Source organism: Neovison vison, chromosome 4 (genome assembly GCF_020171115.1).
Source record: "Neovison vison isolate M4711 chromosome 4, ASM_NN_V1, whole genome shotgun sequence".
Classification (NCBI taxonomy): Eukaryota; Metazoa; Chordata; class Mammalia; order Carnivora; family Mustelidae; genus Neogale; species Neogale vison.
Genome location: NC_058094.1, coordinates 17653915 through 17726003, shown reverse-complemented (window position 1 = coordinate 17726003; position 72089 = coordinate 17653915).

Below are 72089 nucleotides of genomic sequence, written 5' to 3'. Positions count from 1 at the left end.
GTAGTTTTGAATATAAACAGTGAGAGAGTAAATTAACCCTAGCTGAAAACACTTTCTCAGTTTTTCATGGAGCCCAATCCCTGAAGCTAAGGCTGACAACAGAGATTCTAGAATCTAGATTCAAGAAGAAAGAACTTTTCAAATAAAACACAATGATGAAGATTATCTACACATACCAACAACAGAGCTATAATAATTCTTATCCTGTTGCTAACAATTTACAAAGTTTAAAAACAACTAAAGGACATGTCTAGAAAGTAAATGCATAGAAAATTCCTCAGTGGTTCTCAGCTAGAGGTGAACTTACCCCACTGGAGACTTTTGGGTATGTAGGAAGGGGCCTGGTTGTCATTAAATACCAGAAAAAATGTGCTATTGGTGTGCAGAAGGTGAGTGCCAACGGTTTTAAGTGTCTTATAGCAGGAAGTATAGGTGAGGAAAAGTCATTTTCCTTTTACCCTCTTGGGTTCAAGGGGAGGCCCACAAATGGAGCTGAATAAAAAGGCAGGTTAACAAGAAAAAAAAAGTTTTAAGTATGTACATACTGTGTGTGTATGTGCGTGTGAGAGAGAGAGAGAGAGAGAGAGAGAGACAACAGATCCAAAATGAAGTCACTTGTGCTAAGCCCCTGTCAACAAACTAAGACTTAATACCTAACCTAATTGCAATTTCAGCCTCTCCCCAGAATGTAAACTTAACCCATCATTCTGGAATTACCTGGACAGAACCATGAGGTAATCCCCCAAGGAAAGGTGACCTTGCCCGAAACAACCAACACTTTGCTAGAATAACCTCCTTGTCCTGCCTCCTTCTGTCCGTAAGTCTCCATTTTGATCAACTTTTAAAGCATTGTTTGCTAGATGTTTGCTAGATATAATGCTGCCTGACTCATGAATTGTTGAATAAAACCAGTGAGAGCTTTAAATTTCTCAGCTGAATTTCATTTTCTCACAGTACACACAGGAGTTTACAAAAGAAGATGTGGCTCAAGGAGACTTTTTACCATCTTAGGCTAAGTGAAGGAAAAGGGTCTGGGGCTTCCAGGATGGGGAAGCAAGCTATGGGAAGCTGAAATGTGTGGTAAATAAGAACTGTCTTGCTATGCTGGTCAAATCTCCCAGGTGATAAGAGTTGCCTCCAAGGAGCAGATCTCCTCCTAATACGGAGACATTTTTAAAAATGGAAATTTCCTATATGAATATAGATTTCCTTTTAGTAGGGGAATATTTATACTCTATTTTTAGCCAGTTAGGGGGAGGTAAATTAGAACTTTTCCTGAACCTGCTGGTTCTCAGTGGCCTTTTGCTCAAAATGATCTCTGTGTCTACAAGGCACAATTTAGGGTAACATATCTTGGGACCCTTCAGTGGACCATGAAATGAAAACTAGTCCATCCCAAAATGCCAATATTATCTCTAAAATAATCAATCAGACTGATTTGGGACCTAAGGTATAATAGAGGAAAAGCAAATAAGACTACTATCTGAGGTGGCTCAGTGGGTTAAAGCCTCTGCCTTTGGCTCAGGTCATGATCCCGGGGTCCTGGGATTGAGCCCCACATTGGGCTCTCTGCTCAGCAGGAGCCTCCTCTCTCTCTGCCTGCCTCTCTGCCTACTTGAGATCTCTGCCAAGTAAATAAATAAAATCTTTTTAAAAAAAGACTATTATCTTTAATAATAGTCTGTTAATTAATAGTCTTAATTAATAGTCTTTATTAATATTTAATAATAATAATAAAGACTATATCTTAGTGGCTTATGAACAAATTAGAAAATGTAAATATTATGTTGAGATGTGGCTAAACATTAATATTAATACAAATATGGGGTGCTGGGTGGCTCAGTGGGTTAAAGCCTCTGCCTTTGGCTCGGGTCATGATCCCAGCATCCGGGGATCAAGCCCCACATCGGGCTCTCTGCTCAGCAGGGAGCCTGCTTCCTCCTATCTCTGACTGCCTCTCTGCCTACTTGTAATCTCTGTCTGTCAAATAAATAAATAAAATCTTTCAAAAAAATATTAATACAAATAATTACTTAACTTCTCTGTGCCTGTTCCCTTATCTGTGAAATGGGAATAATACTAACTACCTCCTAGGGCTGTTAAGATTTGATGGAGTTAATATATTGAAAGCATTTTGAAAAGTACTTGGCACACAGCAATCCCTAAGCAATACATTGTTTTTATTATATTATTTCTAAGAAAAAAATTAAACTATGAATATTTCCATTAAAAAAAAAACATTTGTTTGAGTAGCCTTGATTCCATAATGAAAGGTTTTCCCCATCACTATACATGCTTTTCTCCTCACTAGCTCCCTACACCTACCCATCTAAGGAAATGTACAGTAAAGTCCTTTCCACCAAATCTCAATGCTTCTCCAAACAAAGAATGCACAGCCTAAGGGGATTCAGAAAGAGCAAGCTGTGTCTACCAAAACCTATTCCCAGAAATCATCAGACCCGCTCTGGCCCCAGCTATACTCCAGGGTCAAAACCAACAGGTAATTAGCAGCAGCCATTCCTAGTCTGCTAATTACAAGTCCCTTTTTTCTTTCTGGGCTTCTCAAAGAGCTTTGTGAGTTGACTCTGATGCCACAGCGTACAGTCCTCAATCTTGTCAAAGTTTCTTTATTGGGTTGATAGGGGGCACTCTCAGGAAAGGTTTAAAGAGGTCTCAGCCTCGCCTACCAGCACCACAATGGTCTGGGTATTTCCTGGGCTCTGTTCTGATCCTTTAACATTTCATGGGACACTGCTTATGTCACTGGCATCCTATAGTGCCCACTGCCCTTTCTCATGGAGATGCATTCATTTGCGTCTTACAGGACTCTTCAGTTTCATTTTACCGCAAATGAAGAGATTTGGAAGACTTAAAATCTAGAGAAAGTTTGGGAAGTCAAATAACTTAAACATTGATTATGTCTCTCTCTCTCTCTCTTTTTTAAAAGATTTTATTTATTTATTTGACAGAGAGAAAGAGCACACAAGCAGGCAGGGGCAGCAGAGGGAGGGAGAAGCAGGCTTTCTGCTGAGCAGGGAGCTTGATGTGGTACACAATCCTAGAGCTCTGGGATCATGACCTGAGCCAAATGCAGATGTCCAGCCCTCTGAGCTACACCTATGCTGATTATGTCTTGATCCACAGACCTGTTTAGGCAAAAGCATGACGTATAAAGATAAACCTACTTTAAAATCCCAGGGGCCTAACCACAAGCCTAAACAGCAGTCTTAACAGTTTAAAGAGAACTGAATCCGAGGTCGTGAATATTTTCTGAACTCTGCTAATGAGTTCTACTTCAATCTAAGAAAGAAAAAAAAAAAATCCCTGTCAATAGAAAAAAATATATATTTTCTTCTAATAATATGTATCACTGAGATAAAGCAATTAAAAGCCTAGATATGGGTTTGAATCTTGACTCTATAACTTATAAGATAGGAAAGTTGCAAGTTTTTTGATGTCTCTGTGGCTCAAATTCCTCATTAACTTAATGATAATAATATTACCTGCTTTATGGGCTTGTTGTGAGGATTAAATGTTAAAATGTACTTAAAGCATTTAGTAAGTTCCTGGTACATAGAAAATTTTCAATAAATGGCTGCTATTACCATAATTATCATTTTCATTAGCAACGTGACCATTAATTGTGCCTCAACCAAATAATTAGGAGCTTGCTATTCATTAGATTAACAAATATTTATTGATCACCTGTTATGTGTTAGATACTATCCTAGATATTATCTGTTAGATAATGCAGGCAAAGAAAGTTTCTTCTCAAATAAAGTTTATATTCTGGCATGTTTTGTGTGTGTTCTAATTTTAAAATATACATCCAGTCTTTGTCCCTAGTTCCTGGCATGGAGTCTCTAAAACCCTTGGAATTTCCTGAGTGATAGGAGTGTCTTTTGTTACTAATAATGATTCCTTTTGACCATAACTGAATTTATACTAAGGAGGTAACTCAAGGAGAGTGGTCCAGATAGCTTCAGGATGGGGGTGGGTCACCAAAAAACAAACCACAGCATTAGAAGGTTCGAACTTTCAACCCCACCTAAGGGGTAGAGGTGGAGGTAGAGTGCTGGAGACTGAATTCAATCACCAAGGGCCAATGATTTAATCAATAATGCTTATATAATTAACCTTCAATAAAAATGCTGAAATGATACAGCTAAGAGAGCTTCTGGGTCGGCAAACACATCAAGATGCTGTTATGTCCTTTGCATCTCTTCCATTTGGCTGTTCCTGAGTCATATCCTTTATAATAAGCCAGTAATTATTAAGCAAAGCACTTTCCTGAATTCTGTGAGTCATTCTAGTGAATTATCAAACCTGAGGGGTACCTCATGGAAACCCTTGAACATGTCATTGGCCAGGCAGAAGTGTGGGTAGCCTGGGCACCCCATTTTCAGCTTTCATCTGAAACAGAAGCAGTCTCATGGGACTGAGCCCTTAACTTGGGTCTGCACTTACTCCAGGTTACTAGTGTCAGAAATGAATTAAATTGTTAGACCCAGTTGATATCAGAAAATTGGAGAGTTGGTTGGTATTTCATAAAAACCACAGTATGTATATGTCATGGGGAATGGTGACAGGATACAATAAACAAGGAGATGGACAGACAGATGAGAGGCGTGGGACTCAATCAGATAATGGTAAGGTGCTCTGAAGAAAAGAATAGAGTGGTGTAGGGGAGGAAAAGAATTTTCCCTCTATTCTTCTTAGTTCCTAATTGACCGCCTTATAATTAAAGACATATTGACAAAAGAAAAACAAAATATACATGAGAGATACCCAAGGAAAATGAGTAACTCCTGAGGTGGCTTAGAATTCAGATTTAAATACCATCTTCATCGGGAAAGGGGAGGGGGATGTAAGTCTTTTAGGTGATAGGAAACAATTTTTAGGAAAGATGAATGGGCCCTTAGAATAGATGGGAGGTATGAGTTTCCAACAAAGTTTGTCTGGGTGTGGGGTCAACTTCTTATCTCCTCTCCTGTGATAAGGCAGAGGTAGAGGTGGGGTTCCCCTTGTTGATGAAATGCCTTGAGAAGGGATTTGTAACAACTGAGTTCCCTTGGAGAATCTGTCATTTGGCAGGTAAGGAGAGTTCAGAAAAAGCTATGTCTGCAGTGGCTGATTTTCAAGCACCCATAGGTCAATATAAATCAATATATCAAAGTGGCATGTTTCAAGGTAGCATGTTCTGCTGTCACTCAGTGGTATGAAGAATAACAGGTGGTGGCCACATTTCATAGGGTAGTTGGGGGCAGTCTCTCAGAAGGGAAACATTGTTAGATGCAAACACACTAAGCAGTATTTTCTTCATTTTGTAAAAAGAGATACTGAGGCAGAATGAGATTACATCATTTACCATGGCCACCCAGCTAAAAAATGGCGGAGCTAGAGTTCTTACCAACATTCCTTACCCATATCAATCTGGTTCTTGCTGCCCAGTAGCACATTCCACAGGGACAGAAATGGTCTATATCTGTGCAGCCCAATAGTCCATATGTGATTAACTGAGCACTTGAAATGCGGCTAGGGTAAGGAACTGAATTTTTTATTCCATTTAATTTTAATCATTTAAATGTAAATAGCCATAGGTGCCTAAAGGTTTTTATCTTGGGCAATGAAGGTCTAGGATTTCTCCACTGGGAGATGGCTTTCATCACTTAGCTCTATTTTGCTGATATTCCAGCACTTTTTGACTCTACCTCTCATCTGAGAAAGATGTTGTTGGCTGGTTGGCAAACACACCTGCTAAAGATTAGCTACATTAAACCCCCCACAGGCCTGTGTCATTCTAATTAGTCACTGTGTCTCAAAAAACAGGATATTAATTCTCTGTCTTTACTTCATTTTACATTTTATATGCATGTTTTTTAATGTTGAAAATAAAAATCAATGTTTCAGGCACACCCATTTTCCAGAAGCCTATTAAACCAAAGGTGCAAGGGAGAAAATCTGATTGAGACCACATGGCATTTTCATAGAGTAAATCTTAAGAGAAAAAGGCAGTGCAAAGGAAAAGCCTCTGCCTTATCAAATGGTGGCCATTGTAGCAACTCAGGTTGTCAAATAAACCTCACAGACAGCAACCACGGATAGGGTGACTTACTCTTTCAGCACCAAAACCTAAAGCAAAAAGACCAGCACTGCAGTTGAAAGAAAAAAAAAAAAAATCATAGTCTAAAACCGAGCTCTGACTCCTTTGTTATTCTGATTGCCTGACATGAGTCAAGCTATGGGGACACTGCAGAGCTAGCTCAGGAAGTGGTTAAAAATACATGCTATGGGGTCACACAGACCTGAGTTTCAGATCTAGCACACTGCTCTTCCCCAGCCACCATCTTCTATTTAAATTGTATACTTCTGGGAGATTGCCAGATTTTGTCATTTTAGTACTAATTCTTCAATGTCAGTTTGCTAATCACCTACCCTTCTTGATTCCAAAAAAGCAAAGGCAAGTCCTTACCCTTGAAAATCTTTCAATCTACTTGATGGTATGTGGCCAACACACAGCAAACAAGCTAAGATTAAATCCTTATAGACAGCATGGATTTGCCAGTAAGAACAGGCATTTAAAGAAAGGATCAGGAAAAGGGATAATTTAAGACAATAAACATCATGTAAGTCATTTTGTTTCTCTTTTATACCTTAACTGCAAAATGCTCAGAATCCGATCTGAAGTCCAATTACTTCCATTATAATATCCCATGAAGTATGTATGCCTGTGGTATTGTCATGCCCTTGGCACTGGGGTTTGAGGGGTGATTAATTTTCAATTTCTATTTTACATTTTTGCTATTATTTGTTCTCCAAATAACTGACAACTCTCCTTCATTTCCTTCATTTGTCATTCATGACAAATTTCCTTCCTTCATGTTACAGTTGTCACTGTAACAAAATTATCTGAGATAAAAATAAGTAATAATAAAGACAGAAACCGTCAGGTATTACCATCTTTCAATTTATATATTTAAAAAGTATGGGTATGTGCTTTTGGGTAAATTGGAAGGGGAGATGAACCATGAGAGACTATGGACTCTGAAAAACAATCTGAGGGGTTTGAAGTGGCGGGGGGGGGTGGGAGGTTGGGGTACCAGGTGGTGGGTATTATAGAGGGCACAGCTTGCATGGAGCACTGGGTGTGGTGAAAAAATAATGAATACTGTTTTTCTGAAAATAAATAAATTGGAAAAAAAAAAGTATAATAATGAAATGTTTGAAGCAACTTATGAGCACACACACTCCAAAACTTTCCAATTAGGCAAAAACACAGAATAGGAATTAAGTAAAGGAAGCAATGGTAACAGAGATTTCCAAGTGCTCGAGATTAATTGAATACTATAATTGACCACAATATTCTCTCTAAATTTGATAGCAGCTCGTATTTGAAAAAAGGAAAAAAAGAAAAGGAAATGCATTATTTTTCTTTGTCAGAAAAAGACCATATATGGCACCAATCAACCATTGAGATGCCAATCAATCTCAATGAGAAACCTTTGCATGCATATTGAGTGTCCAGAGACAGGCTGAAGACGAAAAACAACTCAGTATACCAGGAATTCACAATGAAGCAGAAAACTGGCTACTTACATAAGCAATGATATAGTTTTTGGTGCAGCAGGTACTAGGTGAGAGACAACACACAATTACTGAGAAAATTCCATGATCCCAGCACCCTACTTTACCTGTTTAGTGTAATGTAACCCTAGCAACCAAATGAGGGGATTATTTCTCTTCTCCATTTTCTAGAGTGCCTATGGAAGTTGACACTCAAGGAACTGCCATGTGATGGGTCGGAGGGGATGAATAAAAAGAAGTTCTCTGGTTGGGATATGAGAAAGATATTCCTGAGAGGGAAATAGCCTATGCAATGATTCAGACACAGAAGTTCATAAACCACAGCATTTGCAGAAGGGATGTGGTACCCTGCAACTTAAAAGGAGAGAGTAATGAAGGAAAGTGGTAGAAAAGGAGATTGAAAACAAAGAACATCGTGATGTGTTCTATTTCCCTATGCACGTATTGGCCCCTTATTTCAGCGACAACCTTATAGTTATTGCACACATTAAAAATCAATATTCTTGGGGTGCCTGGTGGCACAGCTGGTTAAGCATCCAACTCTTGGTTTTGGTTCAGGTTGTGATCTCAGGGTCATGAGAGCGAGCTGGAGTTGGGCTCCTTGCTCAATGCAGAGTCTGCTTAAGACACTCTCTCCCTCGGCGCCCCCCCCCATTCACACACACTCACTTTCTCTCTCTAAAATAAATAAATAAATATTTTTTTTAAAAATCAATATTTGAAATCCAGAAGCCATAGGAAACAAACTAAAATGTACTTATAATTCATTGTACTAAAGTATCTGCCATATATGCATACACATAGAAGACATAAATGTCCATTATAAAGTGTTTCTCATGCATATTTATAGACAAACTATATAAAGAGGTAATTCACAGATGATGTACCAATTGCCAGGTAATATATTAAAGGATGATCAACCTTCTGGGTAATCATACAAATTTAAATTAAAACAACTAGAAACTATTTTTACCTAATAGATGAACCAAAAAATAAAAGATTGTAGGGGAAGGTGAAAATTTACCTTCACCCATCTTAAGTTTTCAAGCTGGAGCTCTTTAGAAAAAAAAGACAAATTAACAAGAGAAAACCAGTTTACAAATGCATGCAGTACACCTCTCATGGGAGAAACTTAAAGGATCTCCATGGGGCAGCCCAGGATTCCAGCTCCATAGCATCTTCAACTAAAGACAGTAACACAGGGAGAAATGACAGGTCCAAGTTTTAGGCTGCTACAGGTGGTGAACGGCGAGAAGGTAAATATGTGGAGGAAACTAATGGAGTAGGATTTGTTTGCAGATTCCCCCAGTGCCATCTCTGGACTGATGAGGAGCTTTGCTCCTTCTTTTTTTTTTTTTTTAATGCTTCACAAATCTGCATGTCATCCCTGTGCCAGAGCCATGCTCACCTCTGCATCCTTCCTATTTCAGTTTATGTGCTGCCGAAGCAAGCGCTGCTCTTTCTTGATTGTCTTCAGCTCCAACGAAATTTTACGTCAAAGAGACACATTTTGGGGTGACATATTCTAGTTTTCTTCAATATTATTTCACAAATTTTATGATGAAATTGTTGCTTTCTTTCATTGATGGTGAAAATATAAACTGGTTCAATATTCTGGAAGAGGGCTGGAGGTTATCCATCAGAATTTACAGGGTGCATCCTGTTAGTTGAGTAATTCAACTTCGGAGAATCTGTAAAATCTATCCTACCAAAATACTTGCACTTGGACACATAAACATATCCATAAGGACATCCACTGTAGCACTGTTTACAATAGCAACAAGATGAATACAATGGAAATGCCTTATAAGTCATGTTACTGTCAAGTTACAGCTATGCTATGGAACACAATGCAGCCTTGAAAAGGAAGCGACTTTTAAAATGAACATTAAAATGAGCGTTTGTTTTTATGTATCATCCAATGTAGATTTATATATATTTCCATAATAAGTGCTAAATGAAAAAAATGAATGAATAGTATTTATAGTATGATCTTATTCATGGCTTTTGAAAAACTAAATATGTGTATACAAACACATATAGGCACCGAAATTAATGAAAAGAAGTGTGGAAAGATGGGGAATGAAAGGTGGAGTCACTATCTCTCTGGGTGGAATTAAAGTGGGGAAGCACTGTGCAATGGAAGGCGGGACAGAAAGAGGGGCAAGGAAGAGAGTAGAAAAAAGACTTTATTTTTACTCTATATGCTTGGATAATATTTTAATTTTCTTATAATGAAAATGCATCCATGGACCTTATATTATTTTTCAAAGTAAAAATAAAACTAGTTCCATTATAGCATAAACATGTCCTCATTGTGGTCATTCTTGATTACCAAGGCTTCTACATTGCCTAGATTAGCCAGGCTTTACTCTGATTTAGCCACCTCAGAGAAGCTCAGCTAAGCCCTTCCAGATCCCTTAAGAATCACAGATTCTCAGAATTGTATTTTAAAAGTCATCTACTCAATCTCTTATTCAAGCACTTGAGATCTGCCTTAAACATGTCTGCAAATTGACCTTCCAGCCTTTGCTAGATTCCTCTCCTAGTGACAAGAACATTACTTCCCATGGCCTCCTATTCTATCTTCCAGTATCTCTACCATAAAGACCTCCCTTGTATTAAGCCAAAATAAGTATCCTTCCCTAATCCCATGTACTCCTGTGAACACAGCTTACATATCTTTCTTCACCCAGAAGGAGAAAGGAGGTCACCACCACTATCCTCCACAGGTAAATTAGAAGAGCTTTTTCTCTACTTAATGTTCATCATACCACTAACCATTCTGTATTATAATTAGACAATTATAATATACAACCAGACTGAAAGACCTAAACATGGAGCACCAAATCCCTAGTACCTATATCAGGGTCAGGCACATGGGAAGTTTTCAGGAAACAGTTGACAGATACGAGGATGGATGGATGGATGGATGGATGGACAGATAGCTGGACTTTATAAGTTATGATTTATTGAGTACTAACTTTATGCTTGGAGTTCACTCCACTTGTTAAATGAACTATGAAGTAGGTATCACTATAATTATCTCCATTTTACCACTCAGGAAACAGGCTCAAAGAGTTTTGCTCATTCAAAATAAGGCCCCATATTTAGCAAAGTTGGGGTCCAAAATTTGGACTACAAAGTTTACACATTTAACTACTTCATCAGAGTGCCATGAATTAATGAATGAGTGAGAGAATGACTCAATCTACCAAACAATTTCTTATAGAATCTCATTGTTTCAAAAATTCTCCATGTGTTTTGAAATTCTGTTAACAGCTTTCAAAAGAAAACATAGCTTCGATTTGGCTAAGACCAATTTTCATTCAGTCAGTTAAACAAAAAAAAAATTTTTTTTTGATAAAAAGAAATCATCAACCAGCCACTACTCTGGATTTTTACAGGTGTGAAGTAGACAGGATTTATCTCTAGCCCCCTCTTTGAACTGAGAACAAACCTGAAATCTCATTTGTGGGGATCTGACAGGTACAGCAGCAGAGTTTTAAAACTTATATCAATTTCATTTAAACTTTGGGCTCCTCCCTTCCTTGGGAAAGCTTTACATCAAATTTTGTAACAAAAGAGAACATATAATTTAAATTAAAGAATTAGAGGAAGTTTGGGTACTTTCCAGGCTGGGTTAGCAAACCCCCAAAGCCTCTAATTAGGTTTTCCCTCTGTTTCTTCTTAGCCTGATCATCAAAACCATAGATGAGAATAAAGCAAATCATATAGATTACCTACTCCTCCTTCAAGATACAAATCCATTATAGACACAACATATCTTAAAGGATATTTTGCAAATACTTCCCAAATCTGTTGGGTTGGCCATATGATCTTATTCTGGTCTGTCCCATACTATCTGTCCCATAATAATTCTAAGGACAAAAATACAAGATAATTTTAGTATTGAACAGATCCTACCTTGAGAAGTGGCTTTTTAGTTTCTCATAGTGGCTTTTCAAAGTCCATTTCTTGTGTTCCTGAAATATAAAAAGAGGAGAAATGATTCACCAATCTCAGGCCTGTGTTCTATCTAATAGAGACACCAGAAGATACATTTGGGGCATGTAATGAAAGTTGTAGTTTCTAAAGTCACCTCAAAGACCTATAATTACTCTCTTAAAAATTCATCACTGGTTTTGTCTGTTTGTTTGTTTGGCTCTGTTTATATGGCATAGGCACAGCTGACTTTCTCTAGAATGTCCAGAGTCTGATTTGCCTACTGAAAAATAGGCAACATAACAGAGCTCAGATGATTTCTTTGCCTCATTTTCCTTATCTATGTAATCAAGCTTCAGTGATGCTTAGATCAAGATTAAGAAATGACTACTCTAAAACCCTCCTTCACTGTGGGTTTCCAGGGCTTGTATCATCTTCCCTATGGTTCCCCTACTCCTCCAACACCTGTTCACTATCAATCAGGTTGATAACAAGGCTGAAACAGTTATACTGAAAATGAGAAAATTACCATGCTGGCATCCAGGCTCAGGGAAGAATTAAATCGGTTGATTATAGATATACTTGCCTCTCTGTGACATATGTAATAGATTAAAGCAATCTACAATGTATTTATCAATACCTTTTATTGGCTTATATTTCACAGAAATTTATAAAAATTATTTTTATAAATTTTATTATCATTTAAATGCTCTTTGATAGCTATCTTTTCATTTGAATCTATCTTCAAATTTTTTTAAAAGCAAATATGGCAGTCAAATAGTAATGTATTGGGGCACCTGGGTGGGTCAGTTAGGCAGCCGAGTCCTGATTTCCATGATCTCAGGTCCTGGGTATCGAGCCCTGCACTGGGCTCCCTACTCAGTAGGAGTTAACCTAAGGATTCTCTCTCCCTCTTCCTCTGTCCCTCCCCACCACTCTCTCTCTAAAACAAATAAATAAATCTTTTTTTTTTAATAGTAATGTATCAAAGTCAAGCACCTCTATATAACTCAGTGGGAATGTAACCACCAGGCAAAGAAAAAAGAAACATACTTTGCTAGTCACAAATTAGTTCTGCCTATAAAGATTCAGCTTCTTCATGGAAGAAACAATGATGATGACATAACAAATGACATGACCTAGCATATAATAATTTACAACATGACATTTTATCATCTAATCCATTGAGATGCTCAGCAGTATTTACACTAATTTATAATTAGTGTAGGTTTACAGAATATATATATACGTTACAGATAAAGAAACAGTCTAAGCGTGCATCAGAGTGGTTAAGAGTCTTGCACAAGCTCACTCAGTTAACAGGGGGTTAACAAAATGCACTCTTACTATTATAAGTCCAGGATTTCTTCCCCAATGTCAGTATTCTACCCACTGACCCCCACCCCGCCCCATCTTGAGAGAATCGGATCCACCAAGGAAAGGCTCTGAAATCATTCTCACCTTCCAGGACTAATTTTAGAAACATTCTAAAAAAGATCCAGTTTAGCCAACCTGTCTACTCTGTGTTGTTTCCTTTTTACCCAGCTCCCAATTTTGAGATAGAGAAATTGAGACCTGGAAATAATAATTTTCTGGAGATCCCACAACTTGCATATGTATGAATTGAGTATCAAATCCATGCCTATCTTACTTCAAACCATACTGAATAAAATGTAACAGAGAGCTGGATTTCAAAGCAAGCCAACTGAAAACGTTAACTCCACCAACTATCCACTCTGTGACTTTGAACCCCTAGAAGCCTCAGTATCACTTGCTGTAGGTATTAATTGAGATGATGTATACAACAGAGTAGCTATGTGGGAAAAACAGCAAGTGTTATAATTGTAATAGAACAATTGCTTTAAAGGAATGTATCATGGACTATACGATTTCAGACACCAGATTTGAGATGAAGCTGAGGGGTCCTCTTAAAACACCAGTATGCACATCACATAAAAACATATCTTTTCTATAAGGAGCAATGAGGAACAGAACCATAATTAAGTCTCCAGACTCATTAAGCCAGCACTACAAGCTACCATGAGTCTCCTGTCCCATAGACCAGATTCCCTCCTGCTTGACAGCCCAGTGACTCCCTCTATCCTAAAATCACCGCTCTGGAAAATGTTGTATGACTACCAGATTTGGAAGGAGGGCAGGGGAGCAGTAAGCATGAGAGTTCTTTATGCTTGACCAGACCCATCCCTATAGTCAGGCTTCTTGAAGATAAAACCTTCCTTGGGAAGAAGTCACCAGAATGGCTATTGGTGCTAACAATCAAAAGATAGTCTCATAATATGAGATACAAAATGACAGAAGCTGGCTGTCAGGATACAAGAGGACTCAGAGGGAAGGATGAGCTTCCTGCCAAGCTTCAGAGTCCTAAGCATATCCCCCAAAGTAAGAATTAACAATGGGGAAGAAGTTCCTTGTGATCACTTGTTCTTCCCACATCCTTAATAGCTAAAAGCAATGGATGCTGATTTATAACGCCAGGAAAGCCATGCATGGTCATCCTCCAGCCTCTGATGGAAATGGACAAGCCCTCACAGATTTGTGAGTGAATCCCAAGATCCCTTAACTTGGATAAATAACTTAAGCTCTCTAAGCCTCAAGCTTCATCTAGCAAAATTTATAGTAAAAATGTACTACTACTATTACTATCCACTGTTCCTATCTATATCATTGTTATTAACCATACTAATACCATACTTGCTCAAAATTGATGTATCTACTGTAATTATTATACTAACTCCTATATTTCCATTGGCAACTCAAGATACACTCTCAAGACTTTCACTTTGCGCCCCCCCAAAACCCTCTATAAAATGTATCAACATGTTCCCTTGCCCTCAGTTTCCAGTTTTATTCAATCAAAGGTAAGACTTGGAGAGATCATATCAGAGACAGAAGAGAATGAGGTTGGGCTAGTCTTCTGACACCCCCTCTGCCAGGCTGCTGTGAGTTAGCTATATTCCTTCCCCCAAAGCCACAATTCCTATCAAGCAGCTCCTTCCTTATATCTCTTTCCAGGTTACAGTAATCATTCTCCCCAACTTACCTCTTCAGTCCTAGGGATGGTAATAGTGCCACACCCTTGGTAGCCCTAAGATCCTCTAGTATGCCTTGTTGGTTCCTTATACCCTGCTTACATCTTTATAAACAGTCTCTGTATCAAACGGTCCTCACTTGTCCAATTGGAATGAGACATCATTTTCCTATTTACCAGAGCCTTGACAAATACAAACGTTAACAGTTAATTCATGTAAAATAGCAGTTCAGCTTGCCAGGTCCAAGATATAGAAACAGAGAATCAATATTGACCTCTTCCTTTTTTTACTTATAATTCCCCTCTCTTCTAAGTCCCCATCCAACAGTTCCTTTCAGTCACAGAGATCAACCTTCTGTCCCCTAATCATGGCCCAGACTCTAAACTTCTGTTCATTTAACTTCCACCTAAAATGCCACTTAACTTCTTTGCAGTTTAATCATGTGTTGGATCTCCCTTTCTTTCTTCTGTAAATCATCTTTCTACTTCCTTCCATCTCTGATTGTCTATGCTAGCCATTCTCCCCTTCTCCCCCATTAATAGGACCCTAGTTTGGTGCTGGTATTGAGGCATTGGTATACTCAGGGAAGATGGTTCCAGGCCCATAGATGGATCATGATTGGCCTAGTAAAGCGGTTGTAATCCCTTTCCTCTCTTTCAGTGACTGTTTAAGGTGGTAGCCATGTGACAAGATCTAGACTATGACAATTAAGAGGAAATCTGCAGAAGGATAAGGGAAGCAGTAATTTAGAAGAGATGTTCCTTCTTAAGAGAAAGAAACAGAGAAAATATTCTTTTCCTTCCTTCCTTCCTGACTTCGATGTTCTTATTTGAAGATGTGGTGTTTGGCGTTTAGTCAGTCATCTTTCTACCAGGAGAAGAACTCAAGTGAATTGGAAAGAAGCTGACCTGGAGCCTTGACATCAGTGAGCTTCTGAATCAGCAACCTCAAACCCACCTTTCTAAATTTCTCATTACATGAGAAAGTAAATCTATCTACATCAACCACTATTTGACTGTTCTGTTACTTGTAGCCAAAAGAATATTAAATGATACACTAGCCCAAACTAGTTGCAATCCCACTATGCAGGCATATTCCTATTAGCTATTTCCCCTATTCAAAGCAGCTGGCAGCTCTATAAACCATCAAATATGCCCTAAATTCCTAAGAAAAAGAATGGGAGTGCTGGGCCCATGGAAGGTCTCCTTTAGATTAGAACCTACAGTCCCACACAGGTAAGACTCTATCTTCCTAATCTAAAGGTTAGTGTCTTCAAATCCTTATCTTTCCTTTTGAGAAAATACAGATGAGACCATTCTGTTCTACAAATATTAGCATCAGAGAAAACAGGGGCTGGCAGTGGCTTCATACTATTTTATCCACACACAGCTTTTAGAAGTCTTTAAATAACTAGAAGTACTCATCATAATGGGTAGAAGTAGATTTTGGCCAAAAATAAATAAATAACAGTGGACTAAACAAAACAGAAATGTATCTCGTTTTCATGTGAATGAAGGCAAGCGTGGAGCCTGCGTAATTTGCAGGCCCTCCTGATCGCCTTCTGATTGTTCTGCTACCTGCAACGTGTACTTTTATCTCGTGCTCTAAAATTTCGGTTCCAGTTCCAGCCATCACTTCTGAATTCACAGCAGGAAAATGGAGATGAGAAGAGGAGACACACCTCCCTCCTTTAAGGACACTTCACAGAGTTGCAAATCCACGGCCAACTTCGGTCTGCGCTGGATATCTTCTGTTTGTTCCTCCACCCTAACGACTCCCCATCCTTTTCTACCCTGTTCTGTGCCTTGGGGAGTTCACCTGAATGGGTGACATTAATGGGCTCCCTTGCCTCTGCCTTCTGCTGAGGTAGCCAATAAGAGACACACTCAGGAGATGAGAAGATGGAAGAGAGTGAGGTTAGGGGATCTATTTCCTCAGCTTGCTCCCTTCCAAGTGGCTAGGGGTTGGCTCTATCCCTCCATCTAATGCACAAGTGAGAGTGGTCTACTTCAGGCTGCAAACAATAAAGGGTAGGTACATTGTCTGTAGAGATTATAAAAGTGATAATAAAACCAAATAAAAGTCAACTCTTAATTGTGACCGTGCACAATTCTAAACAAGGACAATGATCACACACTCTACCTGCCAGGGCAGACCACTCCCACCATCACTCCACCCCCGTGATAGACACTGCCTCTCCCAAAGGTCATGGCTCCTGTCAATCATCCTTCTCCACAGGGTGACTCTCTCCTGGTTTGGTAACCTAGGAGTAGCACCAGTTCTCTGCATATAATCCTCTGGGTTTCCAAAATTCCTACACGCTATATTCACAGCATTGACCAATCAATCAGTCAATGAGAATGGAACTCTAGCCAGTTGGAACAGACACTGCCTGGTGTGCCATTCCCATGCATATCTGCTGGGTATCTTCCCTCCCCCCTACAAGAGCTAAAGGGATAACTGTTTGGCCTCATCCCTGTACCCACAGACTCTGGGCACCTCCTAATCCCCATGTCTGCTCTGTGAAGTCAGGCCTGTCTACACTGGCCCATCCTTGGCTCCTAGGATGGATCAGCTTCCCAACAGGAAAGCCAACTTGACAGCTCCTATTTCTTAACCACGGATTCCAGCCAGCCCTCACTTTTAGCTTGTCAGCATCCACACAGCCACTTCCTTGCAGTACTGGTTTTACTGAGGGAAAGGCAATGCTTAGAGGCAACAAAATGGTCTAAGATGAGCAATTAATTGGAGGACTTTGTTTCCTTCCCTAACCACGCAATACAATAACTAGTAAATTTGGATTTCATTGTCTTCTTACAAAATAGTCTGCCCTGGGAGAGCATTTGAAAGAAGTCCCAACAGGCAATGAGATATGCTTTTCTAAGCCATGTATCATTGTCATGGCAATCAGCCCACAGACCCCTATTGTGCAGGAGCCCTGCTGCAGGCCTTCCTAGGAATGTGCTGCTGGTGCTGGCTCGTTGCTACAACAAAGCCTCTAAAAGAACTTCCTAGGGGGCCAATGTTCAGAGTCCCCACAAATCTGAATGCAGGTCTTAGTTCTCCTCTTTGTGCTTGGCTGGAAATGCCTAGCTTTTCCAAAAGTAAGACAAAGCCTTATGCAGGGAAATGTTGAGGGTGAGATTTGTTTGGGCCGGTTGTTTTCCATCTCTGTACCACACACTTCATACACACATGTAGCATCTCTCATTCTCACAAAAGCCAAATGAAGGGTGACCATCCTTGTTTATAGAAGAGGAAACGGAGGCACAGAACCTGGGAAGCAGCAGAGCAATGACTGGACCTCAGGTTGGCCTGATACCACAACCCCTATCAGACAGTGTGCACCTCTGTTAGCACCTTACCCAGAACTGTGCAGCAGACCAGAGGTGAGGCCCATGGATATAAACCTTTGACTCTGGTCTCCACAACAGATCAAGTTGCTGCCTTGGAGAGGAAGAAAATTATATTATCATGGTAGCACCCTGACAGTGCAGGCCAGTTGCCTGGGCCAAGTGAGAGGTGATCATCACTACAGGATGGGGACGTAGGACAAGATGGGTTTATCAGTTACCTTTTGCCATATGATAATCTATTTCAATACTTAGTAGGGTAGAGCAACCACAATTTATTTCTTATGATCTGGGATTTAACTGGCAATGCTTCTTCTCCACGCCATGTCCCTCTGGCATCACTCACACATCAGCTGATGTCTGTGGTGACTTGGAAGATTGCAGAGGTCTCTCTCAAGGGTCTGGACCCTAGTGCTGGCTATCGGCTGTGGAGCTGCAGTAGTTTTTCAGATGATTGGCATTCGTGTGTGGGATTTCCGCCTCCAGGATCTCTACACATGTCCTCTCTGTCCAGGGGTATAGCTTGGACTTCCTCACAGCATGGCAGCTGGTTCTCAGGGAATGAAAGCAGAAGCTGCCACCTCTCTCAAAGGCAGGTCCCAGAGCTGGTACAGCATCACTTCTGCTACATTTCATTGATTAAAGCAAATCACAGGCCAGCCCAAGTTCTAGGAGAGGAGAAACAGACTCCATTTCTATGCAGAAACCTGTGCAGAGAGGCAAGAGAGGACCTACTGGCTGCTGTCTTCAGAGAAAATCTACCACAGCGAATGTGTTCAGGAGACATGTACTCTGCGGAGACGATGGAGAGAAGGTTTTCTCTGCAGCCCCACAGTGAACAGGCATTATCCAAAATGCCAATTCTGATTCATCGTGGCAGTCTGGGGTGCCCAGGAAAGTAGATTCTGAGTCCAGTAGGAACTGAGCATTTGGGTCCAATAGGAAAAAGTCCCTTACCTGAGTCATACATTCATCTATTCCTCTTTTGTTTCAAAAAATATTTATCAAGCTCCTGTTGTGCGTCGTACATTCTTCCAGGCACTGAGAGAAACGCAGTAAAAACACACACAAGCACTACATCCTTTCTCAAGGGGCTTGTACTTCAGTGGAGGAGAGAGGCAATAAATAAACAAATATAAAATATGCTAGGGAGAGATCAGTGCTCAAAAAGAAAATAGATGTGCATAAGAGTAGTAGGTGTATTAATCATGTCTCCTTATTTTCTGTATTTGTAATGCTTGACAGCTTGGAGCCTGGCTGGCCCTGGAGACACAGCTCCTTCCAAGGTGAACCAGTTCCTGAGATAGTCAGCAACTGGCCCAGGGGTGTGCCTTTCATATGCAAACTTACCGATCTAAAGCCCACGCACACACACCCCCACTCCTCCCAGATACCAGACAACTGGGAAGAGCCCCCACAGTCCTGAGCAGGCTGAAATTATTTAAAGTAGCCAATTCCTATTTGCCTTGCTTCACCTGCTCCTCTGTGGAGAAACCTCAATAAAGACTCTGGCTCACACTTTCCTTACTCCCAGTGCCTCCTACTGGACCCTCTCCTTGCTCCCTGTGTGGCCTTGTGTGGCAAGGCAAGCTCCTTCCTCTTGGGGATGACGAGGAACAAAACATCTTTTCAACAGCAATTGTCTTCTGATCTGTTGACTTCACCATACCTGGATTATAACAAAACCTCCATTTTCAATAAAACAATAAGGAGATTTCTAATAAGGTAACATATGAGCAGATGCACAAAGAGAAGAAGGCAGCCATGAGGGTAGGCAGAGATGAACATTCCAGAGATGGTAAGTGTAGAGGTCCTAGGAAGTCATTCTCAGCAGATCTGAGGAGCACGGTGGCTGCAACAGGGGAACAAGGGGGAGAGTGGTGGGAAATGAGATCTGAGAGGCAGCAATGCAGAGAATGAGGCTCAGCATGGGGAGGTAAGGGATGTTCAAGCTACACTGTGGGGGCGCCATCCAGTAGAAAGGCAGAGTGAGCCCTGAATACAAGCCACATATGTGACTGAAATTTTCCAGCAGCCACATTTTAAAAAGTAAAAAAGAAACAGGAGCAAACAATTCTAATAATCTATTTTATTTAACCCAACACATAAAAAATATCACTTCAACATGTAATCAATATAAAAATTATTAACAAAAAATTTTACTTTTCATAGGAAGTCTTTCAAATCCAAGTGTGCATTTTATTCTCACCGCACATCTCGGTTCAGACTCACCTGACTTCCGGTGCTTGATAACCACACGAGCCTAGCGGTTACCCCACTGAACAATGCACTTCCATATCATCTACACTAGGATTTCCCCAACTCGTCTATCTCAGAAAACTGCTCTTATTAATAAACACATAGAGAGAACAATTTTCTCTGTCCTGACTATAGACTGAGTATCTGTGTTTCCCTGCCCCAAAACTCATAGGTTGAAACCGGATCCTTCATGTGGTGGCCTCTGGGAGGGGACTAGGTTGCAAGGGTGGAGCCCTCATCAATGAGATCCTTGCCCTCAAAAGGAGGGCAGCCTTCCACCAAGGTGAGGACGCAGCAAAAAGGCAGCTGTCCATGAACCAGGAAGAGGACTCTCACCAGACAGCGCATCTGTCCACTCCTTGATCTTGGACTTCCCAGCCCCCAAAACTGTGAGAAGCACCTCTCTGTGTATGATACTGTGTTAAGGCAGTTCTAGCTAAGTACTCAAACAAAAGCACAGAAACACTAGTTAAACCAATTTAAAATTTTTATTTTAAAATGATTTTAAGCCCAAAGGAAGGGCAGAAGTGTTAAGGTGTTAAGTTACACTATGAATCTCCTAGAGCGGCATAAACTAAGAACGCAGGTAATACATTTTTAAGAGCTGCGCTTTGGGAAGTCCTAGGAGCTTCCATCCAGAGACTCCCAGGGAACTCCTTCCCTCTAGGATGCTAGGCAAGTAAGCTCAGAAATTCCCCATTTCCAGCGCAGCAGCTCTGCCATAGCTGATGTTCATGGGTGTCCTTGATAACCACTTAATGTGATATTCCCGTTGAAAAAAAGTTTGCAAATCTTTTTTAGAAATCCCTGGTTCTCTAAAGCTTTCCTTTGTCCCTCAGGGAATAATCATTCCTCTTGGAAGCTACAAGTATTTTTTAGAAGTCAGCTTTGTAAAGGCACTTAAGGGCAGATCTCAGGTGACAGCATCTTCTGTGCAGACTGCCTTGTCACTGTCGCGGGCGTGAGAGGAGCTGAGACACTGTCCTGGCTGATGGCTCCATTCCCACCAGCACACGGCTGCGCGATGCAGGCTGTTCATTCATGAATGGCCACTGCTTCATGCTCCCATCACACAGGGGAGCTCTGTTGTCTAAAGCAAATCTCAGACTCCTGGGACAATGGCAATAATTTCTGTTTGCATTCGCAACTACAACCCAGAGGGAGCTGCCCACTATGGCAACTTCTTTTCTCATCCATTCCACTGATGAAGCTCAGCACTCTGCTCTGCCAAATTTAAAGAAAAAACAAAAATTCCACGATGCACTCGTGAGAAATAGGTACGTTATTAAAGATTTTGTTGGAAGGCATCCGGCTAGTTCAGTCGGTAGAACATGGGACTCTTAAAGATTTTGTTGGAGAGAGCAAGGTTTTTTTTTTTCCTTACTCTTCTTAAGGGTCATTTAGCTCCGCTATGATTCTCTATACCCATCATTTCATACTTTGTCACCAAGTATGGCTTTGCTTGCAAGGAGGATCATGATTTTTTTTTCTTTTCTCTTTCTCAAGTCCCCCAAGATACACACAACCATGAGTTAATTACTTCCTCTTATTCACTGCGCATTAGACAGACCCAGGATTGGAGTCCAGCTCGACCACTACTGGTTGGGACCTGGGCGATCCACTTCACCCATGTGAAGTGTACTTTCCACGTATCTACCATATAGACTGTAACACCGATGCCAACAAATTCTTTCAAGGTTTGATGTGGAAGGGCCTCCTTAATCTCAAAACATTTTGCAAACTCAAAAGATTGCAATGGCTACCATTGCTGCCTCGAGATGAGTGTCAGGGACAAATATTAATCATGTTGTGCAACAGGCAAGCTCTCCATGAAAGTGAACATGAGTGCAAAGGGGAGTGAGGTGGATGAACCGTGAGGTAGGGGTGAGTGCTAAGAAAAGAAGCGTCTGGACACAGATGCCTAACTTGTATCAGCAGTCTGTAAGTTGTATCAGCAGTCTCTACACACTTACATTGCTTACTGTACCAGTCAGCCTCCTAGCAGAAAACAGAGAGCACACTCTAAATCATTCGAGGACAGGTTAATAGGACTATTTTTTAAATGTAGCATGTGGAGGAGCTACATGAGAAGGAGCAGTACAGTATCCCAGGACTAGTGGTTGTGGGGGCTGGTACCGCTCCTAGTCCTGAGAGGCCACAAAGCAGGAGCCGTGGGTAGAATCTGGAGGCCGAGGGAGTCATGTAGGGAGAGTTGACAGGTGTAACCCTCAGTTGAGGGACACAGCCAACACATGGGAACATCTCAGGGAGGAAGCAGAGGGAATAAATACCCTGACCTCACTCTCTTCAATATCCTGCCAGGGATCTACATCAGCCAAATATAGAAACCAGAGGGCAAAGAAGACATTGACATGGTCCATCCACTTTCCCAAAGCAGAGTAGAGGAGGGTTCCTGCTTCTGGGGGGTTTCTCTGGAAGAAAACACAAAAGACATTAAGCACAGTCACTCCCATATAGAGTTGGATCACAAGCATATTGGGAAAGGCACTTGCTGCTTCTCTGAGTCCATGAGCTCTGAGGAACTTGAAAATCCTGGGGCCATCTTGCCACCATCGAGGAAAAATCTGAGAATGAGAACAAGCAGAAGCAGGCCAAGCTGAGCAATCTAAGATGACACACTCTGAACTCCTGAATCCAGCCACACCTGAAGCCAGCAAAACCTGCAGCAAGCCATAACTGAAGCTAGATTCAACAGTACTGTGAGCTGATAGGGTCTATTTTTCTTAAGCTGGTTCCCATCGCTTTCTATTGCTTGAAGCTAAAAGATTCCCAATTAACGCTTCTTCTTGTAAAAGAAGAAACTGAAATGCCAAGAAACCAATTAACTTGAAAAACTTCACATGTACACTAAATGGCAGAGCTGTGATCCTATTCCAGTTCAGCTCCCAAGTCTGTGCTCTCCACTACACCCCACAATGCCCTGGAGCCTCTTGTTCCCCTGACCTCTGTCATGGACCGTGATTTTCAGACGTGCCTATTTCTACTCGGGCCACAAATGCCTTTAGATTACAGATTCTGCTGGAGCTACATTCCCACGGAACTCATCCAGCCTCTTGCGCTTCTCTTTGTCCCTCACCTTACACCATCCTCCTCTCCGAAAGCTGGTTTTCAGGATCTGAAGAACTCAAAGAAGTCAGAGCTCTGACTATGTCGTAAAGAGAGGAAAATAAATCTTGCTGATTTGGGATACGACTATAAGACAAATTTCCACAATAGCCCTGGGAGTAAATGACAAGTTCCATTCTCACCAATGGCAGAATGCCATATTTTGACAATGGCTTCGACATGAGCAGTCTGCTGGGAGGGCGGTGCTGGTGATGCATCTTGAAAAATCCTTTTAAAAGAAGCAATGCGCTTTCCCACATGCCAATTTGTGAAGAAAGGGGAGAAAATGTCACACAGGAAAAATGAGATGACTTTTGGAAAACTCAAACAATGATAGCCATTGATAAAAGCACGAATGTAGTAAAAAAAAAAAGAAAGAAAGAAAGAGAGAGAGAGAAGAAAGAAAGAAAGAAAGAAAGAAAGAAAGAAAGAAAGAAAGGAAAAAGAGAAAGAAAGGAAAAAGAGGAAGCAACACTCCCTTCTCCCTTGCTAGAAAATTCAGAACACATTGTGTTCTTGGCCATGGAGTACACTCTGTCTTGGTAACTGGATCCTCACTTTGTAGGAAAATCAGTCAGACATGAAAAGGACATAAAACAGAGTGGGGGAACTTCCCCTCAAATTCCTCACAACACACATTCACACACACAGTCACATAAGTGCACACCAGAAAACCTACCCAAATGCAGCAGTAGCAGAGACTGCTTTGGCTTTGGAGGCAGAAAAAACTGGACATAAATCTTGGCTCTGCCATTTATAGTATGGGAACACTTGAAAGACAACTTAACCTCTCCAAGCCTCATCTATAAAATGGAAATAATAACCTACTGCTTTGGCCTGTAGAATATAGAAGGTTATGTAGACTCAGTAAGATAACATAGCTGGTGTCCCATAAATGGCTTTGATTGTTAATTAGCTTCCCTTAGGAACTGCTCAGGTCAAGTCTCCCTCCTAGGTCTTCAAGCATGGCATAATGGTAAAGCTTTGGTTTCAGACAAATCCGGGTTCTAGTCTTGACATAGTCAACTCCTAACTCTGTGACTTAGGACAACGCATCAGTTAGCTTCTGCTGCTTAAGAAATGACCACAAAATCTCAGTAACAGGGGTGCCTGGGTGGCTCAGTTGGTTAAAGCCTCTGCCTACGGCTCAGGTCATGATCTCAGGGTCCTGGGATCAAGCCCCACGTCAGGCTCTCTACTCCACAGGGAGCCTGCTTCCTCCCCTCTCTCTCTCTGCCTGCCTCTCTGCTTCCTTGTGATTTCTCTCTCTGTCAAATAAATAAAATCTAAAAAAAAAATCTCTGTAGCATTCGGCAATAAGCACTGATTTCACATGAATATCTATGGGTCAGCCAAGAATTGGCTACTCTGTCAGATGGCTCTTCTGATTCCTCTAGCACTTGCTCGCACACCTTCAGGTTGGCCAGGAAAGCTTTTCTGAGGTGGTTTTGCTCCACATGTCTCCTGTTCTACTCCTGGAACCAGCAAACTGTATTCCTCAGCATCTGGGTGTATTTTCATGGCTATGGTAAAAGCACCAGAAGGCAAGCAAAAACACAAGAGACTTTCAAGGTCTCTGCTGGGCAGTGGCATACCATTACTTCTGCCGTCTTCTATTAGTCAAAACGTGTCTCACGGCCAAACCCAAAACTCTTCAGTGGGAAGAAGTACAAAAGCACATGGTAAAAGTTACAAAAGAGTGAAGAATCAGGGAGGACAATATAATCTAGCTCAGAATAGTTACATAATATGCCTTGATTCCTAAATCTGTCAAGTAGGAATACTACTACCTACAAAATGGATTCTTTTAAAGATTTTATTTATTTTATTGTAAGAGAAAGAGCAAGGGGAGGGGCATAGGGGAACAAGAGAGAATCTCAAGCAGACTCCCCGATGAGCACGGAGCACAACACAGAGCTCCATCCCGGGACCCCGAGATCATGACCCGAGCCAAAAGCAAGAGTGGGATGCTTAACCGACTGAGTCACCCAGGTGCCCCAGAGTGGATACTTTTAAATAATAACGATGTGCTGTGGGCTCAGAACAATGCCAGGCTCATAAAGAAAACTCAAAAAATGTTGGCTAATAGTAGTAATTCACACTGTGGGAGTAGAGTGGCACCCTCCCCAATCTGTCTATAGTTTTCTGGGCTGCTTTACTCATTCATTCATTTACTGGCTATTTATATATATTTATTAACCCTCTTAATCACCATGTGCCAGAAACTTTCTCAGCTTGCTGACCACACACGACTGATTTTCAATTAACATTTGCATAGCATTTTCACATCCACAATCTAATTTGATCCTCATAACTACCTTTTGCTGTAGGTCTTACTATCCCTATGAAATGAGAGATGAAGCTAATATCTGAGTGATCTTCAGCAGACATGCCACAGATAAGGAGTCACAGCGTCATGAAATTAAAATTCTGTACCCAGGCACTATTAGGGTTACTTCAGGATGGGATCACCACTTTGAATCTCCTTTTCACTCAGAATTCATGGATTCTAAAAGGTTTCAAGGAAATACCACAATATTATCTCCATCTCTGATCTCTTCCCATTCAGTTTTCCCTCCCTTCCCCTATGGTCCTCAGGGCTCCAGGAACCAAATTGAGGGTTACAGAAGAGAGGTGAGGAGGGGTATGGTGTACCGGCTAATGGGTATTAAGGAGGGCACGTGTTGTGGTGAAAACTGGGTGTTATAAGCAATAATGAATCATTGAAAACTACATCAAAAGCTCATGATGTACTGTATGCTGGCTAATTGAACATCATAATAATTAAAAAAAAAAAACTTTTTAAAAATCACAGTATTCCATGCCACATCTGGTGCTTGTTCCATTCATTCTCTTACTTATTATGAAATAGTTAATGTCTGGCTTATGTTTGAAGGATGATGGGCATTATCCTGAGGAAAGAAATGGGAGATCAGAGAAAAACTGGGCATTACAGACAGAAGCACAGTGTGAGCAAAGGCAAACGGTGGGAAAATTTAAGGTACACATAAGAAAGAGGAAGTTCCATGTTAAGGCATTTGTTTCAAGGCTGAGATGGAGAAAGCAGTAGTCCGGTACTTTGTCAAGGAAGGCTGTGTAAATCATGCAAAGTAGCTTGGATGTTAGATTATAAGCAGTAGAGAGTCACTTGAAGGTTTTAAAAAGGGAACATGATGGAGACAAATCTGAACTGTCTAATGGGCTGTCTGCCAGCTGTCCAAGTAAAAGCTCTGAAGAGTGTCCCATCTTTATAAAACAACCAGGAAGTATCCATGCACTTGGCTACTTTGCAGAAAGGAAGTGGATGGAAGGGATGGCTTGGTTGAGGTTGGACCCATTCTTAATGATATAACCGATGGGGAGAAGAGTTCTAGGAGCACAAAAGTGGGTCATGATGTCAGAGCTGAATATAGCAGCCCTGAAGTGGCTGGACTGTAAGGAACCGTGGAAGGCATTCCATCACCCCTCTTCTTATAGGCGAGAAGATCATCGCCTACATATTATGTACTCTGCTTAACATCACAAAGGGGCCTCCTCAATGCCGTCCTGTTCTTGCCTTAACCCATTCACACATCCCACCTCCTCTGAAAGCACACGGGGCACCTGAGCACTTATGGGGTGCAGATAATCCAGAGGTCAGAGGACCAGAGCTCCTTGGGAGATACAGTCACTCAGGAGCCCCTGTCTTTGTCTCAGTGACCCCAGAAACTATGAGTAGTAGCATCACTTGCTCCTCTTTCTTGGCATGGCCCCCAACAAGCCCTTCTCTCCTCATACTTCCTGTACTCTGGTCCCTATGGAGGTTAAGGAGACACGGATACCAACGGCATGCAGAGCCAGCATCAGCTATCTTAAGAACAGATCTCAGAATCCAATGGAACATCTGTGAGTGAGGCTAAGGCTAATCCTATAGGAGATGCTGAGACCAATGAAAGTGAAAGATCTCAAGAAACTAGACCAAGGATGGCTAAGGAAGCCCAGCCTAAACTTCCAATCTGTCCAGTGGACACTATCTTAATGGTCCAACGCTTACTTTATTCTCCACATTCTTTAACAGTCCCCTGGCAGCCGCCTTCTGCCTTCTGATCTGAATCCTTGCTGAACTGAAGAGTCTTCAGTCTGATTCCCTGGCTCATACTTAGACATCAATATGCATGACTGTGGTTGTGCAGGTCAAGGTCTCCATACTATTTCTCATCACTAAAGTAAAAGGCTTTTAACATTGCCAGCCCAATAATTTATTCACACAATTCTCCAACATGCCTAGCAGAAACTACACTTAAAATATACCAAAGGGAGGCCCCTTGCCTCTAACATAAATGCAATTGTTATCATAAATCAGAAGAAAATAAGAGGAGATGATAGAAAGGATAAATCTAAAGGAATATATCTGGGGTTCAGGGTCTGTTGGCAAATAATCATGTCTCGTTCCTCCCAGGGGTCTATGGCAAAAAGAATAGTATATTATTAGTGGAAAATTCTCTCCATAGAGAAAGATTAGCTGTGAAACAGGTAGCTCAAAAGACCAAAGGCAGGCACAGCGCCTTCTGTTGTAGCTCTGGGTTGCCCCATGCAATTAGTGTCACCCCTGTGGGCTATGAAGTCCCGCTCTGGAAATAGAGGGAATCAGACAGGGTGAGTCTCCACCTCTAAGAGCCTGTAATTTAACCTGAAACCAGATTGAGGAAGATTAGAAATCAAAGCTCATGACTGCAGAGGAAATCAAACTGAATCCCTAGGCTTACTTTAGTGTCTTTATTGTTTCTTTGTCTACTTTCTAGGTTTTCTTCCTTATGGGCAATCTAGTTTTCCTATAGCATAAAAAAAAAATTTTTTTTTTCAGCAAAAATATTAAAATGCTCCCACGGTGGGGGTGGGGGGAGGTCTATGGGTTTGTGGGAAAATGGGACAAGGACGAGCTGTCCTAAGGTAGCACAGACAGAGAATCCAAGCAGACCCATGCTCTTGGCCCACTTCCAAGTGGGACATGCAAGGCAATTACAGAACTTCCCGGAGGAGCCTGGGCTTCAGAACCACTCACAAATCAGTCCCAGGACGGCTCTGGCCTGTGTCCTGTTGCTAGCTGGCTTGGCGTCTGCCGTGTCAGTTGAAGCCCCATGTGGTCCACACTGCACACAGACACAGAGCGAGGCTGTCACTCAGATTCTGAGACGTTCCCTTGGCACGTGAAGCCCTGGGAGTTACCTCCCAACAAATACAAAATAGAGGCTTCTGAGGGGATCTTCAAGGGATGTCAAATTTTCTGCAGCTGATTTTGAAATATATCTAAAAATCGTTTTTGCTTTCCACCAAGATACCTTCACAGGCCCCTCAAATTGGTTAGACATGTAGGTTTAGAGAATTTGGACACTCCAAGGTTAGCCATAAAAGTCGAGTAACTGAATATTACCTAAAAGCTGCAAAGACTGTTCTTATAGGAAAGGAGCTCTTATTCAGAGTGGAATTCATATGATCTGTGCCAAGCACTTGACCCTCATAGCTGCCCTCTAAGGAAGCATTTTGCTGTGGTTAGCAGGGTTGTTTTTTTGGGTTGGTTTTTTTTTTTTTTTGAGCAATTTTAATATTACAGAAAAACTGAGCAGAAGGTACAGAGAATTTCCATTTCCCACTTATTCCCTACCTTCATTTCCCCTATTATTAACATCTTGCATTAGTGTGGTATATTTGCTTAAATTGATGACCTAGTATTGACATCTTTTTCTTACAAAAGTCCATAGACTACATTAGCAGTCCTTCTTTGTGCTGTACATTCCGTGGGTTTTGACAATAATATATAATGACATGCTTCCACCACTACAGTCTTTATTTTTTTAAGATTGTTATTTATCTATTTGACAGAGAGAGAGACAGTGTGTGAGAGAGAGAAAGAGCACAAGCAGGGGGAGTGAGAGAGGGAGAAGCAGACCCCCCGCTAAGTGGGGAGCCTGATGTGGGGCTCGATCCCAGGATGCTGGGATCAGGGCCTGAATAGACAGCAGACACCTAACTACTGAACCATCCAGGTGCCCCACTACTACAGTCTTATACAGAATAGTTTCACTGCCCTAAAAATCCTCTGTGCTCTGCCAATTCATTCCTCCCTCCCTCCCCATTAAGTCACTAGCCACCGCTGATCCTTTTACCATCATTAAGAAAACATTTTCATCCACTTTCTATTTTTTTAAAAATTTCATTTAAATGCAATTAATTAATAGTGTATTATTGGTTTCAGAGGTAGGGCTCCGTGATCCTACAGTTGTATGTAACACCCCGTGCTCGTAACATCATGTGCCCTCCTTAATGCCCATCATCCACTTACCCCATCCCCCCATCCACCTCCACTTTAAAGATGGGGAATCTGGGCCTCAAAGAAGTTAAGAAATTAACTTACCAGGCTAGCAAGAAGTCAGAGATCTACTAGGTGTCACGTGATTCCAGAGTCAGGCTTCCCAGCATGCGTTTAGCCACCCACCTGCCACTTTCTGACTACCGTCGAGGTGCCAGCCATAGTGCAGGTGCTAGAAACATCATGATGACTAAAACAGCAAAGCTCCTACTTGTATGGGGTTCACAGACTAATTGGAATCAGACATTAAACAAATTAGCACACAAATAATATAAACAGTGACAAATGCTTATAGGAAAACAGTCAGTCATAAAGTATAATAAGAATGCTCTCCAGGGAGACTTATAGCTTCTGTTGAGAGGAGGTGGCTGGGGTGGGAGCGCTCAGAGAAGACCTCTCTGAAGAAGGATGAGAAGCAGTTCTTCTGGGGCAAAACTGGGGTGTACAGGAAAAGGGGAGTGAATGTGTGCCAGAAAGAGCAGTTTTCACAAAAACCTTGAGATACAGCAGAAATTGGCTCCTTGAGGAAACTCTCCCCCATACAGTGATCTAAAGTTGGTTTTCCAAATTTGTAACTAGTCAAGAGCACTTTTAAATATGAGATTTCTATGATCCAGAAAGCTTAAGAAAGTTCCATAAAAACATATCCTTATTCCCTAATACCAGGAGAGTTGCTAACCACCAATATTCATGAAGTGCTTTATGACAAGTTTGATAGGTTTGAATTTTATCTTCATCCCCGTTTTATAGAAGAACAGAGACCTGGAGAGAAGTAACTTTCCAAAGGTCATTAAGTAGGCACTGTCTGCAGACTGTGCCTCCTCTGGAGTGGAAGAGTAGCCTCCTAAACGTTCCCTCCCATATCAATAAATAAGTGAGAAATGCAGTGCCTGGCACACAGTGCTCATCGAATCAATGTGTGAAGAATGAATGAATGTACACATGCATCCATGAATGAATGAATGCCACTGGTACCAAAGGGAGGCAGCTGGATAACATAAGTGTTGGTTCTGGATCCAGTCACCCTGGCCAGTCATCTCTCCTCTAACAAAAGACTTTGTTTGTCTCTCTGGCCTCAGTATCTTCATCTGCTCATTAGGAAGCATGTTATTTTAAATTGAGAAGATAATCAGTACTGTTTTTTAATTAAACATAACTATCAAAAACTTTGGAAAGACGAAGGAAGAGGGGTGGGAAGGAGGCTACAGGCGTATCTGGATTCCCACACCTGTGGATTCATGGTTCTCTCAGTCTCGTACTGCGCATACTCGTAACGGTCACCACCACTCTTCTCCTCCTCACTCGTGGCAGACATTTCTATTCATCAAGGTGTGCTTTCTCACTGAGCCCGTATGAAGGCTCAGAGCACAGGACTCCAGGCAGCCACTAGGGCACAACATCAGTGATTCTCAGGATGAAACCCATTTATGAGCACTATACCAAAAAGGACTTCTTGATTAATAGCAACTTCCAGTGAAAACTGGAGAGTGAGATTTGGATCTTACTGGTGGAGCTTTAGCAATCCTGAAATTCTCCAGCAGGACATAGGTCTTCATCAGTGTCTTAGCCATACCTAGGTTTTCACTAACTCTGTAGCACTTTCTATTTTCAAAAGGGTGGTACATTCATCAGATGAGACATCAAGCATCCCTCCAGTCAAAAGTTGCTAATGATAATGATATAAATTGCATTTCCCTAGAACTAAAATTTCCCCTCTCCAGGGCTCTTCCCCTCTGCTTCCTTCTCTGGTCAACCACTACCTCAGAGTTACTATGCAGCCTTTCCTTTCATGTTTTATATTTTGTTTTTCGTTTTGTCTGTCTCCCTCTATAACTTGTGAGATGCTTACTTTATTTAGACAGATAGATGTCAGATCCATCCATGCTAATACATAATAGATCAAGTTGATTTTTATTTTTTTTACTTTTTTATTACTTTAAAATAATCCATACTGTAAATATGACACAATCCACTTTCCATTGTTTTGTTGATGAACTTTAAACTGTTCCCAAATTTTCTCTATTTTCTATTACATTAATGCTGTACTGGACAACCTGAACATATTTCTCTGTGCATATGTGTCAGGATTTCTGTAAGATATGTTTCTAGAAGTGGAATAGATGGGTTACAAGGTATACGCAGTTTCAACTATACTAGATTTTGCCTAATTTTCTTACTTGTAATGATTTCTTTACAAGTCTATCTCCTAGACTGTAAATTCCTTAAGTGACTGGAATACATTAGGAGGTACCCAATTAATATTTGATGAGGAAAATCATTTAAATTTCAGGCAGTGGAGTGTCAAGAGAATCTGGGACTGATTTTAACTCCACTCTTAATCTCTCATTTGCCCAAACCACCCTTAGCATAAATACCACTGTTGGCTGAATTGTTCCCCCAAAATTTGTATGTTGAAGCCCTAACCCTCAGAACATGACTGTATTTGGGGACAGGCGATTGAGTTAAAATGTGCCATTAGGGTGAGCTATAATCTGGTCTGACTGGCGTCCTTATAAGAGGGAATGTGAACACAAAAAGAAACACCAGGGTTGTGTACACACAGAAGCAAAGACCATGTGAGGACATAGCCAAGAAGACAGTCATCTGCAAGGAGAGAGGCTTCAGAAGAAACCAATCCCATCAGCTTCTTGACCTCATACTTCCAAGCCTTGGAACTATGAGAAAATAAATGTCTGTTGTTGAAGCCACCTAGTTTGTGGTATTTTGCTATGGCAGCCCAAGCAGACTAATACACAGAATAAGTCATGTCCTGAGGGAAATGAAAACTAAATTGCTGCCTCAAAGTCCCTCTTGTACATTAATGTTGAAGTCCCCCTTGAACTCAGAGATCCAAACTTCTAGGACAGTAATCTTTCCACTGTACCAATGAGTTTCAGATAATTCTATGGGATTTCAAGTTACACATAGTTGGGAGCCATCCTGAGTAAAATTCTGGTGAGTTGCAGACTTCAGGCTCCCTTACCGCTGTCATGAAAATAGCTTCTTAAAATTGACCGTCCTCACTACATTTTCCGAATAAAGGACTTCACTGGCTTAAAAAGTAAATTGGGAGTGGCTTTAAAGAGGTCATAAAAGTGATTTTTAAAAAAAATTCCAAGAAAGAGATTCAAGTTTGGAGGCAGGTAGTGAAAATGCTTAACAAGGCAATTTTATTCATAACAGAAAACTCTAAACAACCCAAATGTTTATCAAAAAGGGAATGAAAAACAAATTGAAGTTTAGCATTATAATTGAATACTACTCAGCAATAAAAATGAACATTCTACTGATACACATCAAAACATGGATGCATCTCAAAAACAACATGCTGAGAGAAAGAAGCAAATAGAAAAGAGTACATACTGTCTGTTTCCATTTATATGAAAGTCTAAAAAAGCCAAAACTAATCTATGGTGATGAAAGCAGATTGGTGGCTCCTAGGGACAGGGGTAGGGGGGAACAACTTGAAATGTGCACTAGGGAATTTGGGGGACGATGGTATCTTGACTGTAAAAACAGTTACACCAGCATGTGTATTTGTCAAAACTCATCAAATGTTATACTTCCAATGTGGTCATTACTATGCAGTGTCTTGAGTGGGGTGGAGGCAAAGTGTTTCAAGCTGTGTGTGTGAGTGTGAGTATGTGTGTGACTTAAATCTGAAAGGAACTGTCACAAGAGGAAGAGATGGAGATCCAAGGGGCCTTCTGTGGCTGATAGTTGGCAGTTATGTTGAATAGCAAAATCTCACCACAATAGAGTCCCACACGAAACCTGAGAGAGGAAACTGCAAAGTGCTCAATGGGCATGTCAATGTCACAATTGATGCAAGGCTTGAGAAGACCAGGTATGCAATTTAAAAAAAAAAAAAAAAAAAGGTGGTATTTAAGCACTAGATTAGCTTCTCACTAAGATTCCCATCTAAATCCCAAATCTACTTTTCTGTAAAATGGAAATAATAAGAGAAACTTCTGGAGAATTAAATGGCATACGAGTGCAATAAATACATGCATGGTTCATAGAAAGTGTTCAACTTGTCATTTTTATTGTGCTTATTTCTTTTTTTTAAGTAGTCTCCACACCCAGACCTGGAGCCCAACATGGGGCTTGAACTCATGACCCTGAGATCAACACCTGAGCAGAGATCAAGAGTCAAATGCTCAATGTACTGAGCCACACAGGTATCCCTATTGTTCTTATTTCTTATTATTTCTTATATTGCTTATTTCTTATTATTGTTCCCTATTGTTCTTATTTCTTAAACCTGTTAGAGAAAGTTAGGGATTGTGGCTTTTGATTTTCTAGAAAAAAAGTATGGGAAAATATTTTTCTTATTATTCATAAATTTTCCAACTGTAAATTTATGAAGAACCACATAGAACATGACTTCTGGTTACTCTTCCTGTATTAACAAATATATATGTATGGGTACATACAAATACTTATTTTCTATAGGAAAATAAGAGCACAATTAATTTCTCTAAAAGATTACCATTCCCTCTCCACTGAAGTGACTTTAATATTATTGTGTGTGTGCCAGGCATTGTACTAAGAACTTGTGATAAATCAAAGGGAAAAAAAAAAAAACAGACAAAAATCCCCTTGTGCATTCAAATGGTGACAGTTGTTCAGGTGGGAATGCTTAGGATCAACAGTGAGAATGTGTGCTTGGGAATGAAGAGTGATAAATCTTACTTGACCATATAGCTTTCAAGGTAGTTTTAACAATATGAGAAAATGTGTCTAGTAACCACCTCACAAAGTTCTACCCAAAGAAAGCGGAATATAGGAAGCTTAAGTGACTAATGATGGGTCACTTTTCAGACATACCAGAGAGGCCATTATAAAATAAGCCCTCACTACACCTTGGAAGTACCTGGGGTGTTTTAATTTACTACAGCCCAAGCCACACCCCACAGATTCTGATTTAATTGGTTGAGAATCAGGCATTCCTTTTGCTTTAATTTTCCAGGTGATTCTAATGCGCCAACAGATTCGAGAATCACTGTATCAGTTCTCCCTGAACTGCAGAGAGATGGCACTAGTCAACCAAAATCATCTGTAGCAGAGGCAACAGTGTCTATAATAAAGACTTCACTCCGGAACCATGGAATGACTGAGTTCAGAGATCTCTAAGCGCCCTAAGCCTAAGCATCAGAGCACCTACAGCTAGGAACTGTTCCAGCAACAGACACAAGAGGACTCCACATTTGCTTTTTTGTAACTACTTAAAATACTCCGGCCTACAATTTCTGTCACTGATCAAGCCGTTAAACTGTTGATTTATCTGGAATATGAACTGATAAGAGTGGTACACTGTCACTTGGAAGTAAATAGAGCTAAAGCTATGGTTCTAAAAGCTAACTCTTTCAACATGAAAGTACCAGAAACCTTTTAGTTAGGTCAAAATTTCTTCAAACATTATTAAAGTTATTTTATGGTTCTTGTTTTCCGCCCAAACAGTTTGGAGGGTAGGCTCCTTGGAAAGCCATCGAGATTGTTTCTGCCATATGCCAGGAAATGAGCGTTCATATTCCAGTCCTCACTGGCAGGGATGACTTTTTTCTAGTTGTGATTTGTTGACACAGCCAGGGATCAATGACTCTCTAGGAGAATGGACCAATTCAGAGGAGTGGGTAGTTTTTTACATGCTATTTCTTCCTGTTTGTCCAATAATTTAGGCAGTAATGAAGTGAAGCTCACAGAAAAAAGGTATTTTCTATTTCATAAAAGAAAACTAATTCTGTCTTTGTCCTACACCCATAGTTATATATGTCAGTCTAGTAAATGACAAGTAGCCTGTAAACTGGGGAGAGGCCCATAGCAAAAGTGCTTGGCCTATGCGAGCTCACTGGCTCAGGCCTGAGAAAATCTTCTTCCTCCTTGGATACTACTTGAGGAGCTTGTTTAATTTTTATCTGTCCTCTGCTTACTTCCCAGATCTGACAGGACAGAGTCACAGAAATAAAAATGAACAACACCAACACACACTTTAATTTTCTGCTGTCTTCATTCTACTTTTGACATCTGTGTGTGTATATTCCAGGAAAGTTCTGGTCATTGTTCCATAAAGAATGATACAATAGAGATGGAGAAGGTCCAGAAAAAATTAAACTAATGACCAAAAGATTTGGCAAGCTGCCATATGAAGACAAAAAGTGAAAGAAAACAAAACAAAACAAAACAAAAAAAACCCCACAGGCTGAGGAGGGATATGGCTGAAATCTATTAAACCATTACAGATGTGGACAAAACAAGTATATATTGGTTCAGAAAATCCCAAATACCAGTAGTGGAGAACACTCACCTGGAATCCCTGAGGAAGAGATTTCTAGTGAATTATATAGTGATTTCTGATCTACAAAGCAATATTCCAGTGAAAGTGGGTTTATATGTCTTCCATTTCACAAATAACAAATCTGAAGATTTTAAGTGACGTATAAGATTGCACAACCAGCATATATGAATGTAAATAACAATGATAATGATGGTAACGAACATTTTTTAAGTTTTTACTATGTGCTGGCTACTGCACTAGGCATTTTCATGCATTAAACTGCCCTTTTATTTTCTGCAACCACTCGTTGATTCGGGTACTGCTATTATCTGCTTTATGAGTGAGGAAGCTCAGACTCTTTAAGTAACCATATAATATCTCAAAATTTCACAGCTGGAATGTAATGGAAGGAATTTTGTAAACCAGGCCATCTGATTCCAATATTCACACTGATCAGACCAACTAACTGCAAACCCCCTCAGTCATTTCACTTCAGTATATCCGTATTTACATGTATGTATCCCAAGAAAGATTTGATTGTAGAAATGCAAATTTAGTAAGTAGCAACCCTGAGATTAAAATTCAAGTTGTCTGACCCAACTCTGGTTGTTTCCTTTAAGCCAGGTACTTTATTTTGAACAAAGGGGAGTTTTTATATTGTAGGCAGTAAAAATCATGAGTCTTAACTCCAAAGAAATGGTTCAGACTAACATACCAAGTCACTTCAGGAAGAGTTAAAACCTATTCAATGCTTGACACAGGTTATCAAGAAAAGCTGGAACACTGGAGCACATCTATTACCTGTGACAATCATATCCAGGTAAATAGCTATATCCCTACCACACCCCTTATCAGAGACATAATACTAAACTGGTTAGCTCCTGGGTCCAGCTTACAAAGCAGTTCTCAAAGCTCTGAGGAACCAAAAGTCACTACGTAAAGCAACATGAAGATATGGGTCAGTGTAGCTGGCTCAGCCCCTAGATGGGCTCTGGTTTCCAAACTGTCATGCCAGGAATTATCAAAGCCCCAAATCTATGAAAATTATACAACCTTCCATTTAGTCCAGCTGTAAGACTTCCTTGAGAAGAAAACAAGAAGCCCCAGAGCACAGTTTCTTAAAGGGACTCAGTTTTCTCAAAACATATGCCTGTGCTTTCACACTAGTCTTGGGCAACTTCATTCCTTTGGCTCTTTTGATGGGTTAGCACAGGGCCACTGTCCATGTCTCAGTCTTCTCATACTTCTTTCTATTCTTGCCTTTTTAGTAACATTGACGGCTGGCTCTGATTTCTCTTTTCTCATATCCAAAAGGACTGCAGAATTCCAAAGGAATTATGAACCAGAGAAAAAGCAATAAATACAACTGCTTGAGCAAAACAATTTCTTTCATCTGTGGCACTTGAATTTAAAGTTTATGTCTGGCACAGTTTCAGGAAATACATTTACGCTCTGAAAACATCCATTGTTTTTAGAGCAAAATATTGCCATAACAAAAATATGGAAAACCATCATTAAAGCCATTTATGTATTCAACATAACCTAGGGAACACATTACGTGTCATGCACTAGCAAAGTATTGTAGAAATATGCAGATGAGCAAGATACAATCCTTGTCCTCATGACAACCTTCCATTTAGTTTCCTACTCTGCCTGGAGTAGGAAACAAGGCTTTTCAATGCCCTCGTCTCAATTCTATGGAATAGAAAGTGCCAACAGGCAAGGTAACCATGCAGCCTCTCTGGAGCTGTGCTGATTAAATGAGATAATGTACATTAAAATTAAATGCTATGGGAAGTCAAAGAAGAGCAAACACTATTAAAAGACAAAGAACATCATCCCAGGGGCCTTGGGGGGAGGGGGAGCAGGAGGATTTCCAGAAGCCCTCTGGGACACAACCTTCCCAAATGCATCTAAGATAAAGAAGCTTATAGTTTCCTAAAAATGGTATATTTTCCTATCCTTGCTTCTCTCCTTAGTCTGACATAACACTCTGAAAGGTCCTGCTATCTTCTGGAAACTTGGCCTGCCATACAGGGACAAACTCAGTGGGACATGCGTAGGCAATCAAGAGGTTTAAGAGGAGGGAACATAATCCATTTAAAAAGGTAAGGTAGCTGTCTTTGTAGAATTGTTTTGCCTGGGGGCCCAGAATTTGAAACACCACGACTGCCGGTAGCCTACACCTCACAGAACAGGAAGGAAGGGTGTGTGCCAAAAACCAGGCTCCAATAGGCTCTAATCCCTTATCCCAGGTTCAGAGCATGTAAGGATTCCTGTTTACCCAACATCATGACTTCCAGTATGTGTTTTTCTCAGCTGAAGTCCTGATATCCAAAGATCTCAAAGGTCTAGAGACACCCCGGAACTGGCTGCTGGCTGGAGTCCAATGACACCAGTGAGCTCTGGAAAGAAGCATAAACTATGGCCAGCCAAGAAGAAGGAATGTTTGTATGCAAAAGTCATTTCCCTCCCTGTCTCCTCCCTCTGCTATGCACAAAATCTGGCCTGCAGTATCCGCACAGGAGGCCTCAACCATTTGGCTTTATTTGTTCCTTTTCCATATAATTTCAACAGCTCTGCCGTAGAGATAAGAAGGAAATTGTGGAAGTAGCAACAAGACTTTCAACAGGGCTTCATCACCTACCAAACACTCTTCACGTACATTTCACTTCTCCTCTGGTCCTAACGGCACTCCTAAAGGGTCAGTTTTATTCATGCTATTTTATAGACGAAGACCTAAAGCTAGAGAGAATAACAGACTTACCGAAGTGAACACCCTGATGGGTGATGTGGATTCGAATCCTCCACCTCCAGACCTCACATCCCTTTTCTAGTTCCCAAGGACTCTCTTCTGAGACCAACATGATTCCAGTCAGGTGGGAAGGCAAACTGAGAAGGCAGGAAGTTGACTCTTCAAGGCAAAATAACTCAAAAAGCTAATAATTACATCTACTCCTTAATATAATATCAGTCAGAGGAGACCGCAAAAGAGAGCACTACAGAAAGCCTTTTGGGATAATAAGCTTGAAGGAGTTTCAAAGAAGACAGAATGGAGTCTCACTTCTTTCTTTCCTCTCTCTCTTTCCATCCCAAAACCTGAGTTGCCCCTCAGAAATATTCACAAAGGAAGCACTTGGCTGAAGAAATCACTACAAGATGGATGTGGAATTCCATGCTCCCTCAAGGTGGTAATCATAGGTCATTTTTATATGAAAAGTTAGCCCCCTGGATGCATCGTGATAAAAGAGACCATGAATCAACTGCCTGCTGCAGGCCAGGGGCTGTGGGTCATGGGGAAGGCTCACAGGTCCAGGAGTGCAGATGGCTTTGTGCCCACATGTCAGTAGCTTCTCGTCCTGACTGTGAAGTGGCTGAGCTCGGGAGCACAGCAGTTCAGCACAGAAGAAAGCAAGATCTGCTGGCTCCAGGGCCCCTTGAACTGGGCCCACCTCGCCAGCTGTAGACACCCTCCCTCTTGCAACTTCTTCAGGGGAGAATCTTAAACCAGTGGGCATTGCACCAGCCCAGAAACCCAGAGATCCAGTCTCCTGGGAAAATCAATAGACAAACCCAAATTGAGGGTCATTCTACAAAGTGCTTGACCGGGAATCTTCAAAACTGACAAGGTGATAGAAAATAAGAAAAGACTGAAAAACTGTCACAGACCAGAGGAGATTACAGGGTCATGACTAAATGTAATGTCATGTCCTTGCTGAGATCCCAAAAGTGGGGGGAAAAAAGACACTGGTAGGAAAGCTGGTGGCTCTGAATAAAATCTGGGTTTTAGTTTATCATAATGTAATTTTCTAGGGTTGACAAATATCCTATGGTAATATAAGACATTAACGGAGAAAACCAGGGAAAGGGTATGAAGGTTCTCTGGACCATCTTTGCTATTTTCCTGTAAATCTAGAAGTATTCTAGAATTAAATGTTTATTTAAACAAATAATTTTAAAATGCAACATAAGCACTTATTCAACATCTACGAAACACCAGGCACTAAGCTAGGCACCAGAGTCACAACAGGGAACAGGAAAAGTTTTGTCTCTGCGGGCCTGGTTCAGAATCTAATGGAAAACAACTATTCCCCAAGCAACCTCAAGTATCCTGGCCTTCTAGGTCAAATTTACCTTTAATATGGAAGTAAAATTACTCAAATGAGGACATGGTGGTTATTTATCACCTCTTGTCCCTTCACTCCTTCTGATCATCTCTGGTTTTTTGATACCTGCTCCTTCTGGCTGCTGCCCCCCTTTCTATACTGTTCTGCATGGACACAGCCCACCCCATCTGCTTCCTTTCCCACAGTATTATTAACTCAAGTGGCAACTGTCTAGTATATATAATTGTCTTTACTGATGGCATGGGGATTAAGGAAGCGAATGGCAACACAGACCTGGAAACGCTAATCTAGGCTGTAAAGTCACTGAGCTTAGAGTATCTGACTCAGACAATGGGGTCTCTCTCTCTCAGGTTGGGCCATTTTCCTCTTAGGGCCTAGCACACAACTTGTTGCTAGATCCTTTTTTCCTGCACCAAGCCCCTTCCCTATCCAACAAATCTCTCTGCCCTCCTGCCTCTGCCTACCAGAGGGAAAAGAAATAAAAACTCCTATGGTTGATTACACAAAAGGATTTTGACACTTTCTCTGTCTCAACCCTTGGTAACTAGAATCTTTCAGGGGCTTGTCATGGAAAGCAGGGGATTCATTAAGCTCTTTTCCAAAATAATGGGATAGTTCTCTCCACAGAGTATTTTTTCCTCTGCACTAATCTCAAAATTCCAGGCAGGTATATAAAGTCTTTTGGTTGGCTTATTTTTGTCTTTCAAATTAGCACCTTTTATTCTCCATTATTAACATTACTGTCTCAGAGATCATTAATAGTAGCTATTCATTCATGAAACTTTATGCAACACCTTCATAAACATTACTTCAAATACTCCTCACAGAAATCATGTGAAGCAGGTTTTGTTATCATTCTCATTTTATAGAAAAAAAACAATTTTACTAAAGTAAGTGATTTTTATGAATTAATGCAGCTGGTGAGAAGGAAATCCAGGATTGACTCTGGGATTGTGGATTCCAAGGCTAATGTTTGTTTTACTACATACTTGCATATTAGTCACAGAGCAACTTGGCAATCTCAGATTTGGAGGGCGTGGTAGAGGCTAGCTATCCCTATCAGCTGGCCAATATAGGACATTTCACCGGTGTCTCAGTTCATTCTACTTCCTGGGCTTCTCTGTAACATCATCAGAGAATGTACTCCATGACTGAGTGCTCTTGTTATTAATAATAACGATAACCAACATTTGGACAGCTCCTTACATCCAGGCTACAATATATGTTGATCTCTCAGGGAATCTTCAAAATCTCCTTCCAAATGGTTATTATTCAATAAACAATAATAAATATTTGCTAGACCCTCTTACGGTAGACTTTGAAGATACTAAGGTGGCTGAGTCTTAATGCCTCCCTCTATGTGTTTGAAAAGTTTTGAAGGATAAATAAGAGTTCATCACACATGAACCATGAGAGACTATGGACTCTGAAAAACAATCTGAGGGGTTTGAAGTGGCGGGGGGTGGGAGGTTGGGGTACCAGGTGGTGGGTATTATAGAGGGCACGGCTTGCATGGAGCACTGGGTGTGGTGAAAAAATAATGAATACTGTTTTTCTGAAAATAAATAAATTGGAAAAAAAAAAAGACATAAAAAAAAAAAAAAGAGTTCATCACACAAAGAAGTACTTTTTAGAAAAAGAAAGATGGAGTACAAATGCCCAGAGGTCAGCCTAATCCAAGTAATGCAACACAATTGATGGCCATCATAATAATAACAGAAGTATCAGCAATAACAACCAATGCGTGTTGGATATTCACTGCCTTATACACATTATTTCATCGAGTCCCCAAAACTGTCTTATTTTATTATTTATTATTATTAATTAATATTATTAATAATTAATAATTACTATTGATTAATATTATTATCATTGCTATTTTAAAGATGTGAAACCCAGGGAACTTGGAATTTACCCAAAATCAGAGAGCTAGGGAATGGCTGAGCCAAGATCTAAGCTCAAGTCTGTATGATTTTCAACCCTTATCTTTCAACTTTAAGCAGAAGATCTCTCGTGCCTGAATTCTGCCAGTCATGGTGAATGCAGGGCAGATAAGATTCCATCTGTAACCTCAAAACTCTATATTCCAGCATTCAATTAACTTTCCTCAAACATGTTTCAAGAGATGTTTTACTCCCTGCATAGAAACACAAAAATAGACCAGCACTATTAATTCTGGCTTTTCCATTATCCACGTTCAGAAGATTTATCCTTGTACTTGTCAATGGCATCACCACACACACAATTAGATTCACTGAGAAGTCACAAGGGAAGACAGGAATGGGGTTTCCTGTATTGTAAAGCTGCCAATGGTGATCATGTAAACATAACTCACAGTTGTATTTAGCTTAAACACACAGTGGGGTGGAGGGATCTCGAGGAGAACACATGAGGCTCATGGCCTCTTCTTTTCACACAAAGCTTTCTTCGTCTCAAGAAATTGTATTTGGATAACAAGAAAGCAGAGGCTCAAAATGTTGAGAATTGCAACTCAGCGAGGACTGAGATCCAGTCTCATGGGAGGGCCTTACCTATCCAGGGTAATTTTTCAAATGGTACCAGAAAGTTTAGCAGGTATCATTATTTTACATGACTTTTGCAAGGAGAGTCCTGGACATGCAAGGAGGCAAGAAGCAAATACAAGAACTACACTGAGGCATGTGCAGCAAGGAAAAGCTCTGATTGTTGTTCCAAATAATTACACCTTCTATTCAATACACATGTGCTAATTCATAAAGTCACTGTAAATATGAAATAATGCATGGATGGAATCATCTTCAAAAGACTATTACCTCATTTGAACATATGAATGGTACTATAGCAAAGCCAAAGTATTTCAATTGCCCCTGTTCTTCAAGAAGAAGAAAGAAGGCAGGGATCTATAGATACTAAGTCTTGAAAGTAACTCATTTCCTCCAGAATAGTACCTTTTCTGAGATTTCCTCTCTCTGTGTCTTTCCTAACACTGGGCTCTTAGAAGAGGCTTTCCATGCTCTAATACACGAGTTTAACGAGCTCAAACTGGCAATCAAACTCCTAAAATGCAAGACTAATCTGTTAATCTAGTGCTATTTTCACTTAGCTCTGCAGAACAATACTGGCACAGAACCTTCAGCTCATTGAAAAAACAAGCACCTATATGCATGTCCACAGCTATTTCCGCCCCTCATTCACACAGATGAAAGCTAAAGACTGGGGTGGCCACTTGACCCATAGAAACTACAGCCTATATTTCCCACCATTTCTTCCTTCAGGGTTCTAGTCACAGAGGTCCAAGCCCTGCATGCTACCTCCCCATGCCCCCAACCCAGGTGCCATCCTTTGAACTGCAAAAGAGACATGGCATTCCACATGCACCTTAAGTCAGTAGTTTCCAATGACTCAGAGCTATAAGATGGTAAAGTCCTGGTCATTCTCTGAGATAGGCATCTGGGTCAGCCCACATGTGATGTTTACACTTTACTCAGAATCCTACTGACACAGAGTCTCTTTTCTGTACTTGAGTCCTCAATCAAATGAGAAACAGGATCAAAAGGAGTGCAGATGAGGAACTAGAATATCATCATTACCAACAGCATTACATTGGAAAGAACAGCTTCTATCTGCAGCAAGTGAGCTCAAGCACTGAATCTTAGAATCTGAAAGACTTAGCCAGCAGTAGTCACTATCTGAGACAGTTCATGGCACAGCATGGCCAGCATCATGATGCAGAGGCAGAACAGCCTGGGTGCTCTCTAGGACAGGCCTACACACGAGCGGAGGAGCAAGAAGTCAAATCCTGCACGATTTCCTTTGTATCAGCACAGGCAGGTGGGCAGCAGGTCAGAATAACACACAATAATGATGAAGAAGTGGGCAATACATTTCTCTACCTAAAATAATGAAGGGTAGGAGGGCTAAAGTAACTAAAATATTTCTTGTGAATACACTCATTGACTCCACAGATCTTTACTGAGCACCCCTGTTTTCCAGATCCTAGTCTAGGTGTAGGGGATACAACAACATGCAGAATGGACAAATTCCTCAACCTTGTCAAATTTGTATTCTCACTGGGACACCATCCAATAGACAAATAGACAATGAGAAGACCAACAGGCTGACCCATAGTGACCAGTTCCATGTCAGGGATGGGAAGAGACAGAGATGTCAGAGAATGCCTCACTGGGAAGGTGACAGGGTCCAGCCATGAACATATACATCCAGAAGGGAGAGGCAGTGTAATAAAAGGGGGAACAGCTAAGAGGCCAATGTGCCTGGAGCTCAGTGATCAAGGGGGAGAAAAAGAGAAAGAAGTCAGAGGTGGCTACGAGCCAGGTCAAGTATGAGCAGACAATGGCTGAGTCTTTCCCCTGCTCTCTGCACCCTGCAAGGAAAGAGAGGGAGGAGGGGACTAGACAAACAAGGATCAATAATCAGAATACAAACAACCTGGACATTCAGGATATTAGCAGTAATTCTGAAGAAAATTGGTAGATATATATATATATTTTTAAGGTCATTTGAGTGGATTTTAAAATGTGGAATTCTCACTGTTTGCATATGTGATGTCATTCAGAACTGAAGAGACAAATGATATCTCCCTGCAGTCAAGAAGGAATCTGATACTACAGGTTATTAAAACCCATCCCTTAAGTCTAAACTAAATTCTTCCTGCTGTCACTTAGGACTGTTTCTTCTTATTATGTCCTGACAGCAGGTAATAAACTAGTGGATTATTTTGCAAAATCCCTTCTGAAGTACTGCATTTCCAAGAGGAATTCTGCCAGGTCACATATAACAAAAGAACAGAGCCGTCTATTCCCCATATACACCCCCAGATGCTCCCAAAGATACACACACATAAACACGCACAAGCACGTGCACACGTGCTCATGTGCGATTGTACACACACATAAAAATAGCACCAACTATTCTGAGGGGTTTGAAGTGGCGGGGGGGTGGGAGGTTGGGGTACCAGGTGGTGGGTATTATAGAGGGCACAGCTTGCATGGAGCACTGGGTGTGGTGAAAAAATAATGAATACTGTTTTTCTGAAAATAAATAAATTGGGAAAAAAATAAAATAAAATAAATAAATAAATAAATAATTAAAAAAAAAAAAATAGCACCAACAACAACGACAGTGACTAATGCCAGTTTGTCTGGCTGGGAGCTCAGCGCCTCTAGCATAGCATGTTTTTAGTGCCTCACACAATAATCCACAAAGTAGAAGCTCTCTTCTCCAAGAACCTTCACCTCCTCACACACCCCCACCCCACCCTGCTTCTCAGGCAGCAAAACCCCTGCTCCAAGTCAATCACCGAATTGTTCAAAGGCTCCTGATCATCAACCCTAAGAGGGAACAAATATCCACATGCACAGCCTACCCATGAGCTAATCACAGGACGTCTTCCAGTTCACCTAATGCAGGCTTAAAGCATCCCAACGTCTTTCCCAGGTCACCCAATTTTCACTGGTCCACCAACAATTAAAAATCCTCTTCTAAATCCAACACTTGGAGGCATTCTCTATTCTTAATATTTTTCTCCCTTTTTACAACTATGTGTGCTGTTTAATCTTCACTTGTGACTCCAGACTCCTACTCCACCTCTCCTATCCTACTGAGCCCTAAGAGACTGACACTCATGGGGGAGTTATATCACTCAGTTCCCATATCCGCTGGTTTTCCAATGGGTTTGGCTAACAGGGGCACCATCAGGAAGAGACAGCAACCAGAGTGTTCCTTCACTGTCCCCATCCTGGCTTGTCCCATTGGTTCTGTGAACACTGTTTCCTCCCTTTCTTCCTTCAGCTCTGGAAGTGGTAACAGCTTCCCACTGTTGCTAGTCCCTGGGCACAATATCCTATGCTGATATCCTCAACCCTGACCACACTGCTGCAGGTTGTTCTTTTATTAAAATGTTTTCAGAAGGGCGCCTGGGTGGCTCAGTGGGTTGAAGCCTCTGCCTTCGGCTCAGGTCATGATCTCAGGGTCCTGGGATCAAGCCCCACATCAGGCTTTCTGCTCCACAGGGAGCCTGCTTCCTCCTCTCTCTGCCTGCCTCTCTGCCTACTTGTGATCTCTGTCTGTCAAATAAATAAATAAAATCTTTTTAAAAAATAAAATGTCTTCAGATAAACTATCTGAATAGGATTCCGTTTTCTTCCAGAATCCTATTAATACACCAGAGCTAATCTGTATTTGGTTCCTTCAGTCCCTGGATAGTTGTTCACTTTTCCCATTGGGTACAGTTCAGCTCTACCTGACTCACCTCTAAGTCAATGTTCTTGAGGCACCACCCACGTTATTTCTTTCCCTTGGTCTTGATACTCAGCTTCATCCTGAGGTTCTCTGAGATTATTCATTCATTTCACCAAATAAGGTTTATTGAGATATAAGAATGTCAAATATTGTAAATGCAATCACAAATAAGACACAATCCCTACTTTCAAGTAGCTTATCACCAGTAAATTAAAAAATGAATAAACCAGAAAAATATTAATAAGGAAGAAAAGAGAGGAGGAACATATGACTCAGTAAGAAGGACAATTAATTAGGGACACCTGGGTGGCTCAATCAGGTAAGCATTCAACTTGTGGTTTCAGCTTGCATCATGGTCTCTTGGTCATGAGATTGAGCCCTGAGTCAGGCTCCCTGCTCAGCAAAGTCGCTTGGGATTCTCTCCCTTTGCTCCTTTGATCCTCCCCCACTCACACTCACTTGCTTGCTCTCTCTCAAATAAATATATAAATCTTAAAAAAAAAAAAAAGAGGGACAATTAATTTGATTTTGGAGAGCCAAGAGAAGGGATGCCCAATGTGAGGTTTAAAGAACAAGAAAGTCTGAATCAGGAGAAAAGCAAAGAGTAAAACAGAGAAGAACATGAGCAAATGGTCAGAATGTGGCACAGAGAACTGAGGGTGTTCAGTAGGGCTGGAATAGAGAGAGAGCAAGAAGAGATGAGGCTGGAAGAGAAGATGAGGCATCTCATGGAAGGCCTTGCAAGCCTTTTCCAAGAGTTTGTACTTTATCCAAAAGTCAATACACAATAATCCACAATACACATGTGTATTGTGGATTATTGTTGTATCGCTGAAGGGTGTTAAGCCAAGAAATACCATAACTAGATATGTTTTTATAGAATTCTAAGGCAGCTGTGAAGTGGAGAACAGATGAAGCGACCAAGACTGATTGGGCATAAAATGGGGGTGACCTGACCTACACAGTTTCCATGAAGACTGGAAGAGGTAGGTAGAATTATAAAAATGTTTAGAAGTTGGGATTAATAAAACCTGGTGATTATTGAGATGGAGAGGATGAATGAGATAGATAAATTAATAGACACATCCAAATCTATGGCTTAAGAGTATGCTGGTACCACTCACAAAGGTAGACAACATAGGAGGAAAAGGGCAAGAGCAAATATTTCTCAATAGTTCAACTGAGTTTGAGCTTCTGACTGTATTTTCAGTGGGGGCGTGTCTGTAAGCAGCTGTGTGCATGGGTCCAGTGCTAAGCAGGGACATCTATACTAAATTACCCATATGTCTGGCCTGTTACTCAGATCCCCTCATTCTCTCATTGCCTTTATGAGCTCTAAATGTATTTCCAGTGGTTACCGCCTGTCCTTCAGCTTAAACAGGGCTCTCATTACTTTCTAGATACATGGTTTCATTCTAAAATGCCCACATTCCTTTTCCAGAATATATACAAGTACAATTTATTTAAAATGCCAATTTGGGGCACAACCACGTTGCCTCAGAGATTCCTTCTCTCCTAATCCACCCCCAATCTCTACCTTTGGGCTGGAAAGGGACTCCTATCTTCCGAACCCCAATAAGCAACCATTTCCCACACACACACATAATTCAAATTCTATCCCTGACTCTCACTAAGGCGATGACCCCAGGTCTCTTTTAATGTTTGAGTAGGGGGTATTTCCAATAAGCTATGGCCATGAGTAAAAGATAAACATTCCCACCCAGAGGTGGTATCAATTATTCATTCAGCAAGTCAAGGGCTCCTGCTCTGACAGTAAAACATTATGAAAAGCAGCAGCATCTTATGCTAATAGCAGGTGAACCTAAGCTTCCAAATACTCTCTTCCCTCTTCCCATTGAGCTCAGCCCCCAGAGGCCCAGGATTAATCTAAATCAACCTTCCTCCAGCCAAAGCCAAATCTCTGCCAAGAAGTAACAAACATATTCACTGGCCAAAGCTAAATCTTTAGCTCTGCTTTTCTCATCAACTACAAACTGCACCTGGGGCTGAGCCCTTGATTTCTCCCCAATGAAGGAACTAGCAAAGGAACACACAGGACTTGGTGGGAGCTAGACATCAGTGCTCCCCCGCCCATTTGGGCCTATACCTCTTAGTTGCTTCATTTCACTTCATCATGCATTTACTGAGCACCTGTTCTGTTCCAGGTTCTATGAATAGCCCTTCACACACACACGCCCACAAAAAGGTATGTAAAGGTACTGTCTCTGCACTTGAAGAGATTACTATTTGGAGGGAAGTAAAGGTTTATAATAAATAATTGCAATACATCATGATAAACAGTAACTTTTAAATGCCTGGGGAATACAAGTAAGGAAGCAATAAATCCTTCTTGGGTTGAGAGGAGGTAAGGTAGGGAGAGCTGGAGAAAGGTAAAAGCAGGAATGAAATTAGTAAGATGGCAAAGGAAACAGAATACTAATGCACAGAGGCTGGAGCAGAGGATGTAAGAGGCTTCATCTGCCGTGAGGAGGAATATGAACTTCCATCTATAAACATCGGGAGCCCTTAACATAGGCATTCTCAGAGAGTCCTCGGACTTCTAGAACAGTGCCATTCAAGGTGTGGTCCACAGACCATGGCCGCAGGGTCCAGTCCACCAAGATGAGAATTGAGAATGAGCCTTTTCAAAATTGACATTGATATCCAAGCATGTGATCAGTGGATTCATATGAGGGTGTTGACCAGTTCAGATATGGTCCCACTCCAGGGGAATCTTGTGATATGAGCTAGGAACTAGTATTGATTTGTGACAGATTAAAATTTTGGGAAATGGAGTATTATGCCTCCATCAGAAAGGATGAATACCCAACTTCTGTATCAACATAAATGGGACTGGAGGAGATTATGCTGAGTGAAATAAGTCAAGCAGAGAGAGTCAGTTATCATATGATTTCACTTACTTGTGGAGCATAAGGAATAACATGGAGGAATAACACAGAGGGCATTGGGAGAAGAAGAGAAATGAGTTGGGGGAAACTGGAGGTGGAGACAAACCATGAGAGACTGTGGACTCTGAGAAACAAACCAAGGGTTTTGGAGGGGAGGTGGGTGGAGGTATAGGTAAGCCTGGTGGTGGGTATTAAGGAGGGCACGTATTGCATGGAGCACTGGGTGTGGTGCATAAACAATGAATCTTGGAACACTGAAAAAATAAAATAAAATTTTAAAAATTTTTGAAAAATAAATAAAACATGTCCTTCACCATAGTTAATGTCAAGAATCACTATTCTTGGCGGGGGCCACTCTTGGTTGGACTCTAAAGTGCCCTTGGCATTCTACGTAAAACCATGTGGATTCTGGGAGATTTCTTTTTCTCTTTCTTCTTGTTTTTTTGTTTGGTTGTTTTTAAGGAGAATGCTCACAGCTTTTACCAGCTTCTCACATGGATTTCCAATATCGAGAAGGTGACTCTATGATTTGTTCTGTGTGTTAGGAAGATTCCTCCTGGATACTGAGAGTCAGAAGTGGCTTGTCCCAGCAGGCAGGAGTCTCATGATAGCCCCTTACTCAGGAACCCCACACCCCAGTCATCCCATCTCTCAATTTATAAATAAAGAAATTAAGAATAAAGTATAATGATAATAATATTTATACAGTGTTTTATACAATTTCCATATCTTTTTGTACCTTTGCTTTTCTGTCTTCCAAGATCTTCCTCCCCTCCTACCTCTTGGTTGCCTAACAAATTCTTACTCATCCTGAAAGACCCAGTTCTGGCATTTCTACCTCTGACAAACCATAACACATCTCTTTGCTATCCTCTTGAAGTCCTATTACATACCTTTACTATTGCTATCACTGCAACTCCTTGTAATTATTTTCATTTTTTCCCATTATCTCCCAATTGAAGACTTTTGAGGGCAAAGTTTCTGACTCAATCACCTATCTGCAAAGGCTGTTGTAAACGTTTTCATGATGCCAAGAAAGTAGGTTTGATTGACTAGACCGGACTTTGTGTTCTTTGAAGGACGGGATTCTAGAAGGGTCAGAGTACACGGGCACAACCTGCATCAGCTGCCCCAGCTGTGAAGTGTGATCAATCCTGTGGGTGTGGGGGATGGGAGATGAGACACAATGACTAAGAATTAGCTGGAAAGGAGGGAAGCTCCCTACTGGAAAAGTGGAATGCTGTCATCAGAGGAAAGAGGTAATCCTGTGCATGAAAAACTGTTCTCTACTGCAACTGTTCTACCCACTTATAAAATGAGATCATTAATTTTTAAGAATTTACCAATCCATTAAGTTTTGTAGGAATCTGAGTACTGAGCCACCTTCAATATTTCCTTTCATAAGAACCCAAACATTGCATTTTTGGCATGGAGAAAACAAGGCAGGGGGAAGACTAAAGAAACTGCTGAGACACATTTTGTCCATGGGTAGAAGGTTGTGTTTTACTGCACACCAAGAAAATCTGTAAAAATCTGGATTAGGCTTCTATCTACCCAACCATAAAACTGTATACAGCCTTGTACCTTTTATATCTTTGTGGCATTTCGGGGGGCATTGTTTATAATCGTCTACATAGACTGGCCATGTTCCTTCAAACTATCAATTCAAGATTTTAGCATTCATCATTCATGCTTGGGGTTTCTCTGTGAGTTACAAGAAGTGCCATAGCAGATAAAAGGAAAATCCAGTCAATGCTCAAAAGTTTCCAAAGGAGGCAAGAGTCTGTATTTGATGCTTTGGCTCCCTTTCCACGTACCATGCGCTTGTCTTGCTCTGCCTTAGTTGTCCTATGAGGGCTGGGATTCACTGTGGAGGAGTGTAGAGAATATCATAAAATAAACTTCTTATCTCTCATCTCCTTCTGGGAGATGGAGGGTCTGAAACACTGAATAAATGTCACTTATTTCTAACCTGTTCAGGTGAATTCCTGAGAACAGGAACCTTATCTCTCTCACTTCCTGTTATATCCTCGGTTATAAGGCACATCTTAAATATGTGGATGAATGAATGAACAACCTCTGAGAGTTCTATCCTTTTTTGTAAAAGAATTAGGTAAAAATTAAAACCATACTATGAAATCGACCAAATTTAATTCATGGGGAATAGCTAGAATACACATATACCTAGCTTCCCATATGCAGGTGATTGGCTATGGCTGTAGATGAGTAGAGCCCTCCTCAGGTGCTAGAGACCTGGGAATATAAAAGGTGATACCTAGTTGGGCTACACGTGTCTTAATGTTCTCTAATCCACTGCCTTGTCCCCTCCTGGTTTGGGCGCCATGCCAGTTCTCACAGGCCAAGTAGGACTGACCACCCATCACCTTGGATCAGAAAGAGATTGCTATGTGCATTGACAAGATTTCTCAGATTATAATCTTCTTATTACTCAAAGTTTAGTCTTTTTTTTTCTTTTTGCATTGTTATCATTTTTGTAGCCTTAAAAATAATAACATTCTCTTGGGAGACATTTTATAGCCAACTGGAAATACAAAAAGGTAAGGGAAAGTATCATGCATTTTCTCTTGTATCCACTCAACAAATAATTGGGAGCATTGTTCTAAATTTCACGGATACAGCAGAAAATAAGATAAATAAAATCTCTGTCCATGGGGAGCTTATATTCTAGGGGGTCAAGAGGGGAAATAAACTCGCGAACAAGTACAGATATAATTAGCAGGGTGGGTCTAAGGAGTAAGAAGACAAATACCATAAATTAAGGGCTTGGGCCAATTTTGTAATTAAGGGCCCACAGAGAAGGCCCTTCTAATCAAGGACATGTGAATGGAAAACTGAAGGAAGTCCCCGGGAAAAGCCTGCAACTGGCAGGGACAGCAAGCAAAGAGGCCCAGAGGCAGGAGCATTCCTGACGTACTTTAGAACCAGGAAGGAGGCCTGAATGGCTGAAGTTTGGGGCAGAGTGACTGGAGATGACAGAGGGGAAGTGGAGGACCCACGGCCATTGGAAAGATTTGGGCTTTTACTGTGAGGGGGATAAAAAGCTACGGGAGGATTTTTGAGCCATTTTATCTTTAAAATAATCCCTCTGGAAGCTGTAAAAATAAGATATTATAGGAAACAAGGGCAAAAAAGGGCATCCAATTTGAAAGCTATTAAAACAGTCCAAGGGGAAAGCAATGGTGGCTTGAGCCAGGGGATAGAAGTGAGCGATTAAACTAGCTAATGTACGTAAAACATATGGCATGGCGTCCAGGACAAAGAAAACCCATGATATCCAGCAGCTGCTATTATTACTATTGTTACTAGATCTCCTCTTGCCAAGACCTGCAGATGAAAATCCCACAGACGGACCATTGGCTCCTTGGGGCCTGAATGAGCCTGCCATTTGCTCTACCTTCTGTGGCTTTTTTTTTTTTCTTTTTAAACATATGATTTTGGTTTAGTAACCTTTGCCTGATAACGACCTGTTTTTATCACATGGTTGGAATGAATGCCATTGTAGTGTGTCTAGCAGGAATTAAGCAAGTGAACCCTGAGAAGCTGCAGTTTTTCCGGGCTATGTGTCTGTGTGTGTGAGTGTGTGGGTGTGCAAAACCAGCAAGGACGGTGCCACAAACCACCAATAACCAGCAGAACCTACAGCCGGCTTCTATTTTTCTCCACTCTGATGGTGGGACCAGGGTCCCTGATTTCTCGGTCCTCTTCTCAACTGTGGAATTCTGTGGACTTTCTTTCTTCCTCACCTCCATTATCCCTTTGTCAGGCATGTTAACTCAGACACGTACAGCAGGAAAAACTATCCCATCCCCTTCCCCATTTCTTGCTTCTTAGCTGCCCCCACTTGGCCAGGAATGTCGCTTTACCCATCTGGTACATAATCCCACTCACTTTGATATCTTCCAAATGCTATCTCATCAATGTTGAAAACCCATCGGGGGTCAGGAGAAACTCTTTGGGAAGAGGTTGCTTAATCAAACATTGATTAGGGAAGACTGATGGCCTACAGAGGCTTGCTGGAAGTTATGGGCTCTGGCTTTGGGGTTTGCGGGAGAACCATTATCCTTTTGATCTGCACACTTTTTTCCAAGTGAATTATTTTCCCCCCTCAAGCTTGCTAAATGCATTCACACCCGTGACCTTGTTTGTTTCTTGTTTTGCACTGCGTTTGCATCAAGCCTCAAAGACACACAATAAAATGGGAATTTTTTTAAAGATTTTATTTATTTATTTGACAGAGAGAGACACAGTGAGAGAGGGAACACAAGCATGGGGAGTGGGAGATAGAGCAGCAGGTTCTCCACTGAGCAGAGAGCCTGATGTGGGGTTTGATCCCAGGACTCTGGGATCACAACCTGAGCCGAAGGCATATGCTTAACGACTGAGCTACTCAGGCATCCCAAAATGGGAATGATTTTGGAATGAATCCACTTAGAGCTAATCCCCACGCCTCTCCCAGTGCCCACCGGGAGAGCAGAGAAAAGTAGAATGTTATTGGAGGATGAAATGGAATCGATGAAAAGAATTGTGAGTTCTAGCTGGGGAATGGTGAAACACAAAAGGATGTGAATCGAAATAACTGAAATCGAGCCCTCATTTTATTCTGCAGTCTATCAGCCATGTGATGTGTATTAATTAACCTCAGCTCCCTGAATCTGTTTTCTCCTGTTTTTCTCAGGGCTCCTCATACGTGGGATCCCACGTACAGTAGGTGAGGTGATGTTTGGTAGGACAATGGCAGTAGGCTGTCAGCACTGGCTCTCTGTACCTGCCTCTCCACGGGGCAGATCTTGCTTAATCACCAACTTCGTTCTCAATAGTGACAACATTAAATTTGTTATCAGAAGCCTTCCCATAAGAACTTCAGATTTTTTTTTAAGATTTTATTTATTTATTTGATAGAGAGAGATCACAAGTAGGCAGAGAGGCAGGCAGAGAGAGAGGAAGGGAAGCAGGCCCCCTGCCGAGCAGAGAGCCTGATGCGGGACTCGATCCCAGGACTCTGAGATCATGACCTGAGCCGAAGGCAGCGGCTTAACCCACTGAGCCACCCAGGCGCCCCAGAACTTCAGATTTTATTGCTGAATTCTGTTAAACATTTAAGAAAAAATTTCCAATTTTATACAAACTCTTCCAGAAAACACAACAAGAGGGAATGTTTCTCCAACTCATTTAATGAGGCCAGTACAACCCTGCCACCAAAACCTGAAAAAAATGTACGAGAAACCATAATACCACCAAAATCCCTCACAAACTGGCCCTAAATGCATGGCCACCATTATTCACCTCCATTATGCAGGTGAGCAAAGGAAGGCTTCAGTTAGGGAACTTGACCAGAAGTACAGAGCTAAATAGAGGCAGATCTAGAATATGAACCAAGATTTCTCAGACTCCAGAATTTCTACTCTCAACCAGTATGTTACAGGTTAATCTGATGCAAATATGTTAATATGATGCATACTGAACAGGCCTGAATGAAATAACTGAATTGCTACAGATAAATTTGACCTCCGGGTGGTGAATGAGGGAGGCACTCTTAGGCCCAGGAGGTGACAGGCACCTCGAACTCGAGAATCGTTGCTAGTGGCTCCTGTCCTCAAAAGCCTGCCCTCCATGGTTCCTTTAAGCTCCTTGTGCATGGCCAGGACATGATCACCATCAAGAGAGACAGGCTCTGGGTTTTAAGAACTGCAGAGACAGCTCAGCTAAAGCCGCCAAAGTCACCACTGTTTAAGAGTTTCAATCCCCTGGAGACACATATGTTTCAGAAAGACCCTGCTGGAAGCCAAGTAAATACTGAGGTGGTTTGACACACAGCCAGTGCATGTCTTGCTCATTAATGAAACAGAGCACTGCATGCAGAGAAGCCAGTGCAAGCAATCAAGTCTCACGTGATCCGCTGGATGTGCCTGGAGTTTCATCCCCGAGGCTCCCTTCCCAGCCTGGTCTTTCACGTGCCCTCTTCAGCAATCTCTCCTGAACCTCAGCAGAAGGGAGGGACAGAGGTGAGGGTTTTGGAGCTGCATCGCCACAGAAGTGCCCTTCTGTTGAAGAAGAGTCTGTCCTTCCACTGACCCACATTCAGGTGAGGAATGACACCCACGTTCTGCCAAAGTCTGGAAAGCCCCTCACCAGGGCAACTTTTTACCTTCAAGCCCACAGACCCTCATCAGAACATGGCAGGGATGACACGAAATTAATAACACCCAGTTCCCAAAGCCACGCTCATTTATCCACTCACAGGCAGAAGTGAGAAGGCCCTCCTTTTGCATCAAGATAAGAAACTCTCCCTAGAAGATGAGCCACTCTGAACTCTAAAACTGGTAGGAAAGATTAAAGTTCCAAGGAGTCCTTACAGAATTCCACAAGATGCCAGGACAAACTTTCACTCACTTATGTATTCCTTTTATAAACATTTGCTAAGGACCCATGCTAGAGCTTTCTCTTAGCCCAGACCCCACCTTTGTATGAATTCCTAGAGAGTACCCCCTTCTTCCAGGCAGGAAGAGCCCAGCAGAAGGGCTTGCCCAGTGGAGTAGGTACTCACCGCAGTACCTAAAGTTCTCAGTGCCCATCAGTAGCCCACAGTAGCCGTTCAGAGAGAAAATAACAAAGGAAGTCCAGAGAAAAGAATATTATTAGGTGTGCAGTCCAGAGAAAAGAATATTATTAGGTGTGCACTACGCAGTGGGTCACGTGGAAGAAACAGGGCCTGAACTGGATGTGGTTACCAGTCCCCAAGATGGCCACCAGTGATCCCTACCTCCTGGTTTTTGTGCCCTTTGTAGCCCCCTTCCACTTTCAGTAGTACTGACTTGTGAGGTAAATGGGATAGGAGGAAAAGGGGGAGCTAGGTCACAAAAGACATGAGGTTTCTGTAGTTCTCTCAGATCTCTCACTCTGGGGACAACTAGGACGGAAAGAAAGCTGCCACCACCCAGGTGCCCAAAGTGTCGGGGCCAACGCATGCCTGAATTTGTGTTTTCCACTTGGCACACATGGAATATAAGAAGAATTTAGGTTGACTTCACCTACACAAGACCTTAAAGAGAGCAAACATTTGGTGCCCCTGGGTGGCTCAGTCAGTTAAGTATCCAACTCTTGATTTTGGCTCAGGTCATGATCTCAAGGTCCTGAGACAGAGCCCCACATCAGGCTCCACACTCAGCAAGACGTCTGCTTGGGATTCTCTTCCTTCCCTCTCCCTCTCCCTCTGCCTCTCTCTCTCTCAAAACAAAACTAAACTAAACTAAACTAAATAAATAAATCTTTTTTTAAAAAAAGAAAACATCCACTTCATCTTGAGATGGATAACTTGGAAAAACCATCTAAAGCTTTTGAGTTTCTTTAAAGCATGCTTAATCATCTGATACCTTTTACTTATATAAATTACTATTTTTTGAATGTCAATATTTTTGTTAAATTAGACGATGATATGTTTATCAGTTGATTGTTACAGGAAGCCAGGTTTACTTGGATCACACATCATGGCCTGGCCTGGTGTAACTGGTAGGTTGCTAAGTGGGGGAAGGAGGTAGGGAAAAAACAGGCTACAAAAGCCAGCAGCACAAACCTACAATTACTCTAAGTCAGCATAGGTCACAGTAACCGAAGCAAATGGTGTAGGAGTATGAGCTGGCCAAGTCATTCTTGTTCTTCCCCATCCCAATTCCATAAGGACAGAAAAACCACATTAAGACAACTCAATCATCCCCATTTCTAGAAAAGCCTAAAAGTACTTAGTAATCTCCAAAGCCAGACACTGATAGGGGCTGTCCTCTGGTCTGGGTCTCTGAGTGAAAAGCCAAAGTGGGATCAATGACAGAAATACAGGGTCAGCCATCAATAAAAGGGGGACTATGCCACTGGGGTTCTGAGATCTTTTGTCATGGAGGAAAAATGTAGCCTACACTGCCTATATGTAGTCATAGGCCAGATTGAGTCTTGCCTTAGCATACTAAGAAGGGGATCAAAGGAAACTGAACACCTCCCATATATACATGAGCCAAATATAACTGTAACAGTAAACGTGTGGTTCCTTCCTCCCTCTTCCATGGAACACAGAACAGTCAAATAACCAGAGCTTGTGGATTGCTTCACGAATTCTACAGCATGCCCTAAACTTCAGACATTCTTTTGCCACCTTAATAACTGTCGCATAGCTGTGGATCAACTCTACTGCTATTTAATGAGTATTTTAATTTACTCATGGTTGTATTCTAAGCATAGCAGTTTCAAAGAAAACTCTGTAGCACTACAATACATGAAACACTACTGACATTTATCTCAAGGAGAGCTGTAAAAGTTAAATGTAACTAGTAAAAAGAATGTATCTGTGTGTCATTTGGACCATATGCATCGCCTCATGGTAAATCTTGGGCAGTGTGGGAAACCCTGCTGCAGTGGGCTAGGCACCAGGGGTCAGAGTCCTGGCTTCTAGCTGAAGCTGTGTCACACAGAGTATAATCTTGGTCAACTTCCTTTGGACCTCATTTTCTCAATCATAAAAAGGACTTATACCATAAGGTTCTGCCTCACCCTAACATTACATCATCTACTATTCTGCACTGCTGGTCCTACTCCTCTTTTCTGCTACTGTGCCTGAGAACAAGCCATGTGTATGAAACTACCAATAACCCTAATAGCAAAAAATAAAAGAATTTAGCTACTCTATAGGAAGGCCCCTATTTATGTTATGAATACAATTCTCTACCAAAGAGATCATCTCAAAACTATAAATCCCAAACAAAGGCACATCTGATTCTCCCTCCCTTTGTATTATGCCAACAACTTCTTACCATGAGTTAGAATTCTCTCACAGTTCCAAAATTGTATTTCTCCCATCCTCCCCCTGGGGTGACTCAGGAGAGGAAGGAAATCAGAATTGCACTTAGCAGACAGTTGCTGGCTGGTAGTCAGGAATACATACCACCCTGGTAATGGAAAGCAAAGGAAGGTTGTCCATTTCAAGAGCAATTCCCCCTCCACTAATCCCAGCCCTTGCAATTCTTTTATTGCCCAAGTTCAGTGGATTCCTCCTCTTCAAAAAGGAACATATATAAAAACAGGTTCCCATTAAATTTATAGATTTTGGAACCCAGAAGGAACCTCGCATCCTCTGGCACAGCCAACTTGTTATAGAGATGAAGGAATTAAGGTCTCAGTCATGCGGCTAAGAGGGAACAGAGCAGGAATAAGATCTGGGCTCCAAGCTCCCCAGTCAAGGTGATCATATACACTGGAAATACAGTCTCTGTCACATTCTGTCTGTTGGATGTTATTCAAGTCCATTACGTCTCTTGGCCTCAGTTTTTTCATCTGTAAAATGGGGATCATACTATCCATCTTTTAGGGTTATTCTAAGAATCAAGAGAATTGGCCTCAGATCTGAAGGTTTAGACAAATTTCCAGATTCTATCTCATTCAGTAGTTCTAAAGAGTGACCAGGAGGGTGGGGCACAAGTTTTGGCATTTCCAGCAAGCTCCCAGGTAATGCCAATCTGCTGTATAAGCAAGAAGTGGCCTCAAAGCAACTCAACAGGAAGTTTTGTGAGTTCCTGCTGGTATTACTACAGCTGCTCCTACAAATGGGGTTAGGGTAGGATGGGGAAGGTACTTCAGTGTTAATGGTGCCACAGAGGAGATGTCACAGGACTCTACAATAGGGCCACCTTGCAGCTCAGACCCCAAGAAGAAGACTCTTCCTGCTGAAGGGGGGATAATGTATTCCTGACAACCCAGTAACCAGCAGAGACTCGGATCTTGCCAGTGAGTAAAGAGCCAGAACCCCACCTCCCAGAAGAGGAGAAAAGATGAGGAGAAAGAGCACAAAACTGACCACAGCATCTACAGTCAATTACCCTTACCTACTAAAGCAAGCAGACACCATTCTGCACAGGTCCAGTACTGGAGAGTATTAAGAACTGAATGTTTGTGTCCCCCAAAATTCATATATAAAACACTAATCACTCATGGTGATGTGGTGAAACCCTAACCCCCAATGTGATGGTATTTGGAAGTGGGGTTTTTGGAAAATAATTAGGTGTAGATGAGGCCATAAAGGTAGAGCCCTCTTGGGAGAATTAGTGCCCTTACAAGAAGAAGCAGAGAGCCTGCTCTGGATCGATCTCTCTCTCTCTCTCTCTCTGCCATGTGAGGACACAGCAAGTAGGCAACCATTTGCAAATCAGGCAGAGTTTTCACCACACACAGAATGTGCCAGTCCCTTGATCTTGGACTTTGCAGCTCAAGCTAACTAAGACAAAGGAAAAAATAATTCTCTAGTTATAAATAGGTAAAGATTTGGGGTTTAAGTGCTCTGCTGTGGGCAAGTGCAAACTCAAAACCAATTATCATCAGCAAGGGGGTGCATGCAGCCTGGGGACACATGTGAAAGTGAAAGAGGCTGCTATGGAATAATTAAGTCAGGACAAGAGAAGTAAACTAACACTGCCCTGAGCAAAGGGGGTCATATGTTCCCCCGATAGAAAGAAAACAACTGGGAAGAAGACCTCCCTGGAACTTCATGAAGAAACAAAAGAATTTCATAAGTGTTAGAAACGAAACAGTAATGACAGCTATTAGGGCTGAGTCCATAGTCTGGAATGGGTGCTCTATTCACCATGGGCAGCAGAGCACGCTTGTGAAGACCCACAAGGGTCAGCGAACTTTTTCTGAAGAGAATGAGTTAACAAATACTTGAAGCTTTGCAGGCCACAAACAGTATCTGTTGCATATTCTTTTCATTGTTTTCAATCCTTTAAAGATGTAGGGGGGGAAAAAAAACATTCTTAGCTCCCACATCATACGAAAGCAGACTGTGGCCGGGACATGATGCCTGTTATCAGCAGGGGCTCTGTAATGAAGTGGCCTGGCTTTGAATCCTGGCTCCACCCACTGCTTACCAGCTGAGTGCGGAGTAAGTCACGTTAACTTCTCCATGCCTCAGTTTCCTCATCTCTAATGGGCAGATAATAATAGTGCCTACCTCACTGGGTTGTGAGAAATAAATGAATGTAAGCAAAGCATTCGAATAGTGCCTATGTATATTCCTTGTTATTGTTACTACTTTTGAGAACATGTTATATACTATATACAGTGTCTGTGTATATATATAGGAGATACATAGTATACTAAATAGTGTGCACAGTGTATATAGCCTATATCACGTACACACACACACAGACACACACACAAAGAGTATTCAGAGGAATTCAGAGAGTAACTTCCAGTTCCTCTTCTTAGGTGCTAGCATTTTACTAAGGAAAAGGAAGCTACACTTGTATTTCATCTAGACTCTTCTAGAAAGCTCTGGAGATCTTTGCCTGGTGTGCTCTATAGTGCCCTAGTCTTATCCATATAACCAATCATAAATTATAACCACAAGTTAAGGAACAGGTCATCAGTGCTCTGTGTATGAAATGAGATCACATGGAAACAAAATGGATTTTTCTGTATGGCTTTCACAAACAAACTGTGTCACAAATAAATTATCCTCTATCTTATGTGCTGAATTAAATTAAAACACTGCTGATCAAAGGAAAGAGTAAATAAGCCAATTAATTAAATGACATGACTGCAGCATGGAGGGAGGGCAGCATTCCATTGTTTTGGAATAACATAATAACATAACGATTTAATTTCATGAACAGAATGAACAGACTGTTTCCGACTGCACAGTTGACCCAACAGCCCATTTTGGGTACAGCTTCCAGTCAAACACATGTCCTTCAACTATCAGAAGACAAGAGAAGGAGGATGTAGAGATTTCCTGGCACTGGAACAGGTGCCAGCTCAGACAAGAGTCCCTTTGCACTGAAAATTCTAACTGCCAAGACTGCAATTTTCTAGGTGATGAAGAAATCACCAGGGAAGGTGAGATTAAGGACACTATGGTTTTTGCCAGCAATGTGTTCTTATAATCTGGGACCTTCATTCCCCTCAGGAAAAGTACTTTCCAATTTTCTTTGATTGTTTCTCTAGAACCATAACTCTCATGTGGGATCTTTTTAAAATCTATAAAATTAGGGAAGTTCTTCCCAGATCTCCCTAATCAGAGTCACCAGGAGGGGGCCCTGGCTATGTGGGTTTTAAACCATTCCCACAATTTTGATGTTCTAGAGTTGAAAGCCAATGTAAAAAGTTAATAAAAGAAAAATGATATCTAAACCATTCGGGATAATTTTTGAATCATGAGACTGAAGAAAACCTTATAAGAATCAAGGTAGGGGGGAAACAAAGAAATCTACAAAGAATAAAAATTAAGGTCAACCTTAAAAACACTAAACAATATTGAACATTCCAAAACATCACAAGATAACCTATTACTCCAGTAAAGCCAAATTCTTTAGAACTTAGTACAGTAGAAAACACCTCCTTGAAAGAGTTTTAAGTGCCTCAGAAGAGAGAAGTCAGAAATGGGATATTTGTAGGGCACTGGGGTCAGAACTCCCGTGATTTCAGGTAGGTCTTTCATGGCACAGGAACTGATTATAACTGGTAAAGCTCATGATATAATACTTTAACATTGGTGGACCTACCACAAAACAAGTAAATTCTTCTTTGATAATCAAATTCTTTGCCCTAGTGAGCAGGCTATTGTCTCATAAATTGATCTGTAGGAATTTCCAGAAGCCAACAGTGAAGTTATTTATAGTCTTGTATTTCCCAGTCAAAGCTTTCCTGGAACAAGTAGCTCTGCCCTTCTGAGTGCTCAGCATATCATAAATGTTTATATCAATTTAGCTACTGCTGCAAAAATGCTATATAACAGAAGACCATAAAATTAATTTGCTTTAAAAATATTCATTTATTGTTAACCTTGCAGAAGTGTGCATTGGATTAGACTCAGCTGATCCCAGCTGGGTTCACTCATACATAATATATATGTGTATCTATAACCAGGCTGGGGCCCTACTCTAGACTGGGCTGGTTGGGGCACTTCCACTGCACATTCTCTCATCCTCTTCTGGGATCAGTGGTATGGCCAAGGCATGGCCTTCTTATGTCAATGACAGAATAGAAGAGAGAAATCAGAAATCGCAAGCCCTCCTGAGGGCAAGGCTTGGAATAGGAGCACACACACTGCTGCCTCGTACTTTGGGTCAAAACAAGTCACATCGCTGAGCCCAGGAAATAATTTCTGCCTCTTAAGTGAGGGGAAATGCAAAGACACGCAGCAGAGTAACAGAGAAGGTGAAACATGGGGGCCATTAATGTTCTCAAGTACAGAGCTTAATCAGTATTCACTGAATAAATAATCAATGAACTGTGGTTTTTTTGCCATCTTGGTTTGGAAATTTGGATCATTCTTTATTTTTTTTTCTTTCTTTCCTTGTATGTATTTATTTTATACCATTATTATCCTCACATTAAAGGTGATGCTGTACACAGATAAGACTGGTGATCTATATAAATCATTCAACTCAACAACCACCACTCTGTGCTAAGAGCAGGGCATACAGTTAGTTAAGAATAAAACAGGCATGGTACCCACTCTCATGGAGCTTTCAAATCAGAAAGACTGACTTTGAACAAGCAATTACTTATCTGATAAGTAGTAAGAAAACCAGAGTTGAAATGGTCACAGAAATAGAAGTCATCTTCTTATGTACAGAATCTGTTTCTGACCAGAATCTTCCAAACAAAATGTTCTGTGAGTGGGAAGTCTACCATTTAGTCATCAGGCCAGGAGAGGACATGCCGTGTCCTAAAGTCTTAATGCTCCCACCCTCCATGACCTTTGATGTACTGGAGACTATGGGCATCCCTCCTTACCGTCCAGGTCCAGAGAAGACATAGAGTTACTCTCCACATGTTTCCCAGGGGCTTGACATGGTTCATCATCTGGCTTCCTAACTGTCCAAGGCCTCCCTGCCTGCAAAGAGGTTTAAGACCGGCGAGAGGCAGCTGGGGAGGGAACTGTCAGGCCTGCAGAGACTCATCTTCAACCCCCCGATGCTGGCTCACAGTTCCAGCCCCACGATCCAGGGGCCACTGAAGTGGTTGTTGGACAAGTGTGTGATTTCAGGAAAACAGGACCCTGAGAGGTGAAAATTTTAAAAAGTAAATGACATAGTATCCAATTTATATCCCAACATAAAAGCCTTGGGCTAAGAGCCAGATTATTGTCTTGAATTTGAATTTTCTCAGACCCCTTAACTTAGCCAACTAGAATTCTTATTTTAAGTATCATCCTCTGATTCTCATTTGGAAATGAAGGATTTGCCGCCAGTAAAGATGGAATGTAATGTCCTTGGCTTTGTCAACTCCAGCACAAACAGGACTGTATAGGTTTATGCCATAGGTCTGGCACGTAGCAAACGTATAGATTACAGAAAATCTGTCAGAAGTGGATGACTGGACTCCTGCCGAGAAACAGATTGAAGAGCAAGAAATACCAAGCTATGTTCCCTCAGGTTATGTGCTAGATCCTAAACTTGCTGTTAATAGGAAGAAGATGGTAAGCAGGAAATTATCAGTCCTCCAGTGCCCCCATTCAATCACTGCACTAATATTTATCATGTGCCTGTTGTTACCAAGAAAACCCAAAAAGGAGGAAATAGGCTAAATACAGCAGAGAAAAAAAGAACAATGGACAAATGTGTGCATGATGAATGATCTTACAGGTTTTGCTTACATTACTACCTTTAGCCCTCACAACAAGGTCCCAAAATGTTGAGAATTTGCCCAGGGTCACACAGTTGGGCACCCTCTCAGAGATGGGACCCCGACCTCTGCCTGAGGACTCCCTTACCCCTCATTCTTTTCTGCCCACATACCAGATGGAAAAGGGTTGAATGTTGTGATTCCAGTACCACTAAAGTGCCAGAAAACAGACTATTAATCTGGGATGGGAGACCCTAAATTCAAAAATTCATAAAGGCTCTAGAATTGACCATTTATCTTAGGTATGATGTTTAGTCATAAAAACCAAGAAACGTGCAAACAAGGAAGAAGATACATTCCAGGGTCACTGCAGAAACCAAGCCAGCCGGAAATGCAAAGTTGTTCACTGTCTCTCCAATTGGCCTCCCTTCCTCCTGCAACACTTCTCACCCTGGGCATTAACGGTTCATCCATTCATCCATTCATTCACTCATTCAAATACTCAAGGGCATACAAGGAGCTATGGGATAAAGATTTGTTCCACGCCTTTGTGGAGTGTACCATTGGTTAAACCAATCATCACATAACTCAATGTATCTAATACAAATTATAGTAAGGGCTGTGAAGGAAATTTAAAGGGCCCATGAGAGCCTATGCCAGGGGACCTGATTTAGATCGGCATCAGGCAAGGTCTCTCCAGGAAGGGACATTTGGGCTGCCTCCTGAGAGATAAGTAGTACTTGAGAGGAAACATGAGAAAAAAGACTGTCCCGGGCAAAGAACATTGCTCCAGATGTTCTCCCACCTGCCTGATGGTTAAGTGGCTGCTAGCTTGGGTGAAAGGGGTGAATGGGCTGTGTCTTTCTCATGGTACAAAAAGCTGGTAAGCGTTATCATGCATGGGGGTACACGGAATAGGAGAGGACAAACTCCAAAGTGCAAGCATTTTTTTTTCAAGTCTCTTACAGGTGTGACACTTGCTGTTGTCCCACATGGCCAAGTGCAGAGCCAGTGTGAGAGGACACTGCCTGGAGACAGGACACCCAGGGCCTGGAGACAGAGAAATGGGAACAGATTGGGGGAGTTCCCTGCAGCAACATACCCAAGGAGACCAGCAGGGAGGCACTTGCGCCCCATCCCCCAGTGAGGACAGCACATGTAAGCATAATCAACAAAGTGTAGCAGTAAAGAATGGATAGGAACTAAGAGAGAGGGAGGAAGCATGTTCAAAGGTTTCCAAGTAAAGTCAGAAACCACATAAGGAGACTGAAGATGCTTAGCACTGCTTGGTAATACAGCAGAGGCAGAAATGGTTAGGAAAGACAAGAAAGACCGTATTATAATAGGCTTTGGTAACATTATCAGATTTACATCTCATAGATGTAAAGTCTCCATTGCCTCCACGTGGAGAGGTAGAGGTCTCCTAGTGCAGGAGAAGGGGTCTCACCTAGAATAGGAGCAGTAAAGATCAACAGAAGTGTTCCGAGGGCAGACACGATAAAAAGCAAAATTAATAGGACTTGATGAGAGAGAGTGTGTGGAAGGGAGGGTCTAAAGACCACTTCGGAATTCTGCTTGGGGAAACAAAAACAGAGATGGTGAGAAGAGCAGACTCACTGGGGTGGGAATGTCACTCTGGATATTCTGAACTGAAATTTCCTGAGACAACCAAGGGTTTGGGAAGAAAGTTAGACATACAGGTCGGAGTCTTAGCAGAGAAATAGGAGTGAGGAATGATGTCAGTCTTCAACACAAAGCTGTCAACTAATGCCGTCAAAGGAGGTAAGTGCTGCTGTGTACCCCAAGAAGATGACCCAAGACAAAGCCTGGAAAAATACCAGCTTTTGAGACATACATCAGCAAGATGAGCCACCAATGTACACTGTGCCTTTGTCACAAAGGTGGTGAAAATGGGGAGAAGGCTGGTCCCAGGGATGACAGAGGAAGAGAACCCTCCCAAACGAGTGTGTGGGCAGCAGCATGGACTGGAGCCAAGGGGACCGGCAGGCTCAGGACTCACCTTGCACTCATGACTCTGGACACACGAGCCATAGCGGGTGTTCAGGAGGAAAGGCGGACTGGAGTAAACATACAAGAAGGGAGAATTGGAAAAATGTCAAAAGTCAGTTAGAAAATAATTTCAACAAGTTGATGGTGAAGGGAGAGAGAAGCAGATGACAGAGGAGAATGGGGGTTGGGAGGAGGCTTACTCTTTCAAAGAGGAGAGAAATCTCTGTGCTCAAATGCTGACCAGAGAGATCTAGTAGCAAAGAAAAGTATAACACACAGAAGAGAGGATGATTATCTCTTTAAAGAAAAAGAATAATTGTCCAAGACTTCCTCCTTCCTTGGCCCTTCCCCTCGGGCTTCGTCTCCACCAGTCTCAGGCCCTCTGCCTGGTCTGGCAGTGGGGATCCCTGGGCCGCTAACTCTGCCTGCCATGACCTCCCGGCATGGAGAGCCCCACCCAAGCCACTGGCCACTCACTTCACTGAACTCACTGATCACATCTTTCTCATTCCTTGTGGTGGGAAGGGCTATTAATCACTTTAAACCTTGCAACGTGGACTTGAAGAGAATAGCTCTCTGACAAATTGCCCCAAGAGAGGCACCACCCAAAGAAACAAACAACCCCCGCCTCCACCCCCATTCATCCCACCCCCCATGATTCCTCCTGTTCTCATCACTTGAAGGCAGCCCAACAGAAACCACACAGCAGCATAGAAGGGCTGGACAAGAACGTTTGGTTGTAAACAGGGTACAGATGCCAAAATGTGTTAACCCTGTTTACATATAATGAATGAAGACCAGGAACAGCCATCAATTCAGAGCAAAGAAAAGGAAGGAAGAGGGAAAGTGCATTTCCCAATACATGCGTGTGTGCGTCTTGATTGTGAAGGTTGCTTCTCATTCTGGTTCTTTACGAATAATAGTGATCTTTGTTCCCTTAAAGATGAACTGAACAAAATGACCCATCTTGAAATGATCACCCATTCTGCAGGAAGGGGACACGATAGAAACCTAACAGCCTGTTAGATTGCCTTTATTCCAACCTCTCTTTGCCAAAACATATTTAATCCTATAAAGCCCTGAGATGTACGTACATTTTTTGGCTCACGTATAGACAGCCTTACTCTATTGGAAAAAGATGCTGTATGTCTTCCATTTCCAAACCAAATTTCTCAGCATGGCCTGGTGGGGCAGGGCTGGAGGGAAACCATAGAAGAGGATTGGGGGAACTTTATCACAGCATGAAGCTGGGGAGGAGGTCACAGATGATGAAAGAAATCCTGGTAAATGGCAAAGGCTATGTTGGCTTGATAGCCATGGAGCCTGCCCAAGGAGATGGGGCTCCAAGAGGGACTCTGCATCCTGCAGAGTGGTCCCAGTCACAGGGCTAGTCGCCCCTGACCTGGAAAAGGCCTGACACACCTTCCATGGACCTGCCACCAAGGCACAGGGGCAAATTCCTTAGGCTGATTAATTAACCCTACTCAGATTCCCCTAAATAATCACCAGAAGCTGTAAATGGCTACAATTTCCAAGTCCCGCTCTGCAAAGGATCTCTTTTAAGTTCTCTGCATAAGGCTAATGAAGAGGAGGGCTAGCCTCAAGCCCTGCTGAGTCTCTGTAGAGCTTCAGTTTTCTTCTTCTTCCAGTTTTCTTCTTCTTCTCTCTCTTTTTTTTTTTTTTTTTTTTTTTTTTTAACCTGAGGCTGCAGCTGCTTGGAGAATGTCGAGTCCACTTGCCCATGCTCAGGGTGGCCCTGGGGAAGTGACACGCGGGTTCTCTACCCTTCCTTCCCCAACCCAGTCACGCACATACCTTTTTGCCACCACTTCCTTTCTCTGTGTCCTTGACCTCAAATTCCTCATCTGTGAAATGTGGAAATAGTCCCTGCCTCACGGGATTGTGGTCACATTTAAATAAATATACATGTGTTATCTAAAGCCCTTACACAGTGACTGACGCCACAAAGTGCTCAATTCTAGCGGTTACCCTTTATGTTATTTTTATTATGTTGTTGCTGCTCCTATTTGGCCCCCAAGAAGCTCAAGCTTCTTGAGGACAGGTATTCTATCTTGTTCTTCCTGTCCATCCCCACAGTGAACAAGCACAGTGTCCTATGGACTCATGTCCAATATAAATGCTGTTCAAAGGAGAAGGAGGGGACAGGAGGAGAAAAAGGGAAGGAGAGGGTCCAAAGAGGAGAAGGGAAAGGGTGGGTAGCAAAACCAGCTCACTTCCCAGCCCCTCCAACCTCAAGAACGACTAGAACAGTCTTCAGAGGCTACATTTAATTCACCTGTGAACCCTGCATCCTGCAGCCCATCCCCTTGACCAGTCCAGGCTCTTAGGAGACCTTTTATCAGTCAAGGCTCTAGGGTCCAAACCCTTACCAGGTAGAAGAGTGTTTCACAAACTTCTCATGAATACTGGCATCTCATCTGGGAGTGTGAGCAATGTAATGAATGGATGAGCTAGGCCAACAAATCCTCGTGGAGTCTGACTGGATCCTTGCCCGGCATCCAACAGCAGGAGCAAGGATGCAGGCTTCCCAGCGGTAATTCACTCGGGGAATAGGGAGACATGTTTTGAGCCCACCTACTTCCTTTCAATTTTCTGCATGGTGTCTTTTTTCACGTACTTCCTTTTTTCTGGATATTTCTGTTCTAATATCCCACCTTCATCTACTTTTAACCTCTTTTACCCATTAAATCCAGCCTAAGCATCTCCAACCCAAGGAATCTTCCCTGACTACCCAGTCTAAGAGAGACTGGTTTTCAGTACTGCATTCTTTTATTCCAAAGGACTCATCTCAGTTTATAAATATTCTTTCATAGTTTATAAATATTTACTCTTGATATGACTATTTGACATCACACCCTTCCCCACTAGATTGTAAGCTACATAAGGATAAGGACCTGTCTTCTTGCTCTATAACCTTGCACACTGTCAGACACACATGGTTTCAACAAATATTTGTTTCTGTTTCTGTTCTTTAAAGATTTTTTTTATTTATTTGAGAGAGAGAGAGATCAGGAGTAGCAGAAGGAACAGAGGGAGATGCAGACTCCCCACTGAGCAGCGAGCCCAACGTGGGGCTTGATCCTAGACATGACCTGAGCTGAAGGCAGACACTTGACCAACTGAGCCACTCAGGTGTCCCTCAACAAATATTTGTTGAATGAATGAAGGAACTCAGAGAGACAGAGAAGAAGCATCTAGGTCACTCCCAAACTAATGGTGTCACCACTGTCTCCAGGGTGTAGAGTGGAAGTGACAATATTGGTTACTTGGTCTACCCTCCAGTTGAATCAGGAAGCCCTCACAGCACTGACAACTCCTATCCAAAGGCTCCCCATTCACTCAACCACCGAGATGCATTTCAAAACATTTATAGCTTAATATCCAAAGAGCCGGGTGCTCCTATAGATAACTGTTTAAACATGAATGAAAATCAATTTTAGAATGCTATAAACCAAGTAACCTTGACCACATGAGATAAAAATGCCTACAACTCCTTAGAGAATGTCATCAAAGTAGACTATTAATGTGGAACAAAGGACTCCAACAATGCCAGCCCTGCACATTCTGATCTTTCCCAGACATCCGCCAAAGGAACAAGATGTCTATAAATACCATGACTTCCGAGAGTGCTTTCACAATAGTACTAACATCAGATAAAGAGCCGTGCCAGAAGAAACACTTGATTCTCAGAATACTTGGGATAATGGCCGGACTGTGGGATTTATTGATAGGATAGCAAACCACACACAACAGAGCTAACATTAGTTACTACCATGAATGAAAATAATATGTATATCAAGATAAATACATATCAAATAATCTGTATAGACTCTGAAGAGTACTTAACCCTGATCACTTAGTCATCCCTATCAAGCCACTGTGGTCAGCACAGTAGCACAATGTGCCAGGCATTTTCATGATCAACAGTTACATCACTCTGTTGCTCTGGAATCTTTGAAAAGATTTTAGAAAGGAAGCGTGTACTATGTTTCAAGGAACATAAGTTTTGGAGTCCTGATGGACTAGATTTGAACTTCAGGTCTACTACTTATCAGTTTTGTGCTATTATCTCATCTATAAAACAAAGGCTCATGCAGGGATTTGTTAACTATGGTCCTTGATCCAATTCTGGCCTACCACCTATTTTTGTAAATAAGGTTTTATTGGAACATACACACACACACACACACCTTTTTTAAACAAGTTTTCTATGGCTAGTTTCATGCTTCAATGGCAGAGTAGCTACAACAGAGACCACATGGCCCACAAAGCCTAAAATACGTGGTCTGGCTTTTTTGCAGAAAAGGTTTGCCATCCCTTGATGTAGACTGTACACATACTGCTCCCTGCCTGAAATGCATTCCTCTAACCCCCTTCATCTGGTCCATATTGTCTCACCTTTCAGAGTCATCTCTTTGGTGCAGCTTTCCCATACCACACAGGGAAAGTCAAATGTCTTGCTCCTACACTCCCATTGTACCACTTTGGATGAGACTTGTCACATTTCTAAATACTTTTTCCCTGTCTGCCTTCCTAACTAAACTGTTAGATCTGTTGAGAGTCAAGATGATGCCTGCATCCAATAGGCTTACTTAGAATATCTAAATAAGCATCTTAGTTGAATTCTACATAATCTTACCTTTCCATTCTACTTCCATATCTTCAGCAGATATTCCTGCAGTGATCCAAGTTTTCTCTAGCACAGAAAAATCCTATTTCTTTGCAACAACATGGATGGAACTAGAGGATATTATGCTTAGCATAATAAGTCAATCAGAGAAAGATAATTATCATATGATCTCCCTGATTTGAGGAAGTTGAGAGGCAATGTGGGGGGGCTGGGGGTAGGAAAAGAATAAATGAAACAAGATGGGATCAGGAGAGAGACAAACCATACAAGACTCTTAATCTCACAAAACAAACTGAGGGTTGCGGGCAGAGGTAGTTAGGGAGAGGGAGGTGGGATTATGGACATTGGGGAAGGTATGTACTATGGTGAGCGCTGTAAAGTGTGTAAACCTGGCAATTCACAGACCTGTACCCTTGGGGCTAATAATACATTATATGTTAATTTAAAAAATACACAATTTTAAAAAAAGAAAAATCCTATTTCAAGTGAAAGTCATTAGAATGGAGGAAACTTCAACTTCCCTACTGCAATTAACAATAGTGGGAATACTGGCAATGAGCCAACATTGTCACTATGGATATACTTAATGGGCTCTTCCCAGAATCCAAAAGTCATTTCATCAACCAATATTTATCAAACATCCACTCTGTGAAGAAACCATTTTGGTACTGTCATACAAAGAACTATAACCCAGTCAAGTTATATCTAAGCCAAAGAGTGCTTTGAACTCAGATCATGAGGCTAAAATTTCATACTGGAATTCCCTTTGGAGGACATTATGTCCTCCAAATGTATGTCATAATGTATGACATTAGTATACCATTTCCCAAGAAAACTGACACCACTGTATCTCCTTTAATATAAGAATACATTTTATTGTTTCCTTGTTCTAGCACCAAATGAAAGAGCCAGCTTGCTTATACAGACCATAATATGTTAAAATACAGAACTCTAAATGACAAAATCATACCCAGTATGACAGGATGGGAAATCAATTCACTAATTAGAAGACTGACATCACTCATGTTACTCTTACTTCATTTCATGTGTTCACTGATAGAATGAAAAATGGAATTGTCCACATTATTTAAATCTCTCTCTCACACACACACATACACACTCACATGCTACCAAAGATAAATGCCTTAATTTATATAAATGTTCCTATGATGTTACTCTATCCTTCCCCATCTGGTTATCTACCATCGCACGACAAATTATCTCACCACTCAGTGGCTCAAAGCAACCATTTTACCACGTTCATGATGTTGAATCTAAAATTCTGAGAGAGGCCTCTGGGGGTTCTGGCTGATGATCTCACCTACATCATAGTTAGAATTTGACTGGATCCACAGTTGTCTGAAGGTTGATGCCCAAAACATCTCACTCACCTGGCTGGAAATCAATGCTGGCAGGAGGCTGAGAACCTGCTTAAGACTGTCAATCAGAGCAACCCCACATGGCTTGTCCATGCAGTCTGAGGTTCTCTCAGAATAAAAGCTGGTAGTGTCCAAGAGTGAATGTCCCAATAGACCCATCTGGAAGCTTCATGCCTCTTCGCCTAGCCTCTGAAGCCATACAGCATCA